The following is a 67,211-nucleotide window of genomic DNA, read 5'->3' as shown; positions in this document are numbered from 1 at the left end:
AGAGATGTCCCAGGTCACAGCTCCAGTGGCGTTTTTCCCTTCCACATTCACCTCAGCCCTCTCCAGAGGCTCCACCTGCTCCCAGCTGTGCCCAGCTTCTCCCAAAGCAGCCAAAATCTTCTTCTGCTCCATCCACCCTCAGGAAACCTCGTGGGGAGAGAGAGACACATCAGGTACAGGCACGGCGAGGAAAAGCCCATTGGAATGGCGTTCCCAGCGTGGCCTCCCAGCAGGAATCCACCCAGACACCGAGATGCTGCTTGGCCACATCACCACAGACCTGCAGGACCCTCCAAGCTTGTCCCAAGCTTCCTTCCTCTGCACTCACCGTGTTGGATCCCAAGGATCTGGGAGTTTTCCCAAGCTCCTGGCAGGAGCTCTGAGCCTCAGGACTCACCCCCAGCACAGGATGGGTTGGATTTCCCACCTGAGTGGATTTTTCAGGCTCCCCCAGCCTCCCCTGCCTGCCCGTGTTTATAGAGCAGATTAGCAAAGGTGTATTTGTCAGGAATTTTGTCCTAAACAGCCTGGCATCTCTTCCAGCACCTGGAAAACACGAGCTGGCTGTGCTGGCTGCTCTGGGCTCACAGACACAGCGTGATTAACGCTCCAGGAGCTGCTACAGGAACCAGGCCTGGATCTGCTGGGCTTTTAATCAATTTGATAAATCTGCTGCGTGTGAGGAGCGCTTTGCCCAAAACCTCGTGTTCTGTGTCCCTGCAGAGCCCAGAGCCAGCACAGGGCGACAAGCCCGGCGTGGGGACACGGGTGGGACCACGGCAAAGGTGCCCTGTGCCCCTCGGGACTCCCGGAGGGAACCGGGAGGAAACTCTGTGACAAACCTGACGAACAACACGGGTTCGCTGGGTGGGTTTTTTACGATTCTGGGATTTGCTGAGGGTGCAGGAGGTGAATCCATCTCCCCCCCAAAAAACCTGGAAAACCCCTTCGGTCCGTGCAGAGCCGGTCCCTCGCTGTCCCATCGTCCTGTCCCCGCTGTCCCCTGGTCCCCGCAGCCCGGAGCCGGGAGCCAGCGGTGTCTGCGTCTCCCAGCCAGGTTAGCCCGGGTCAGCTCGGCTCGGTGGGAAGTCGGACAGTGCCACCTGGTGCTCCGAGGAGATTTGGAACCACGGAATCCTCGGAAGGGTTGGGTTGGAATGGACCTTAAAGCCCATCCAGTGCCACCCCTGCCTGGGCAGGGACACCTTTCACTGTCCCAGACTGCTCCAAGCCCCATCCAGCCTGGCCTTGGACACTTCCAGGGATCCAGGGGCAGCCACAGCTTCTCTGGGCACCCTGTGCCAGGGCCTCCCCATCCTCCCAGGGAAGGATTTCTACTAAAATCCTGTCTAACCCTGCCCCTGGCAGTTTATTTCTCTCCCCAGCACTCCTGGCTCACCTCCTGACCAGCACCACATCCCAGGGGTTTGCAGGGCCGTCAGCAGCCCCGCTCAGAAGCGACTCCTCTTCCCTTCCCATCACACTTCCCAGGGCAGGAGCCTGCAGTGGAAAAACAAACCGGGAAGAGATGATGTCAGTGCTGACAAAGTGTCTCTGTACAGCAGCTCGGTTCTGATGCAACCGATACCGGCAGCTGAGCTGGGAAAAAAACCTTTCTCTCTGCCCCCAGCCCTGCTGTGCCACTTTATCACCCAGAGCTCCATGGCACGGAGTAGACGTCCCCCGTCACAGATGGCAAACTGAGGCAGGCAGTTCCAAAAGTCAAGGGTTGCCCAGTGCTGACCAGCAGCATCCCAAGATTATTCCCTCCTCAACTGGGAAGTCCCCTGGAGGGATGGAAGAGCATCCTGGACACCCCTGGGAGGCCACAGCCTCTGACAGAGCAGTGCCTTGGCAGTGCCAGGGCCAGTTCTGCTCATTTTTCTCCATCCCTACACCTTTTCCAAGGCCTGAGGGCACTGGGACCCTTCTCAGCAGCTCCTCTGCTCTTCACATCCTCTCACCAACCTTATCCGAAGCCCTTCACTGCCGGCTCCCGCTCCAGAGCCGGTTGCCCTGGGACATCTCTGCTTCCGGGGGCCCTGCACCTTCACCTGCTGATCAAATCAAGCCCAAAAAATCCCAGTGACTGCCCCGAGCTGTCACCTCCCTTCCCTCATGAGGGAATTAGACATTCCCCCAGGAGTGGCTGAGAGAGGATCCCATGCCAGCTCCAGATATTTCAAAGCCAGGGGACCCATTCCAGGCATGCTGGGCACTGAGTCTGGAGGGCAGCTGGCTGGGTGCTTCACCCTCCCACACCCCCTGGGCAGTTTTCCGTGTCCACCCACTCCTCAGGGCTCCTCCCACCACCCACCAGGCAGCCCTCAAGGGTGAGGGGGGATTTGCCTTCCCTCTGAGCCCTCCCCTCACCTTCCAGGAGCTGCTTCTTCTTCCATTCAGCATCAGAGTTGGCTCGGGGCTGGCAATGCCTTCCCCATCAGCACCCGGAGCTGGTAGGAGCCCATCCCTGCAGGAACAGCACAGCCAGGGGGGTCTGGATGAGGCCACAGCAGCAGAGTGTCCATCCTGACCCTCCAGCAGCGATGGCACAGCTGGACATGGCCCCACCCCCTGCCTGGAGAGGCCACAGGCTGTCAAGGGCCAGAACTGGGGGCTCTGGAAGGTGCCACAGCCCCCAGAGAGCCCCCCGGGCACCTTTGGGGAGGTGGGAACAGCACAGGCAGAGGTGGGAGTGGAGCTGCCAGCTGTGGGTACAGAATGTCCCAACTGGGGCCTTGCTGGACACACTGGGCTCAGGTCAAAGCTTTAAGGAAGTCGGGGGAAAACTGGATTTGATAACACCCAACCGAGCAAACCCCACCTGCCTGGCATCAGCTGAAGCCCAGCAGGCTCCTCCCTGTCCCTGCAGGGCATCGGAGCCGGGGGAGAGGGGGGGACACCCTCCCACGGGGACACTGCAGCCAGCTGGGCTTGTGGTCCCGCGTCACCCCCAGCCCAGCTCTTACATGTGCAGAGCTTTGCCCCTGGAATATCCCGGCGTGGCCGTCCCCTCCTGGCTGTGCCCGCTGGCTGCTGGGCTTGTGGCTGCCAGCACTGGCCCCAGCACGTCCCTGGGCCCCAGCAGCTCCCGGTGCTGGTGCTGAGCACGAGGCAGCCGCTGATGCTGAGCTCCCCCGGCTTCCCCAGCAGCGACTCTGTCTCTCCCCGCTGACCCTGTCCCAGCACTGCCCTGGGCTGCTGCGGCCCCCAGCTGCCCCCAGCTTCTCCTCTCAGGGCTTCCGTGTCCCCCACAGGCTCCCCAGGAGCCCCTGAGGAGCTGGAGCGGGGAAGGACAGCAGGGAGCCCAAGTGGCCGTGTGGTTCTTTCCCCGGGCATCCTCCCAGTGCTCCCAGTTTGGGGGCTCCCCTGGGCTGCTGCATCCTCTCAACTGCCACCAGCTCCTCCACTCTGGGCTTCTGTGTCCACCATGGGACCCTCAAGAGCCCCCTGAGGAGGTGGAGCAGGGAGAGCTGGCTGGGAGCCCGGGTGGCCATTGGGGTGGCCATTGGGGTGGGCACGGGTGCCAGCGATTGGCTCAAACGGACATGACGGACACAAACTGCCCTGAGCCACAGCCCTGGCACTGGGACAGGGGCTGGGATAGGGCTGGGGGACAGCACAGAGGGGACAGGGCCGGGAGGGGGACACAGGCACAGCTGGGAGCAGGGGGAGAGCCGAGGTGAAGCCCCCCTGAAACCGACAGCGGCTCATCCTTGCTGCATTCCCACCTCTGCCAGGGCCTCTCCCTGAGATTCCCCCCAGCACGGGAGGTGGGAGCAAGGGGAAGGTTCAGGGAAGCTCCTCCAGCAGCCAAAGGCCAAGGGGAGGGAGATAAAACCTCCTCCAGCCCGGCAGCAGCCTCTGCTGCACTTTGGGTTCCTGCCACTCCTGTCACCACTGTGTCACCTGCGAGGGCAAACCAAGGAGCTGCTCCTCCCTCGGCCACTCAGGCACGGCTCCAGGGGTGTTTTCCCAGGGGTGCAGCCTCGGGCAGGGCAGGATTTCCCCACAGCGTCCCTGTGGCTGCGCTGACGCGGGACAAAGCTGCTCCGGCGTCCCCGAGGAGCTGCTGGAGCTCAGCTTTGCTCTGCCCCGGGAATTTCCCGTGGCTGCTGCCGCTGCCGGGGTTTGCTCAGCCTTGGCTCGGGACCCCACGAGCCGCCTGGCTGCAGAATGGGGTTTGGTTTTTTTTTACCCTCAAAACCCCTCATCTGAAAGTGCCGCGTCATCCTGGCTGCTCAAACCCGAGATTCTCCCACCTTCCAGCTGCGCCCTCCCGATCCCTTCCCGCTGCAGCGCCGGGAGCAGCGCGCAGCCCCTGCCCACGGGAAGGGTGTTCTCACCTCGGGCTGGCACCACACCAGGGCTGGGGATGCGCAGCTGAGCACAGCTCCCTTTTCCCATCCTCTTTCCCATCCCTTTTCCCATCTCCAGCCTGGATTTAGACACCACCAAGTGCGCTCTAAAATGCCACGAGAATCCCGAATCCGGCGGCTCCATCCCCGCAGCTGCTGCACATTTCCACCAGCAAATAGATTTCCTTTTTTTTTTTTTTTTTTTTTTTTAATTCCAACCAGCCAAAGGAGCTGCTGAAAGGAGGAGCTGGTGAAAGCTGGGAACATTTCACACCGGTGATCACAGAGCCGGGGCGGCAGAGCCAGCTGGGAATTGTTGATTCCACATCCCAAAGGCTCTGCAGCAGCACGGGCTGGCTGCTCGGCGGAGCTGCGCGCAGCATTTACAGCGCTCCTCCAACGATCTCCTGGACCCTTCCTTCCCACCGTCATTCCTCGATGTCCATACTGGCCATTCCCATGCAGAGCTGGTCCTTTCTAACCAGTTTCCCATTATCCCTGGGATCTCTAACCCTCTCCAGCAGCCTTTAGCAGACACGGGGAGTCCCCGCTGCCCACCCACAGCTCAGTCCCCACAAGCTCTGGACTCACAATCGTCCAGCAATCCCACACGACTCATTTTCCACACCTTTTGCAGCAGCAGGAGCTCTGTCAGAGTCGTTATTAGAGGAATTCTGGTTTCCAGCTGGAAATTTCTGCATTGATGTACCACAGAAAGAGCTGCCTGTGGCAGAGGTGGTTCACACCGAGGAATTGCTTGGGAATTGGCTCCTCAGTGCCGCTTTCCCAGCTGGTTTTCCGCAGCCGGAGCACAGAGGTGTTGTGCAACACATCCGAGGTGGAAGGGAAGCGGTTTGCAGGAAGGAAGGGTTGAGATGGGATTTGTGATTGCAGAAGTTCTCCCAGGCGATCCTGGGGATGCTCAATCTGAAATCATGGGGAGGAACAGCCACGAGCAGCCCAGACTGGTGTGAGGGGGTGGGCAGAGGCACAGGACTCGTCCTGCAGGAGTCAGGTCAGCTTAAACCTAGCCACAGCTTGCCCTGGCTGTGCACAGGGGCAGCCACCACCAGCACGGGTCAGTGGGGTCCCCCAGAGTCGGGGACATCAGGCCCGAACAGCCACATTCACCCCCCAAACTCCCCCCAGGAATTAAAATTGGTGGTGGGACCTCTACCCCCATTCGAGACCTTCTCTGTGGGCACACCTGGGAGGGAGGCAGACCCCTCACTGCCAGCCTGGTGGGCACAGCCCCCATTAGCTGATTCCTCGCCCCATGATGCTCGTCCTTCCCTGAAGGCCAGCTCTGGCTGGGGCACCTCTATCCCAGCCCCAGTCCCCTCAGCCGCTGTGGGAATCCTTTTCTTCGCCCCCTGCCAGCTGCTTTCCCCCTGTCAGTGCAGCCCCACCCTCAGCAGGGCGTGCCAAGGCCATGTCCCCAGAAGCCCTCACCTCCGAGGGAGCCGGAGCTGCACCCTCTGCAGCCAGGGGCCCGTTCTCCCTGGAAAAGCTCAGCCAAGTAAGCCAAGAATTCCAAAATCCGCGGCTCTGGGGCCCTCAGAGTGCTCCTGCCACTGGGCAGACTGGTGATGTGATCAGCAGCAGCCAGGCGTCTGCCCAGCCCCAAACCTCTGCTTATCTGTCATTTTCCAGCCCCAGCAGCGCCCCTGGCAGCGTCCCAAGAGAGGAGAGGAAAAGCGGCTGGGGCAGATTGCTGAACCCTCCAGGGCTGAATCTCTCTCGCTGTCTCCTCGAGCTGCTGGATTTCCCCAAATCTCGGTGGATTTTGAATTCCCGAAGGCGCTCGGTGGGAGCTCCCTCTGCCACCGGTGACTTTTTTTTTGCCGGTGGATCAACACAGATTCGTCCCAGGGACCAGAAACTCTCAAACCGTGACTTTAACGGGGCTCCCGGCCGGGGAACAGGCAGAGGGCGAACTTAAGGTGCAGCCGCAAGCAAAAGCTCCGAAAAACTCTGGAGAAGCCAGGGAGGAGCCGAAGATCTCCGGAAGAGCCCGGCAAGGAGGGCGCGGGGGTGGCACGAGGTGTGTGCGGTGACAACCCGCACCCGGCACCCCAGAGCCGCGCAGCGCCCCGAGACCGGGCGATGCTTCAGCTCCTCCCGAGCCCCCGAGGAGCCTCCAGAGCCCCCCGGAGAGCCCCAGAACCCCCCAAAAAGCCCCCGCTGCTCGGCGCTGCCCCGCGCCGGGGTTGGTGCCTCTAGAGGGAGCTGAGTCCTGCGCGGCCCCGCGCTCGTGTCTATCTATGGTCACTGGGGTTGGGTTTCTACTTGATTTTTTTTCCTCTTCTTCTTTTCCCTCCTCCTCCGCGGCCCCACTCTCTTCCTTTTCCCGCGCCGCGCTTCGGACAGGAGGTAGGAAGGGAGCGGCCGGAGGGATGGAGCGGGTCCCGGCAGGGATGCGGTAGCTCCCGGGATATCCCGACCCGCTGCGCCCCGCCGGGACGCGGTGAGTGGCAGGCGCCCCCCGTTTCCCCTCCCCAGACTCCTCCGGGATGGGTTATCCCTGTTCCCCGGGCGCGGCCGGAGCAGGGATAGGCAGGGATGCACCGGGAGCCGCGGGGTGCGGGGGCTCGGGGGTGCGGGAGGAGTGACAGGGCCGGGGGTCGCATCCCGGACAAAGTGCGCGGTGCTTCCTCAGCGGCCCCGCTTGGGGCTGGGGGAAACCCCCCGGCCAGGGCTGGAGGTCGCGCTCAGGGCGAGTCGCTGCCCCAAAGACGGAATTTCCCTGCCCCAAAAAGGGATTTCCCCCTCGTTTGCCGGTATTTTCTGCAGTTGGGTGTTTTACCCCGGCGGAGGTGACGGTCGCCCCCGGCATCAGTCGCGCAGGGCCCGAGGGGTTCAGGGGAGGGGACATCGCTGGGCAGAGCTGTCCCTGCTGAGGGACAGGTGACATCCGCCCCACCGCGCTGAGGAGAGGGTGACACCGTCCCGCCGCGCCCGGGCTGTGACCTGGACACGGGCATGGCACGTGTGGCTACGCTGTCCCGGCCGGGGACCCCCGGCCACGGGCACGGGTGTGGGGGCGACCTTGGCTGGATGGATGCTGGGGGTCGTTTGCCCACCTTGGGGCCGTGCTGGGTGGGCAAACCCCAAACTGGGCAGACCCCAGACTGGGCAAACTCCCCAGTTTGCTGCGCCGGGGCAGGGGGAGGAGCAGCCCTGGCTCCGCGCGGGCCGGGCAGGGATGGATCAGGCACAGGAATCCTGCGGGATCTCTGTCCCGGGAGGGATCGCACGGCCCCGTGGAATCACTGCCACGCACCAGAGCTGCGAAAAGCTCGTCCCGGGGGATGCTCCACGGATTTCCTGCCATTCACAACACGTCAGGGAGTGACTTCAGAGCCCCACGGCTGGGCTGGGATATAGGGATTGCAGCTGCTCCTGTGGATCCTCACGGATCTGCCTCCTTCTCCCACCATCTTCCCTGAACCCAGGGCTCGGGAACTTTCCTTTGGAGAAAAGCTGGGAGAAGTGATGAGTGTGCCTTAGAGACACCCAGGAAATGTGTCCGAGAGCTTTAAGAAGAGGAGACGAGGGGGATATAAGGAACAGTTGAGGCAAAGGTCTTTGTTTTATTGAGGACGGTTGGGGGAAGGCTCACTCTTGGCATGGCAGGTGCTCCTTAATCAAGATAAGAGCCCTGTGCCACCTTGGAGCTGCAGCCAAATCCCATCCAAAGTTCTGGCTGCTGCTTTTAACCCTTTGCAGCCTCCCACAAGACCCTCGGAGGATGGGTCAGACCCTGCAGCTTCCCTGAATCCCTCCCTTGAGCCCTGACTGAAATCCTGGGGAGATTTCTTTTCCTGCAGCCCGGGGCTGTCTCTGGGTGTTTGGGTGTCAGCTCCTCCTTCAACGCTTCCCTGTTCTCTTGTTCCTGTAACAAAGGGAGAGTGGGGAAGCTGGAAAGCAGGAGCAGTGTGGGCAGCAGCTCTGCAACCTGGGGAGGATGGTCTGAGGCGCTTTGACCCCAGCAGAGAAGGGCAGGGAACTCTTCTGAACATTCACGTGGGCGCTCAGGACCCGCAGTGGTTGGGGACAGCGGTGACAGGGCTGCAGTGCTCTGTGTCACGAGGGAGGACAGCGCTGCCAGGGCCCAGAAGGAAATCGAAAACAGAAAGTTCCTGCAGGGCTTGAAAGCGAAATGCGAGTTGTAAATGAGTCATCTGCCTCTGCTGTGTTCTTGTGCTCCACAGGCTGCCCTCGCCCCAGGAAGTCCTTGCTGCTGACAGCCCTCACTCATTCAATGCGAGAAAAGTCGCTGTCACACGTGGGGAGCCCTGGGTGGCTGTGGGACACAGCCCTGCTGCCCCACAGACCCAGCTGGGAAAGCTGCAGAGGCTCCTGAGCTCTTTGCTGGGTGCACCCACACCCTCCCCAGCATCCTGTGCCACCTGGGCTGTGGCACTGTGGGGTACAGAGGAAATTCCCACTCTTCCCAGTTCCCACAGCTCCAAGGAGCTGCTCCCAGCCTGGGAACAGCACTGAGTCCTCCCAGTGCAGGTGGGCTCAGCCATGGCCTGGGATGGCAGAGGAGGAAGCACAGGAGGCTCCTCAGTGGAGGAGGGGATGGACACCACCCCAGGGGATGGACACCACCCCAGGGCATGGACACCACCCCAGGGCATGGAGACCACCCCAGGGGATCTGCTCCATCCCAGGGGATGGACACCACCCCAGGGCAGGCAATTCTGTGATTCTAAGGGCCAGGAGAGGCAGCTCTGGAGCTGATCTGGGCGAGTGGCCAGCAGCTCTCCCCAGGCATTTCCCCCTGGTCCCCGCTGATGATCCTCATTGCGTTCTCAGCTCTTCCTTGGATGGGGATGTTTGAGCTCGGGGAGGAAGGGGGAAATCCTGTCCTCCCATCCTCGGAGTGTGGGAAAAACCAGCACCTCCCTCCTGGCCACCAGGCTCAGGCTCCCCAGTGCAGCTCCACCAGGAGCTCGTGGTTTTCTACACCCGGCGGAGCCGCTTTGCACTTCCAGCCCCCATCCCAAAACGGGCTGCGCTTCCTGTCCTACCTTTATTTTTCCTTCTGAGCAATCTCCAGCGTGATGTCAGGAGCCTGAACCACGTTGTGCACTTCTCCCGTAGCTGTGGGTGGTTATTTTTCCTTTATTACTAAAGGGAAAAAAAAAATATTTTTTATAAATATAATTTATTATATTCTTACTATATTTTTATTATGTATTTTATATCAGATAAAATTAATATTTTTATTAATATAAAATATTAGACATTATGTAATATAGAATATATAATACATAATACATGATATATATAATATATAATATATTTTATATTATATATTATATACTATGTATTATATATTATATATTATATATTATATATTATATAATTTATATTATATAATATATTTTTTATTTTCTATTTTCTATGTTCTATTTTATAAATTATACATTATATATTATATAATATATATTCAATATTAAATATTAAATATCAAATATTATATGTTATACGTTATATATTATTATATAATATGTTATTATAGAATATTACAATAATATATTATCATGTATTATGTTATATATATTATACATTATAATACATAATATATTATATTATGTATTCTTATATATTATTATATTATATATTATTGTATATTATATTTAAAAATATACTTTTATAGATAATATTTTATTTTTTTGATATTTGGTTTTTTTATAAAGGAAGTGGCACTCCCTTTATTTTTGTCCAGGGTGCAATTTAAATTTTGGGCTGTCAGGAATTGGGTCTCATTCATGAGTTCAGGCTTGGTGCACATCAGGAAAGCGCCCAGCTCAGGCCTGTGGAAGTGTGGGAATGTGCTCTGGAATGTCGGACAGCAGCGAGGAGCTGCCCTGATCCCGTTAATCCTGACAGGAACATCCTGGCCTCTTTCCCTGGCCTCGCTCCCAAACCCCTGAGGGCGAAGGAGCGGTGCTGAGCCCTGAAGGGCAGGTTTAGGATACCTCTGAACTTCAGGGGAAAGCTGAGCTTTGTGTTTTGTTCTCATTCGGTTTTCTTATTTTCTGAGAGGCGAAACGTAAAGAGCAAGAGGAATTGGAGGAAATTGGAGTCCTGGAGGAAATCAGGGCTCATCTCTTGTAGATGTCACGGCAGCACGGCAGTCACAGGTCGCAGAGGGAGGTTTTTGTGCTGGACTTTTTGTTCCAGCCCTTTATGAGGCTCTGTGGTCTGGGCTGTGGAAGGGCTGGTGCAGCCCACAGCTCTCTCCGAGCAGGATGGAGCCCATTTCCAGCAAAAATGGGAAGGAAATCCAGTGGGATGGGGAGGTGAGAGGTCCCTTTTTTTGCCAAATGACATCAGCCATAAAAGCCTCGAAGAAGGGGAAGCCAGTGATGTAACGTTGTACCAGGCAGAATTCTCCTATGCGTACAGTCAGGAATGCGTTAGCCAGGAGGGAGGAGCCAGGGCTGGCAGGGATAAAAGCAGCTTTTTCCGAGCTCTGCCAAAGGGGATTCTTAGGGCTGTGAGGGATCACAGGGCTCCCGTGACTCACTTCTCCACCGCCCTTGCAGGTGAAGCTGACATTCCCAAACCTCTCGGCGATGGCCTCAGGGAATGAGGGGGACCCTCAGCGGCCGCTGGGACGCCAGGGGAGCCACAGGCGCAGGCTCAGCCCAGGTAAAGGGTTCTGGGGTGCTCAGGGGAGGGAGAAGCTTCAAACTTTTGGGTTTTTATTCATTCCCCTGCTGTGTTCCTTTGGCAAGAGGGGATTTCCTGCTTCAGATCACCTCCGAACTGAAGTGAATTGAACTGGGAGGTGCTCAGTGCTTTTGGGACATGCCAGGGGCTTGGAGCATCCTGGTCTAGTGGAAGGTGGAACTGGGTGGAATAGGGTGAGCTTTAAGATTCTTTTCCATCCAAAAAAGTCAAGGGTTGTGTGCTTGGTATTGGATGATCAGGGTGGGCAGCAAGGTGGGGTTGGAAGGCACGGAGAGGAAGTGCTGGGAGCTGCCTGGTGTCGTGTATTCCCTTCCCTGAGCACGAGACTGCGGGAGGAGTTTGGGGTTTAAATCACAGAGGAAAACACCCTCGGTCTCAGGCAGTCTGGGTGGTTCTGGGGTGACACCAGGTCCCGAGTGCCCTGGCAGGGCGGTGGTGATGAGCTGCAGCTCGCCAGGAGCGGGGTCACTCTGTCCCCGTGCGAGCCCAGCCCAGCCCCTGCCCCGGTTAATGGGCAAAACTGGGAACGGGGCCAACAGGAACCCGGGAAAACCCTCAGCTCCCGGCTCATCCCAACAGGAGGGAGTGTGGGACGAGGTGACTCTGCTGCTGCTGTGCAGGTGAGGGGTAAATCAGCTGAGTCAGCTCTGTCAACACCTGGGGCCGGGAGCTGCTTGGGATTGGGGCGGTGGAGCTCAGACCCAGCTCAGGGCTCTGGCACTGCCCTGACAATGGGATTTCTGCTCTGGTCTTGCCTGGGCTCCTCTCCCTCTCTCAGTCCCATTTGTGCCAGACCCTGTGGTTACGCTGGAAGGAAAATACCCCATCCTTGCCGTGCCAAAGTCCAGGAGGGGCAGAAATCCACAAACAGGAGCAGCTGTTCACTGATTTCCTGTTGAGGCTGGAGAGACACTGATGTGAAAACCAGGGAGAGATCAGAGCCTGAGGTCTGAGCATGCTGGGTCACAGCCCCAGTTCCTGTTTTCCTACAGACACTTACTGGCAGTCTCAGCATCCCTCTGCTTCCCAAAACTCAGGGGGAGTCGGGAGGGATTCCACCTCTGGAGTTTGGAGGTGGCAGAAGCCTCATGGGCTCCAGTGGGAGCAGGGATACGCAGCTTCCACGGCACGTGCTGTGGGATTGAGGGATGGAAAAAGGCTTTGTCGCAGGGATTGAGCCTGGATTTCGTTGGGGGCTCTGCTTGTTTGCCTGTGGATGCAGCAGAGATTTCTCTCCTGTGCAGGGATTTGCTTGGGCATCGTTGTGGGCTCTTGTCCTCCTTGGCTTGGGCATGGCCAGGGTGCTGCTGTTTGTTCCAAGGCTGGAAGGCACCTTCCTCTCCTGGTGTTTTTAGGATGTTTTAGGTGTTTTTAGGTGTTTTGTGAATGAAGGCAGGAGTTTCCTCCTCCTGGCAGTGTGTGATGGAGAGGAGGAACAACTCTGCTCACCAACACCAGAATTCCAGCAGCTTTCTCTGAGCCCAGTCCAGGTCCTGGAGCAGAAAAATCTCCCTTTTTGAGGGCTGAGTTCCTGTCTCACAGCCCAGGCTGCCCCTCAGCTCTGCGGGGAGGCACTTGGGGGATGCTGCTCCTCCTCAGAGTGGGAAGGTGCTGGTCCTAAAGAGCAGAGGGAGGGGAAGGTTTTGTGCTGTGCAGATTGCTCGGGGATGGCAGTTGTCCCTCTCCCTGCCTGGCAGCTCCGCTCTCCAGCAGGATTATGCCAGCACAGTGCAGTCCCCCTGATCACCCTTGGATCCTTCATGGAATTGCTATTAATGGATAATAGGGGCTGCCCAGCTTGCTGGGATCAAACCCAAACCCAGCAGCAGCAGCTGCTCATCCCACACTGGAATTGCAGCTGCAGTGAGGTGGAGCTGGGCTTCCCTGGGGGCAGAAATCTCCAGAGGCTGCTCTTGCTTCCCGGGGCTGTCTTCTGTCTCCAGGCTGCAATCTCCCTCTGTGCAGGGAGCTGATCCCTGTCTCCTGGGCTCCAAGGGATGGGGCCAGGTTTCACCAGTCCCTGTCACTGTCTGGAGTGGTTATTTGGGTGTTTGGGGCTGATGGAGATTTTTGGCCGGAGCTGCCGGTTTTTCCCACAGCACAGCTGCTCCCGGGAGATGGGAACAGTGAGAAGTTAAGGGTCTCACACAGAAATGCAGGTGTTGGGTGTTTGGGACTCTCTGGGTCGGGCAGTGCTGGGGATCTGGACAAGAGGGTGCGGATCCCAATTCTCTGTGAGCTGGGGATGGAGGGAGCAGCCATGGAGCAGCTGTGGAGCAGCCACAGAGCAGACGTGGAGCAGCCATAGATCAGCCATGGAGCAGCCATGGAGCAGCCACGGAGCAGACGTGGAGCAGACACGGAGCAGCCATAGATCAGCCATGGAGCAGCCATGGAGCAGCCATGGATCAGCCATGGATCAGCCACAGAGCAGCCATGGAGCAGGCGTGGAGCAGCCACGGAGCAGCCATGGATCAGCCAGGGATCAGCCACAGAGCTGCCACGGAGCAGCCATGGAGCAGCCATGGATCAGCCATGGATCAGCCACAGAGCAGCCATGGAGCAGCCATGGAGCAGCCATGGAGCAGCCACGGAACAGCCACGGAGCAGCCACGGAGCAGCCACGGAGCAGCCATGGATCAGCCATGGAGCAGCCATGGAGCAGCCACGGAACAGCCATGGAGCAGCCATGGAGCAGCCAGGGATCAGCCAGGGATCAGCCAGGGATCAGCCACAGAGCAGCCATGGAGCAGGCGTGGAGCAGCCACGGAGCAGCCATGGATCAGCCAGGGATCAGCCACAGAGCTGCCACGGAGCAGCCATGGAGCAGCCATGGATCAGCCATGGATCAGCCACAGAGCAGCCGTGGAGCAGCCGTGGAGCAGCCACGGAGCAGCCACGGATAAGCCACGGAACAGCCGTGGAGCAGATGTGGATCAGCCATGGAGCAGCCATGGATCAGCCATGGAGCAGCCATGGATCAGCCACGGATCAGCCGTGGAGCAGCCACGGAGCAGCCATGGAGGAGTTTCTCCCTCCAGAGATCCCCGAGCAGCTCCAAACCTCCCCTTGGCACTGCTGGCACTGGGAATCCACCAGGCAAACGCTGATCCAGATCCCTGGAGTGGGAGAGATCCCGAGATGGTCCCAGTGGGTGCTGGGAGTGGCACCTGTGGGAAGGGGGAGATGTGTCCTCCTGTCCGGGTGTTACTAAAAACAGCTCCTGGCATAGTCAAACCCAGGGGTTATTTGGTTCAGCGATTTCCTCCTTTGTCTGGCCGAGTGTTTGCCCTCCTCTCCCTGAAACTCTGACTCAGTTGGTTTCGTTTTCTGCCTCTCATGGAATGTCACTGGTTCCCAGAAGTTGAAGGGTTTGTTTGCCACCAAATGAACCCGTGCCTGAAAACAAAGCACAACCCCTGCAAACAGTGACAGGGGCTGTCCTTCCCGTCCAGCTCTGCTGGCGTAAGATGAGCACGGCAGGTCTGTGCCACCCCTGCGCCCAGCCAGGACAGGGAGATGGGACCAGCTGGAAAACCCTGTGAGGAGAATTTGGTGTGTTTTGGGGGCTTGGGGACGGGGTTTGTGGGGCAGTACAGCCCGGGGCAGGGACAGCTCAGGTTGGAAATGCAGATCCCAGGTGCTGGAGAGCTGCATGGCCAGGCTGGATGTGTGGGATGGTGGGACAGGGTTTGGCTGCTGTGGAGCTGCTGCTGGAGCTGCTGTCCCCCAAGGACAGGGTGATCCCCAAAGCCACACTCCCACAGGATCCCCCACTCCTGCCCCTCCCCGGGTACCTCCTGTACCTGGGCTGTGTCTGGGTGCTCTGTGAAGGGAGCTGAGCTCTGGCCCCACCTCACCACTCCCATCCCCGACAAGTTTTTATCTTGGAAAAGAAACTGAGAATGGAGGGAGATGAGTTTGTCCCTTGAGCTGTGTCCCTCCTGCTTCTCCAGAAGGCCACGTGGCGGAGGAGGCCGAGGAGGTGTTCCAGAGCTACGCCTTCTACCGCTACCAGCAGGAGCGCGAGGAGCGAGGGGCGGAGGTGCCGCCGGACCCGGAGATTGAGCAGATCCAGCAGGACCTGGCGAGGTAAATCCCTGTCCCCAGCCCTCATCCCGAGCCAGGCCACGCTCCAGAGCCTGCCCTGACTCCCTGCTTGCCCCAGCAGCACCGGCAGCCAGGTGGGGCAGCGCTTGGCCATCATCGGGGACGACATCTGCAAGCGCTACGACACCGAGTTCCACACCATGCTGGAGTCCCTGCAGCTCACCCCCGAGAACGCCTATGAGCACTTCACCAAAATCGCCTCTAGGTAAAGCCTCTGCAGCTCCTGGCATGGGCTGGGAGCTTTCCCTGCAGGAGAAAGGAAGGGAGGTCAGGTGTGGTCAGTGCTGGCAGTTAAACCCCCGCTCTGTCCGTTCATGCTTCACCCTCTGGCCCTGGCCAAGCTCCCGGGATAATCCCTGTGTTTTCTGCCTGTCTCCTCCTCTTCCTGAGCACTGCTCAGATCATCTTCCCCTCCCAGGCATCCCAGTCCTTGCACAAGTGGCTGGGGTCAGTCAGGGGCTGTGCCTGGGACACCCGGCCCGTGACTGTCCCAGCTCCCCCTTAGGGGCACAACCAGCCCTGCCCCTGCGGCTGCTCCTGCTGTCCCCTGCTCCAGGCTGGGACATCCCAAGGAGCCACCCCAGCCACAGGCTCTGGAGATGGGATGGTCACAGAAATCATGGAATCATGGAACGGTTTGGGTCAGGAGGGACCTTGAAGATCCTCTCACTCCAACCCCCTGCCATGGGCAGGACGCCACACACGAGAGCAGGTGGCTCAGGGCCCCCACCCAGCCTGATCTTCATGGAATCCTCGGGATGGGGGCTGCTCCTCGGGCTGGCAGAACCTGCAGGTGACACCCAGAGACTTGTGCAGGTGATACCCAGAGCCTTGTGCAGCTGACAGCCACCCAAAGCACAGCAACAGGCGAGGAGTGAGGGCACAGACCTGGAAAACTTCCTGCCAGGACTTCCCGAGGTCCAGGCTTGGATGGAGGAGGCATCAGGGGGTTCTGTCAGCTGGGACAGCAGACAGACACGGCAGGAGAAACGTTCACCCAGGTCACGCAGCCCCGTGGCACAGGCAGGACGGGTCACTGGGTTCCTGTCACTCCTCTGAGCACTTCTGGCTGTGACAGCCCTGTCCCCGTGCCCCCTGCTCGGTGTTTGTGTCTAATTCCTTCTTTTCTGCAGTGTTTGTGTCTAACTCCTTCCTTTCTGTCCTTTTCCTGCTCCCCTCTCCGGGAAGCCGCGCTGGCTGAGGCGGCAACGCACGCAGGTAAATTAACCCCTGTCCCTGTCCTGTCCCACTCAGGTAAATTAAATTAACCCCTGTCTGACTCCTTGTCACACTCAGGTAAATTAAATTAACCCCTGTCCCTGTCCTGTCACACTCAGGTCAATTAAATTAACCCCATCCTTCCCCTTGTTACACTCAGGTCAATTAAATTAATCCCTGTCTTTGTCACACTCAGGTAAATTAACCCTTGTCACACTTAGGTAAATTAACCCCATCCTTCCCCTTGTCACACTCAAGCAAATTAAATTAACTCCTGTCCAACTCCTTGTCACCCTCAGGTCAATTAACCCTTGTCACACTCAGGTAAATTAAATTAACCCTATCTCTCCCCTTGTCACCCTCAGGTCAATTAACCCCTGTCCCTGTCATACTCAGGTGAATTAATCCCTGTCACACGCAGCTGAATTCACCCCTGTCCCTGTCCTCGTGTCGCCTCCTCTGTGTCCCCTCCCAGGCTCTGATTCCCTCCCAGGGCTCAGCACAGGCAGGGCCCACCAGCCCAGGGCAGCAGATTGAACCGCAGGCTCTCGGTTCACTCTTTTTATTATTTTTTTTATTCCCTTTTTCCCCCTCTTGCTGGAAACCGGGAAAAGCACCTTCCAAACCTGGTCTAAATCATCAGTGCCAAACACTGCATCGAGTAACATCTTTTGGAGTCTCTTTCAGCCACAAAATCCCCGTGTCTGTGTGGCTGGGATGAGCACAGCATCCCCAGCCCTGCAACCCCAGGATCACGGAATGGTTTGGTTTGTGAAAGCCCTCTCAGAGTCCAGAGCACTGCCAAGGCCACCACTAAACCACATCCCCAAGGGCCACAGCCATGTGGCTTTTAAATCTGCCCAGGGAGGGTGTTCTGCCAGCTGTGCCAGGGCTGGAGAACCCTTCCAGAGAAAACATTTTCCATAATATCCAACCTGAACATTCCCTGGTGTAACCTGGGGCCGTTTCCTCAGTCCTGACCCCACTGCTCAAGATCCCCTGGGCTGGAAAACCCTTCCAGTGACAAGATTTTCCCAAACATCCAAACTAAATGTTTCCTGGTACAATTTGGGTTTGTTTGCTCAGTCTTGACTGCGCTGCTCGAGATCCCCCAGCCTGCGCAGCTGTGCCAGGGCTGGGCAACCCTTCCAGTGAAAAAACTTTCCGTAATATCCAACCTAAACATTCCTCAGTCCTGACCCCACTGCTCAAGATCCCCTGGGCTGGCCAACCCTTCCAGTGAAAAAACTTTCCATAATATCCAACCTAAACATTCCCTGGTACAACCTGGGGCAGTTTCCTCAGTCCTGACCCCACTGCTCAAGATTCCCTGGGCTGGCCAACCCTTCCAGGGAAAAAAATTTCCATAATATCCAGTGTAATATCCAATCTGTTTGAGTTCCCTCAGCCTGGGCAGCTGTGCCAGGGCTGGAGAACCCTTCCAATGAAAAGATTTTCCCTAATATCCCACTTAAACATTCCCTGGTGCAACTGGGGGCCGTTTCCTCTTGTCCTGCCCGCACTGATCGAGCTCCCCCAGCCTGGGCAGCTCCGAGCTGGGAGCTCCGGGCAGGGATTCAGGGATCACCTCGGCTTTTGTTGCAGCCTGTTCGAGAGTGGCATCAACTGGGGCCGGGTGATCGCCCTGCTGGCCTTCGGGTACCGCATGGCCATGCACGTGTGGCAGCGCGGCGTCAGCGGCTTCCTGCGCCGCATCAGCCGCTACTTCAGGGACTTCATGCTGCAGAACCGCATCGCCTGCTGGATCGCCCAGCAGGGAGGATGGGTGAGCAGGGGCAGGTTTGGGGCAGGGGTGCTGGGGGAGTCAGGGATTGGGGGTCAGAGGAGTCAGGGTTTGGGGGTCAGGGGTGCTGGGGGAGTCAGGGATTGGGGGTCAGAGGAGTCAGGGTTTGGGGGTCAGGGGGCTGGGGGAGTCAGGGATTGGGGGTCAGGAGGGTGAGAGTTTGGGAGTCAAGGTGGCAGGGTTTGGGGGTCAGGGGTTCAGGGTTTGGGGGTCAGGAGGGTGAGAATTTGGGGGTCAGGGGTTCAGGATTTGGGGGTCAGGGGCTCAGGGTTTGGGGGTCAGGGGCTCAGGATTTGGGGGTCAAGGTGTCAGGGTTTGGGGTTCAGGGGTTCAGGGTTTGGCAATCAGGAGGGTGAGAGTTTGGGAGTCAAGGTGTCAGGTTTGGGGGGTCAGGGGGACAGGGTTTAGGGGTCAAGGGGGCCGGGGGACCTGGGGGAGTCAGGGATTGGGGATCAGAGGAGTCAGGGGAGTCAGGGTTTGGGGGTCAGGAGGGTGAGAGTTTGGGGGCGGGGCTCAGGGTTTGGGCGTCAGGGGTTCAGGGTTTGGCAATCAGGAGTGTGAGAGTTTAGGGATCAAGGTGTCAGGGGTTGGGGGTCAGGGGTTGAGGGTTTGACTCTCAGGAGGGTGAGAGTTTGGGAGTCAAGGTGTCAGGTTTTGGGGGTCAGGGGGGCAGGTTTTGGGGGTCAAGGGGGCCGGGGGAACTGCGGGAGTCAGGGATTGGGGATCAGAGGAGTCAGGGGGTCAGGGTTTGGGGGTCAGGGGTCAGGGTTTGGGGGCCAGGGAAGCTGGGGGAATCAGGGTTTGGAGGTTTGGAGGGTTTGGGGCTCAGACGGGCCAGGGGGTGTCAGGATTTGGGGCTCAGGTGGTCAGGATTTGGGGGTTAGGTGGTCAGGAGGGTGAGAGTTTGGGGGTCAAGGTGTCAGGGGTTGAGGGTCAGGGTGCCAGGGAATACAGGTTTGGGGGGCCAGGGTGGTTATGATTTGGGGGTCAGGGTTTGGGTTAGGGGGTCAGGGGTGTCAGAGCTTAGAGGTCAGGGGGACCAGGAGGGTCAGTGGGGTCAGGTTTTGGGGCTCAGGGTTTGGGGGTTGGACTGACCCCACCATGTCCCCTCTCTGGCAGGTGGCCGCGCTCGACCTGGACAACGTTTACATGAAGTACATGCTGATAGCAGCCGTGGTGGTGCTGGGGCACCTGGTGGTGCAGCGCTTCTTCACCCACTGACGGGCACGGGGCCGGGGGCAGCTGGGCGCTCCCTCCTCTGCTCCACATCCCCCAGGACAGGGGGATCCCAGGAACCTCCAGGAGAGAGGCTGGCTTGGAGCTGGGCACCCTCCTGCCACAGGGTCTGGGGTCTCTGCACCCCCAGGAGAGGACTGGGGAGAGGGGGGGCTCTGCTTTGTTGTGTTTGATGCCTCAAAGAGCTGCTGAGGAGGGGGCAGCGCTGTGAGGGGGCATCTCTGGGATGGGGCATCTCTGGGATGGGGCATCTCTGGGATGGGGCATCTCTGGGACCCTGCAGCTCCTCTGGAGGAACAGAGGACGGGACAATGCCACAGTGGCAGTGTGTGACAGTGCCTGTGTGTGCCAGTGTTGGGTCCTGCACCCCTTAGGGCAGAGCAGAGCCCCCTCCCCATCACTGACAGCCTCATCCCCCCGTGTCTGAGGGGTGATCCCAGCCCTGGCTGCTCCAGCTGTTGGAAATCCCAGAAGGGACCAACCAAGCGGCGCTGCTCCACCTCCCCCTGCTCCTGAGCCCAGCACTGGAGCCTTTCCCAGCTTTGCATGGACATCCCGACCCTTTTCCATGGAAACCCTCCCGGCCTGGCCCCGGGCCGCTGTTCCCTGCAGCTCCTGGGGGCTCAGGGCTGTGGCCCCGTAGCCCCCCTGGGCTCAGGGGCTCCGAGCTGGCACAGCTGGGAAACTCCAGCAGCTTCCCGAACACTAAAAACCTGCGGGATCCTGGCGGTGGGGACGGGCAGTGGCCCTGTCCTCCTCCCGCTGGGGACAGGCAGTGTCCTTGCCCTCCTCCTGGCCACCAGTTGGCCTCCCTGGCTCTTACTGGGAGGCACTGGAGCTGCAGCCCATCCCTGGAGCAGCTCCATGCCGGGACCAGGCTCCGCTAGGCAGGGACTTGTCCTGGTTCTGTTCCTGACCGATGCTCGAGTGATTTGGGGGCAAGGAGGGGAGCCAGCTCCTCTCTCCCATCCCAAACCTTCCTGATTTTTGCAAACCAGGGGGTTTCAGCTGCTTATTCCCTGTCCTACCCGAGCTCAAGATGAAGGACCCCTCTCTCTTCTCTCCTTGCCCAGGCTTAGCAGGACCAGCCTGAGTTTTAACTCTCACATCTCTCCTGTCCCTGCCTCTTTTTTAACAGAATTACAAACTTTTCAGCCTGTTTCTATATCTGAGCTTGTCATTTTGCTCCTGGCTGTTCCTGCAGGATCCCTTTTACCTGGTGAGAATGCTCGGGGCTGTGCTTTAGAGAAAAGCATTAAAATATTTGCTGTTTTATTCCCATTCCTGCTCGGATGTGTTTGCCCCGTGCAGGGCAGCACAACCCGGCCGTGCTCAGGTTTTGTGCCCCCCCTCCCGGCTCACCTGAGCCCCGCTGGCTCCTTTGTCCCCTTGCAGGTGCATTTCTCCCCCCAGAATTCCCATTCCCATCCTGCCACCCCTTCTCCCAGCTTGGGATTTCCTCCAGTTGAAAGCCTTTTCTCTGCTCTGAACCAGTTTAACCAGTACGACCCGCGCTCCGCCCCCTCCTCCCCAGCTCCTTTTTGGGTGCAAACACCACCAGATGGAGCCTTTTGGCCACGATGGGCACGAGCCAGCGCTCGTTATTTCCCTTTTTTCTCCTAATCAAGCCCCTCGATTGGCAAATCATCGCCGGTTCTCTGCTGTGTGTCCAGCGGGACTTTCCAGAGTCCTTGGAAAAAATAAAAATCAGCTTCAATTCTCTACTTCAGCCACACTCCTGGAATTCCAACGGGTCAGGGAGAGCTTGTGCTGCTCATCATTTATTCTCATTTCCCAGCTAAAGCTTCCCCTCACAGCTGTGAGGCCGTAAAGGATCTTTTTCAGATTTGTGGGAATGGATTGAGCCTTAGGGAAGTCCAGGACAGACGGGAGAACTTTTCAATAGGTGCTCTACAAAGGGAAAATTCCACTTTATCCGTTTTTCTCAGGGGATTTGCTGAGGGAGGATTCTCTCAGGGTGTCAGTGCCTCTCCTCCCTCTGCTCTCAGCTCTCCCAGCCTTGCTGGCACCGGTTCCTGGGTGGAAAAGAGCTCGAACTGGGGCTGTGGGAGTGCTGAACTGGGGCTGTGCCCCGGCCCTGCATGGCCACAGCCCCGCTGCCTCTGCCAGTGCCACACCAGGGAAGGAAAAGGGGCCTGGGGGCATTTCCTGGTGCCAGGGGCTGCCCAGGAGGGGAGTTCAGGGCATGGAGAGCCAGAGAATCCCTGGTCCGGTGGGAGGGCTGGCAGGACGAATTCATCCAGGAGAATTCATCCAGGAGAATTCATCCAGGAGGTTGGGATGGTGCATGGAAAAGGGGTGAGAGCCCAAAGGAGTTTGATTTACTCCTCTTGTGCCTATTTTTACTCCTTTTCAGCCCATTTTTACACCTTTTTGTGCCTATTTTTACTCCAATTGAGCTGATTTGAGGGTGTTTGTTTCAATCCCACCCTCTCCCAGCTCTTCCCTCCTGGATAGAGGAATCTGTCGCAGCTCTTTGAGGCTCAGAGCCACCTCTCCAGCCCTTCCAGCCCTTCCCCACGCCCTGAGCCGCCCCTACCAAATCCAGGTGCCCCAGGACGCTGCTCAGGGCCGGTGCCAGCTCTGCGTGAAGGCTTCCTACTTGAATCCACGCTGTCACTGTCACCTCCGCTCCTTCCTTGCCCTTTTCCCAGTGCACAATGTCCCCTCCCCAGCCCTCCAGGAGGACCCAGCTGTCCCCCGGCGCTGCAGGAGGGGGGACAGGGCACTAAAGGACACTTTGTGGCTCTGGAAGGGTGGGACAGGGACTCAAACCTCCTTTTTCCAGCGGGACAGGAGAGGAAATCCACAGGTTGTCCCAGAAGGAGCAGGGAGATGGGGAAGGAGCTCCCTGCAAGTCACCTTTGAACTGTGTGGGACACGGTGGGGTGGCTTTGAGCTGAGAAAAAAGCGAAACCAAAACCATTTCTTTTTACAAATAATCTGTTTTTAAATGATGTAATATATAAAAATGTCTATCTGTGGCAAAATAAAAATGGTACACGGAGTGTACCACGAATCTGCAGGAGCTCTCCAGCCTCAGCTGCCTCCTTAATTTCGGGATCCCAGGTCCTCTTTACCTTTTTTCCTGCCTGGAGAGCTAAGAGGGAGGGAAATCTGCTGCTGCCACAGCTCCTTGTGCCATCCCTGAGAGCAGAGCCTTCCCAGGAGAGGCTGCGGGGAGGGAGAGGGGAGGTTTTGGGATGGAGAGGGAGGGTTGGGATGGAGAGGGAAGGTTGGAATGGAGAGGGAGGGTTGGGATGGAGAGCAGAGTTTTTGGGGGGATAGAAAAGGGGAGTTTGTGGGATGGAGAGGGGAGGATGTGGGGATGGAAGAGGGAAGATTTTGGGGATGGAGGGGGAATTTGTGGGGATGGAAGAGGGGAGATTGTGGGATGGAGAGGGGAAGATGAGGGGATGGAGAGGGAGATTTTTGGAATGGAGAGGGGGAGATTGTTGGGATGGGAAGGGGAGGATGAGAGGATGGAAGAGGGGAGTTTTTGGGGGGATGGAGAGGGGAAGATGAGATGGAGAAGGGAGATGGTTGGGATGGAGAAGGGAGGTGTTTGGGATGGAGAGGGGAGATTTTGGGGATGGACAGGGGAGTTTTCGGGGGGGTGGAGAGGGGAATTGTGGTGATGGAGAGTGGAGGTTTTCGGGATGAACAGGGGAGGCTGTGGGGCTCTGCTGTCTGAGCAGCTGCTCCCCCTGCCCAGACCTGAGGATCTTTGATGTGCCCACACCCCCCAAGCAGGAAACAACAAGGACAGCAAATAACAAAGGAACAATCCACCACAGGGCAGGAACAACGGGGCTCTCTGCCATCAAACTCTCCAGGAGGTGACAGGGAAAGGTGTCCTTGTCAGGAAAGCCCACGAGCTCCAAGGAGGGGAGCCAGGCCCTGTCCCCCATTCCTGACCCCCGACAGCCACCCCAGCTCTGTCCCCCCACCTGCACCCACTGCTGCAGCTGCCTGCCCCACTCCGGGAGAGTTTTGGGGCTGGGGTGAAGCTCCCAGAGGGGCCCAGGCTCTTGGTGAGGCCTTGGAGGCACCGAGGGCAGGGCAGGGCCTGGATCCATCGGTGCTGCAACCATGGGACACCTTCCACAGTCCCTGTGCCACCCTGGGGTCTGGCTGAGAGCTCGGGCAGGATCTGGGGTCTCTGCGGGACCCTGAGGTGGCTGCCCCAGGGGTGGCTCTGCTGGCCCCAGGGGTGGCTCTGCTGTCCTCAGGGGTGGCTCTGCTGTCCCCAGGGGTGGCTCTGCTGTCCCCAGGGTTGGCTCTGCTGTCCCCAAGGGTGGCTCTGCTGTCCCCAGGGGTGGCTCTGCTGTCCCAGGGTTGGCTCTGCTGTCCTCAGGGTTGGCTCTGCTGTCCCCAGGGTTGGCTCTGCTGTCCCCAAGGGTGGCTCTGCTGTCCCCAGGGGTGGCTCTGCTGTCCTCAGGGTTGGCTCTGCTGTCCCAGGGGTGGCTCTGCTGTCCCCAGGGGTGGCTCTGCTGTCCTCAGGGTTGGCTCTGCTGTCCCAGGGGTGGCTCTGCTGTCCTCAGGGGTGGCTCTGCTGTCCCCAGGGGTGGCTCTGCTGGCCCCAGGGTTGGCTCTGCTGGCCCCAGGCAGGGCAGCCCAGCTGTCCCCGCTCCGTGATGACCCCACGGCTCCGCTGTCCCCTCCCGTGTCCCCATACCCATCCTGTCCATCCCCAGGGCAGTGCCAGCACCCCAGGGGTCCCCGGGCTTGGGTTTCGGGATGCCAGGCGGGTGGAACCCGAGGGGCACACAGAGGGCAGGATTCCTGCCCGGATGGTTGGGACCAGACGGAGCCAGAGGGGCTGAGCCCAGGCTGTGCCCATTCCGTGCAGAATTAATCCCTGGGAATGTGTTGGGAGGAGAGGAGAGGAGAGGGAGGCTCTGGATAGAAATTGCTGCAGGAGGAGCGGGGGGCTCAGGCTTTCCACAGAATCCGCCAGGAGCAGATTAAGGATCGGAATCCAAATAAATATTTACCCCCAGCCCCGGGGGCTATAAATAACCTCCCCCAGCTCTGCCAGTTTGGGATCTCGGGATTCCGGAGGATTCCCAGTGCCTGGAGCTGCCGCGGCCTCTGGGAGAGCAAAGGGTGAACTTAAAGGGAAGAGGAATGGCCCTAATTAAAGAGGCAGCTGCTCCCCTAATCCACTTTGTGTCCTGCCCCAAACCCAGATCTGGCTCCTAATTAAATCACCAAAAAAATAATTAAGGCCACGCTATCAGTGCAGTGTTTGCCTTTGGCCATTCCGATGGGATCGACCCTAAACCAGAACCCAGGATCTGGTGGCAATGTAGATCTAGGGCTGGAGTTGGAGTCTAAAACTGGGTCACACCCCAAAATCCCTGAGTTTTATGGGAACAAAGCTTTTTCAAACCAAAACACACAAGTTTTGTGGGAATAAAGCTTTTTCGAACCCCAAAATACTTGAGTTTTGTGGGAATAAAGCTTTTTTAATCTCCAAATCCCTGAGTTTTGTGGGAATAAAACTTCAAACCCCAAACCCCTGAGTTTTGCGGGAACAAAGCTTCTTCAAACTCCAAAGCACCCAGGTTTTGTGGGAATAAAGCTTTTCCTAGGTAATTTCCAGGTCACAAAGTGAATGGGAGTGGGCAGGAGCTGGGAGAACACTCCTGGTTTTATCATTTCCCTTGTTTAAACAGAACCCTTCCCTGCCAGGCACGTTTCCCTCATTGGCACATGCCTGGAATCCTCAACCCCTGGCTGGGATCCCACGGCAGGATCCCCTCCCTCCCCAGGGTTTGTCCCCATCCATCCCATGCTTTATTTCTGCCCCCAGTATCCAGGATTCTCCCTGGGATGTGCTGCAGTGGCCCGGGAGAACTGCGGGGAGCTGACCTTGGACTCCCATCCCGGGGGGAACACGAGTCCAGGACTTGGGATCAGCCCCTCTGGAAGCAGCAGAACCTTCGGGGCACCCTCGGAGAACAGATTCCAGCAACCCCTTCCCTGAGCCAGTGGGATTTTTCATTCTCTGAGCTGGCAGAGGTTTCTCCTCAATCCTTCATTCCCTGACTTTCCTCCAGGAATCGCGGTGGGCAAATCCAGGAGGAGAAAGCCCTGGAGATAAATCTGTCAGGCAGAGGGAGGGGATTTCGTTCCAGGACAGTTCCGGTGTGACACGGACGGAGCTGGGCTCTGCTGGAGCAGGATCCAGGCTGGAATGCATCCAGGTATCCCGAGCAGTTCCATGTCTGCGCTCCCAACACCATCCAGACCCTGGGGAATACTCAGATCTCCCTGCCTTGGGATGGATCAGCTCTAAAGGCAAAACCTCTGCGATTAAAACCAGCCCTGACTCAGCAGCAGCGATAAATCCGCTTCTCTCCTCCCTGCAGGAGCCCAAACCACAGCGCTGCCTCGTGCACGAGTCATTCCCAATCCCGAATTCCCTCCAAAAATCCCCTCCCGTCTGCTCCAGCCGGGTCCCTGCCCATCCCTGTCCCCAGGAAAAGACCCTGGAATTTCGCTGCGCTGATCCCATCCCGGGGGGATTCACACGGGCCTGGCGGGGGCTGATCCACGCTCAGAGCCGGGATCAAAGCCGAAAGCTGAGCCCTGCCCGGCTCGGGTGACGCCCGGGGCAGCACAAGATATTTCACAGCCCCTTCTTCTTCTGTTCCTTGGCATCTTCTGGCAAAAAATCTGCGGCTGCACCCTGGAAATGAAGAGCTCCCCCTCGCAGGACACCAGGCGGCTTTTTAAGGAGAAATGAGTCGATTTTAGCACATGAGAACAGGGAAAGGCAGATCCAGACACAGAGAAATCCCCGGGCTCTGCAGCTGGTTCAGACCTGAGCCGAAAGAGGCAGAGGTTGGAAGGAATTGGAAAGCGCTGGAAGGCACCGGAGGGGGAGGGTTGGAAGAGGCTGAAAGGGGTTGGAGGGGGTTGGAAAGAGTTGGAAGGAGTTGGCAGGGGCTGGCAGGGGCTGGCAGGAGCTGGCAGGGGCTAGCAGGGGCTAGAAAAGGCTGGCAGGGGCTGGAGGAGGCTGGCAGGGGCTGGAGGGGACTGGCAGGGCTGTCCCTGTCCTGGCTGCCCCAGGCCCCCCCGGGGCTCCCAGGAACAGGTATTACCGGTCAGGGGAGCCAAATATTTCCTGTCACGTTAGAGCTGGGCTGGGCCCGAGCCGGTGCGCGGTTAATTACCGAGCCCAGCTCACGGCGGTGATCTGTGAAGCTGCAGGACGGCGCTGCCGGCGGTGCCCGGGTGTGCCCCGGCTGTGCCCCGGCTGTGCCCGCCCCGGCTGTGCCCGGCTCGGCTCCCCTGGCAGGGGGAAGGTGCGGAGCTGGGGCCGCTGGAATCCATTCCTCTGGCTGCACAGGGGCGGCTCCCGCGGGCAGATAAGGGCGAGCCCCGGCCCGGCGTTATCACACGGGGCAGCTCCTTCCAGCCCCGCCAGCCCCTTTCTGTCCCCTCCAGCCCCTTCTGCCCTCTCCAGCCCCTTCTGCCCTCTCCAGCCCCTTTCTTGTCCCTTTCTGTCCCCCTTCCAGCCCCCTCCAGCCAGCTCCATCCCCTTTCCATCCCCTTTCCCTCCCCTTTCCATCCCTTTTCCATCCCCTTTCCATCCCCTTTTCCATCCCCTTTTCCATCCCCTTTCCATCCCCTTTTCCATCCCCTTTTCCATCCCTTTTCCATCCCTTTTTCCATCCCCCTTTCCATCTCCCTTTCCATCCCCTTTCCATCTCCCTTTCCATTTCCCTTCCAGCCTCCTCCAGCCCTTTCCAGCCCCCTGTGCACCCCACAGGCAGAGCTTCAGAACTCCTCAAAACTGGGCTTTCATCCCCAAACCAACCCGTTAAAAAAATTCCCTCTAGCAGGGAGAAGGTGGAAATCCAGCTCCCTGCTCATTCTACATCCAGTCTGAGGGGCTGGGGGCTCCAGCCCACCTCAGCCCACATGGAAAAACCCCAATTGACCAGCTGGAAATTCCTGTATCCCTTCATATGATCCAGGATTTTCATGGCAGCATCACCAAAAAAAACATACGAATGTGTTTTTTTTTTTTTAAATTAAAGATAAAAGTAGGGTGGTGCTTTGGGTTTGTTTTTTTTTTCAGTCCAGCACAAGGAAATGTTTTGTGCCACAGTGGCAGGGCTGGCAGGTCCCAGGGATGGCCACGAGGGTCCTGCCTGTCCCCTGCCACGTCCTTGGCGGTAGCCAGGCGAGTCCCCATCCTGGCAGCCGATCCAGGCCGCCTTTATTGCCGATGTAAATCAGGGAAGCTCCGCCGGCTTCCAGGAGCTCTGCAGATTTATGCCAACAGCTGACCCGGCATCTCTATTTTCAAATCTAGGGCAGATTGAAATATGCTGCTTTTCAATAATATATTCAGGTTAACGGGGCCTTTCTATTTGAGCAATTAATCTTGCACGGAGCGAGCACCTCCGAGGACAACGTGCGGGGGTTGCTAAGGAGAGGAAAACAAACAGCGTTGTGTAACCGAGCTCTGCGTGTGCCACACTCTGCAGGGATGTGGCAGAGCCGGGGCTCCCAAATCCGGACTGTCCCGAGCCATGGCATGGACGTGGTTCCGCTGCAGAGCGGCCTCAGCTCAGCCTGGGTTGCTGTGAAATGAGGCAAAGCAGAGATATCGAGGTGTAAATCTGTTGGAGCAGGGGAGAGGCAGGGCTGTGCTGGAGGAGCCTTTCCAGAGCATTCCCAGGGTTGTTCCCTGCTCCAGCACGTGCCCAGAGCAGGAGGGAGCCCGAGGGCACCACACTCGTCCCTGGGGGAGTCTGTGCATGGATTCGTCCCACAGGTAAATGGATCCAGCACTGCTGGTGCCACCAAGGAGTTCCCAAACCCGATCCTGCTCTTTCCTGAGCCGCGGGATGGACGTGGTTCTGCTGCAGAGCAGCCTCAGCAGCTCAGCCTGTGTTACTGACAAATGATCCAACGCAGAGGTATCGAGGTTTAAATCCATGGGAGCAAGGGGAGAGGCAGGGATGTGCTGGAGGAGCCTTTCCAGAGCATTCCCAGGGTTGTTCCCTGCTCCAGCACGTGCCCAGAGCAGGAGGGAGCCCGGGGGCACCACACACGTCCCCTGGGATGGATTCATCCCGTGTGCATGGATTCGTGCCACAGGTAAATCCAGCACTGCTGGTGCCACCAAAGGCTCTTCCCAAATCCGATCCTGCTCTTTCTGCCTCCCTCTCGCTGTCTCCTGCCAAATTTCAGCTTCATCGCCACCCAGTAAACACTGCAAGAGAGGCTCTTCCTGGCTCCAGGCCAGCCAGGTCCAACATCCTCGTGCCCAGGAGGGAATGGGAGCCCGCTGGCAGCCACCAGGGGCAAATCTCCTCCCACTTTCCCGTGCACCTCAGGTCTTCATGTGAATAAATCAGGAGGGAATTGTTCCCTGGGAGAGTGGGCAGGCCCTGGCACAGGGTGCCCAGAGCAGCTGTGGCTGTCCCTGGATCCCTGGCAGTGTCCAAGGCCAGGCTGGACGGGGCTTGGAGCAGCCTGGGATAGTGGAAGGTGTCCCTGCCCATGGCAGGGGTGGCACTGGGTGATCCTTAAGGTCCCTTCCCACCCAAACGATTCCGTGACTCCCTGATCCCTTTCTTTGCCCTAAAGTTCAGCAAAGACACAATTTGAAGGCCTGGAACTGCCCCTGTTATTTTTTCCTCTTCCCATTTGCTATTCCCCCATCACCAGCAGCATTCCCAGCATCCCAGATTCACCAGATCCTTGGGATTTGACCCTCAGCTCCTCATTCTTCCAGCACATTAAATTCCAAACCAGCCTGGGCACATTCCTACCAAGTCATCCAGTAACGTGGGACTGGGCTCGTGCCCAGGGGGAGGAAAATCTCCAGCTGAAAATTGTCCAATTTTGTGCTTTTTGCCAGAGCTGCCAGGGGCTGGTGGAGGCAGCAGGGGCTGAGAGCTCTGCAGCACAGCAGGGCCTGACTCCGACGGAAACCATTCGGGCTCTTCTGGGAGCTGCATCATTCCATGACACAAATTTCCAGTCGCAAATAGCAACAGGCTCCGGGAGGAGATGCAGGTGGTGGGGCTGTGATTAACGAGCACTGCATCTGTCACTGGAAGTGGGAATGCCACTGGACCAGCCCATGGCAGGGCAGGATTCAGGCTGGCTGAAAACCTGGCTTTTTACAGCATTTTTTCCCCTTTCTTTCTCTTCCCACAAAAAAAGAAATTTTCTTGGGAGCCCCGTAAAAGAGGAGATTTTCCTGGTTCCTGTTGCAGCAGCAAAATCCCAGCGTGTGAGGAGCCAGCCCCACTCCTTCCACCATGAAATCCAGGTAATGACCCAGAACTGCTGGGAATTAGCGTTTCATTCTCCCGGCCCTGGCAGAGAGCTCCCTGATGGAAATTGATTCCTGGCTTTTCCCTCTGCCATTTCACACGCCCGAACAGCTTCGTTTTACCCGCCAGGGAATTCCGGCCACAGGGCGGCACACAGATGGCCCCGGGAAGCACCTGGTTAATTAATGGCGTGTTAATGAGCGCCTGGGGCACGGCAGGGGCAGGGCAGTCCAGGAGTGTGACAGGGACACCCTGTGAATGTGGCAGTGACACCCCAGGAGTGTGGCAGGGACACCCTTTACATGCAGAAGGGACACCCCATGAGTGCGACAGTGACATCCCACAAACGTGGCAGGGACAGCCCATGAGTATGACAGGGACACACCATGAATGTGGCAGGGACAGCCCCTGAGTGTGGCAGGGACACCTCTGACTGTGGCAGGGGCACCCTGTGAGTGTGTTAGGGACAGCCCGTGAACATGGGTGAACTCAGGGACACCCCCTGAGTGTGACAGGGACACCGAACAGCACAGCAGCTCCTGTCCCGTTCCCACCCCAGGGACACGCTCTGGGATGTGACCCGAGGTGCGGATCTGGGTCCATCCCGGCGGTGCCAGCCCCAAAGCCACCGTGCCCTTGACGGGTTCCAGCACCCCAAACTCCCGGTGATTGTCCCCAGCGGGAGCTCCCCGGTTTAATCTGATCCAGCCCCACCCCACCGCCCAGTTTGGGGCTATTTGGGTAAAACCCCGCTGCCAACCGCGGCATACGGGGATCGCCGGCGGCGGGGACGGGCCGGTCCTGGATGTCCAAGCCCTTTCCTCGGCCAGGCAGAGCGAGGCACTGACCCAGGTAAGGTTCAGGCAGCTCCAGGGACGGCACTGCGAGGCAAAAGAAAGTTTTTCAACCCTCCTTCGCCTCTGCAGCTGCAAAGGAATTGGGGGAAATCCGCTTTTCCCATATTCCGTTCCTGCGGTGTGTGTGGGAAGCAGAACTCGGCGGGGCTGGGTCACATTTAAAGCAGGACTGAGCTGGGATTTGTCTCCGTTTTCAGTCGTTTCCTGGTTCTGTGGCTAATTAAGAGTGCCATAAATTGTCAGATGAAGGAATTGGTTGGTGCCTGGGGTGTTTGTTCCTCGGTGAGGTGGGAGTCGGCTCCCACCGCATTCCCAAACACGTTGTGGTGTGCTAACAACAAGAGCAATTAGCTGAGGGTGCAGCCGGGTGTTAATTGCGAACTGAAATCCCACCCAGAGCCTGTTCAGGTCAGTTCCATCCTCTACTCCCTGTTTTCCTGAGCAGTGCTCCGGGCTCCGTGACATTTCCCTGGCTCAGGGACTGCTCCGTGCTCCTCTTGCATTCCTAAATCCCAAACCTTCCCAGGTGCATTTTGTGCTCGTGCTGACAGCACAGAACTGCGCTCCTGGCGGCCCCTGCGTGGCAGCCCTGACGAATGTTAATTGGGGTTTGATTCCGGGATGGATCCGGAGGGAAGGGGGTTTTGGGGAGGATGGAAGAGTGGCAGGTTCGGAGCTCTGCAGGGGAAGATAGGGGACAAGCACTGAATTCTGGATGTGTCCTGGTGTTACCCTGCGTTGGGTGGGAATGTTTTTATTGTTAAAGCAATTTTCCCTTGGTTTTATCCAAGAGGCAGCCCGTGAGCAAATCCAGAAACTCCCCCTGAGCCTCAGCTCACCCCTTGCGCAGGTGGGAGTCCCCTCTGCTGTGGGTTCCTGGAGCACTTCAAGCCGCTGGAACGATTTTTCTTTCATAGACCTCTTTCAAAAGAGAAATTAAAATAGAAATCCACGGTGAAAAATCATGGGCAAGTCTGAACGGAGTTTGGGTTTTCATCCTGAGGGCAGCAGAGGAGGGGGAGCAGCTCCAGGAGGCACCTCAGAGCCTGCCAGTCTCGGGAGCAGGGATGGGGACAGCCCCTACAGCCCTGTCTGCTCACAGTCCTCCCACCTCGCAGGAATATTGCAGGGAGCTGTGAAAGAGTGGGAAAATCAGGGGGGAAAATGTCCCAGACTGGAATAATCCCCATTTCAGAGAGGGGCAGAGGGGACTAAACACATTAAATCCTGTCCATCTGCCTTGGGGGCTGAAGTGGAACACGGAATTAGAGGATGGAAGTAGGGAAAAAAATGTCCTTTAAAAGTGATGCTGGGATTTTGTTTTTAACTTAGAGCCGGAAAAAGGAGACGTTGAGCCCCTGAGGGAGGATGTGGGCTTACACCGTGGGCTTCACCGTCCTGCCCCACGTCGGAGGTTTCCTTGGCTGGTTCCTCAACCGGAAGGAAATCCCAGCGTGGTACGAGAAGCTGAAAAAGCCTTCCTGGTGCCCATCCCGCAGAGTGTTCCCTGTGGCCTGGACCGTGCTGTACACGGGCATGGGGTGAGTGCTGAGACCGCTGCCTCCCGTCCTGCTGCCCCTGGCACAGCCACAGCAGCCCTGCCAGGCTCTGCCCGGGGGTTTGGGGTATCCTGGACCAGCAGGGAATGTCAGGTGTGAGCCTGGCACTGCGCTAGCGGGGGCACAGCCTGGGGGAGGTGCCACAACCAGCCATGGCACTGGGCAGGGGACAGGAGCCACTCAGGTGTGGGGCAGGGGAGGTTTGGGAGGAGCGAGGGACATGGAATCATAGAATGGAATCATGGAATAGCCCGAGCTGGAAGGGCATCATCCAGTCCAACTCCAGGCCCTGCACAGACACCCCAAAATCCCACCCTGGGCATCCCTGGCAGCGCTGTCCAAACGCTCCTGGAGCTCTGGCAGCCTCGGGGCCGTGCCCATTCATTCCCTGGGGAGCCTGGGCAGTGCCCAGCACCCTCTGGGGAAGAACCTTTCCCTGATACCCAACCTAAACCTCCCCTGAGCTGTTCCCTGGGTCCTGTCCCTGCTCCCAGAGAGCAGCTCAGTGCCTGACGTGGATGCTGCTGTGCAAACACAGCTCTCCTGCAAACCCCCGGCGGGGAAAACGCTCCTCTGGCCCTCCCAAGGGTGGCTGCGGGCACTAACGAGTGTCCCTCCTCACAGCTACGCCTCCTACCTGGTGTGGAACGACCTGGGTGGCTGCAGCAGCAAGGCCATCGTCCCCCTGGGGCTCTACGGGGCTCAGCTGGCGCTGAACTGGGCATGGCCCCCCTTGTTCTTCGGTGCCCGCAACCTGAACATGGTAACTGGGGCTTTGCAGCCGGGTTTGGGGTGCTTTGGAGCGGTGCTGAGGAGAATTATGTGACCGTACAGGGAGCTTTAGCCCAGCTCCAGCTGCCCGTGCCCCCGGACAATAGTATCAGCCCCCTCCAGCCTCGGCCCGCTCCGATAGCCAGGTGGGAGATGGGGCCGGGCAGTGCCAGGGCTGCACCCCCCAGTTAAGGGTCCGGGCTGGGAGATAAAGTCCTTTGGGGGGTCACACCCTGAGCGACAACAGCACTGTCGGCATCCCCGGCGGGGAGCAGCTGCCGGGGGCTTATCGGGCACAGCCAGGGCGGGGCTGGGGCACTGCCACACCCGGGCTGGGCCACCAGGCACTGCCTCAGGTGCCAGAGCCTGAAGTGACAGGGGCACAGATGGGGATTTGCGTTTCCACCTGGATGTTGCCACTCTGGGGGTGAAAGGTGGCATTGGAAAGTTGGTTCAGTGGCCACGGCCACCACCACGAGCGGGTTCTGTCGTCAGCAAAGGGGACGCGCGCCGTGAACAGGGTGTTAATCTTCGGGACTCGATAATGAGCAGAGAAGAGCACATTAATTAGTCTCAGCCCCCGGTGTGACACACTCAGATCCCTCTGATTGGAGCCCAGGGACGATGTCCTGGGGTTTGGGATCGCCCCAGCGCGAACACCCCCATCCCTGTCCCACCTCCCCACAACCTGGCCCGGGATATTTTGGCGGTGCCGGGCGGGGCTGTGCCGCTCTCCCGAGCCTGCAATCACCGTGTTCTCTCTGCCGCAGGCCCTGATCGATATCCTGCTCCTGGACGGGCTGGCCATAGGCACCGCGTGCTCCTGGTACCGCATCAACTCGGTGGCAGCGCTGCTGCTGCTGCCCTACCTGGGCTGGCTGGCCATGGCCACCTGCCTCACCATCCGCATCTGGAAGGACAACCCCGAGCAGAAGCCGGGCAAGAGCGACTAAACCGAGGCGTTTGGCATAACGAAACTGTCCTGAGGTGAACCAAGGTGTAAGAATTCGGGGGGTTCATTTTGGGACTTGCCTCCTCCTCCTCCTCCTCCTCCTCCCTCCTCCTCCTCCTCCTCTCCTCCTCCTCCTCCTCTCAGCTCCACCGTGGCTCTGTGAGAGGTTTGCACCATTCCTTCCTTTAAGGGGTCTGGGCAGCCTGACGGGGTTTTCTCCAGCGGGTTTGGGGGCTACAGCTGCTCCCTGTCCTTAAAGCCACCAGGTCAAATTCCAGCAGCCAAATGATCTGGCATAATTCAGGCTGGGAACCCCGGGCACCCCTCACCACTGCCACCACCCCCCGAGAGCTGAGCTTGGTCACACACGTGGCAAATCCCATCTCCTCTGCTGGGACCAAACCAAAATGCCCTTCACCTCTGCACACCCATTTTTTAAGAACTTGATTTTATTTTTAATCTCTTTATTTTTTAAAAAGAAATGACTTGATTTTTTTAAAAAGAAATGACTTGATTTTTTTAAAAAGAAATGACTTGATTTTTTTAAAAAGAAATGACTTGATTTTTTTAAAAAGAAATGACTTGATTTTTTTAAAAAGAAATGACTTGGGTTTTTTTTTTCAATTACTTGATTTTTAAAAGAAATTACTTGGGTTTTTTTTCAATTACTTTTTAAAAGAAATTACTTGGGTTTTTTTTAATTACTTGATTTTTTTAAAGAAATTACTCCATTTTTTAAAATAAATTTCTCGATTTTTCACTCCTTGTGCCGTTGCTTCGTGTTCCTGTATCCCCTGGTTTGTGCTTCAGCTCTTTATCTGCCAGCAGGGATGGGGCTGGTTCTGCTGGTGGATGGAGACTGGGTTTTGCCTCCTGTTTGGGGAGCATCCCACTCCTTCCCCTCCCTGCTCCAGGATAAAGCAGCAGTGAGCAGCATGCAAATGCTTCTCCCAAGAGGAAATTCCTCTCTTCCACCTCAGCGTGCCATTCCTCATCAGAACTGAAAAACTCACACCAGTGCCTTTGAAGAAAACATTTCATTTTGTTCTTTTTCTCAAGTGCAGAGACACGAGAATCTGTAAAATTTGTGAGGCTGCTCCCACTGCCTGGAAGGCTGTAATTAATTATTTAATTGGCAAAAAGCCCCGACAAAGTCTGTCAGGTGCAGTGCAAGTGCCTCATCCCAGAGCATTTCCATTCCGTCATTAATCAGGAAAGGTTAAAATCCAAGGAATTCCGAAGGAATGGGATGGAATCAGACACAAGGGGTGCATGGACTCATCCTTGTCCATCCCTTATGCCGGCCTTTTGTAGAAACCTGAGCTCTGGGGTCTCCAGACAGAATTTATGTTGTTTTGAATTGCTAAAAGCACGAAATGTGAAGAGAAGGGGCATGTGGATCATCTTCCTGGCACTGGCTGTAATTGGGGCTGTAATTGGGGGTGGGGGGTACCCCAAAGGGGGTGGGAGGGCTTTGCTGGGGCTGTAACATAAATTGTATTCGCTTTGAATAAAAAGAAGCCATTGGGGTTTTTTGGGAGAATAAAGAAATAAATCCCAGTTATTCTCGCTGTATTGGTTCCAAAAGCTCACGGGATCAAGGGAAGGGGATTGGGAAGGCTCCACAGGTGGATTCATCACTCCCTGGGGCGGGTTGGGAGTGCATGGCCCAGGCGGGTTTGGACCCCAAAAGTGCCCAAGGCCCCTCCTTGGGGACAGCAGGGCCACATTCCCTTGGGGACATCTCCCTGAGGGGCTCCTCTGTCCTGTCACCCCAGCCCTGAGGTGAGCAGGACAATTCCTGGCTCTGGGCTCCTCCCTGACTCACATCGAGCTGGATTTTGGGAGATGCTGGATGTTCCTGGATCCAGCTCAGGCAGAGCGGGGGCCTCAGCACCACCGAGAATTGAACCCCAGGAGCTGAGAGCAGCTGGAATTTGTAGTTCCTCATAAAATTGGGTGATTCTGATCCATTCTTTTTCCCCCCTGGCTCAGGCTACCTTTTCCCAGGGCTGCTGCCAGCCCAGGGCTGTGCTCTCCCAAGGAAAAGCTGCAGGAAAAGGCCGTGGAGCAGCTGAGGCTGGGAGCAGGAGCAGCCCCACAAAGCTCTGCCAGCAGCACTGGAGACATCAAAAGCTGCTTTACAAAAAAAAAAGAAATAAAAAAGAAATCCTTTAACACTTCGGGGCTTTCTTTTCTGTGTTACCACTGTGCTTATTTACAGCTCCTGTGTCTCCCATGCCCAAGGACAGGTAAATGGGAATTATTTCTCCCTCCAATGAAGGCGGGGTCTGGCTGCACATTGGATTTGGGGGAGTCAAGGCTGATTTAGGCTCAGTCCATCCTGTCCTCAGGGAACAGGGATGAGCAGGGCCATCCAGAGAGGCCAGGAGGGATTAAATGAACCTTTATCTCCTTTTGGAAAGGGGAGAGAATTATTTAAATCACATTTAAATTGGTGGCTCTCGATCTGGCTCATACCTGCAACTCTTTAATAACATTTCCAATTAAATAGATGAATGCATATTTGATCAGCTTTCATAAATTGGGTCTATTTCCTCTTCGCACTTTTTTTTCTGCAGGCAAAGGAAAATCTGAAATCAAGATTAATAGATTTTTCCCCACGTTTGCCCTCCCCATTTTCCCAGCTGCTGGGACTGGCTGCCTTGTTCTTGTTTTCCTTCCAGTTTCTCCTCCTCCTCCCTGCCCACCTGTAAGAGCAGCAGGAGCTTTTCTTTGCCTCCTACCTCTTCTTACAGGCAGCAAAAATAGCAAATGTTCCTCCCTGTGCTATCCAGAGCAGCTTGAAATCAATCGGGAAAATTAAATTCAGCGAGAAACCCTCCTGTATTAATATTTAAAGCATCATTTGGTGCATTTGCTGTTTAAACAGATACACTGAGCCCCCTTGCATGAAAATAACTTTAATGACATTTCAAAGTCATCTGGAGGGTTTCTTGCCCAGACTGAGCAGCACAGCCCCAAACCAGCCTTGGTTTCACAGAATCCTGGATTGGTTTGGGATGGAAGGCGACTTCAGGATCGTCCCATCCCACCCCCTGTCGTGGCAGGGACACCTCCCACTGTCCCAGGTTGCTCCAAGCCCCGTCCAAGCTCGTGTTTGTCCAACCCCAACTGCAGACCAGCCCTTGGACAGAGCACAGTGTCCCAGCCCAGGGATGTGCCGTGGTCCCCGTGACTCCTGAGGGGCTCCCGGTGGCTCCCAAGGGCTGGTGGCACTCCTCACTCCAGACTCCAGCCCCTCTCTCCAGGAGGAGGAATTTCCCATTAAACTGAGGGTGCCCCTCGGGCCCAGTGGTCGCTCCCTGGATGCTGCAGCCTCAGGATTTGTGCACAGCCAACCAACTCCTCCTCCTGCCTTTCCCTTTCCCTTTCCTTTCCCCTTTCCTTTCCCCTTTCCTTTTCCCTTTCCTTCCTTTCTCTTTCTCCTTTCCTTTCCTTTCTCCTTTCTCTTTCTCCTTTCCTTTCTCCTTTCCTTTCTCCTTTCTCCTTTCCTTTCCCCTTTCCTTTCCTCTTTCCTTTCCTTCCCCTCCCCTTCCCTCACCCCATGATTCCCCAGCTGTCCCAGCACTCTGGCTGCAGCAGGACGGAGCTTTCCCTGAGTTGCCACAGCCTGGAGCTGTGCTAGAGCACCCAGTGAGGCGCCAGCCAGGGTTTGGCACCTCCGTGCAGGTGACACAGCCACCCTGCCAGGCCCTGCCCTGGCTCTGGGTGCTGCAGGACCGAAATTCCTGTGCTCGGAGCAGCTCCAGCAGGGCTGGAGCTCTCTTTCCCCCAGAGCTGCTCCCAGGAAACGACAGCAGGAGCTCACATGCTGCTGGGAGCTGTCATTAACTCCCAGTTGGGCTTGGAATTAATTGGGGAGGCAGCAGCGCCTGCCAAGGCTCCTCATGTGCAGGGGTGTGAAGATTGAGCCAGGGAGGGTTTGGCTGGGAAGATAAGGCAGGTACAGAGGTGAGAGCATCCCTCAGCTGGGGCTCAGCCCAGCTGGAGCAGCTTACACCGGGATTTGGGCACTGCCCAGCTCAACCTCGTGGGACAGGAGCGTTTCCAGCCCTTCCTTGAAACCTTTGTGGTGCTGAGGCAGGAGGAGAGGGACAGGTGAGAACCCTGAAGGGAGGGAGGAAGGAAGGGAAGCTGTCAGTGTTTATTTATTTATTTGTCCCGTGGTTACAGCTGGAAAAAGCAGGAGGGGGCTGGCTGCCAGACGATGTCTCTAGGGAGATGTTTTGTTAGTGCCACCAGCTGTCCCCTCGGCATGGAGAGCACGGCTGAGCCATGACTCACCCGGCCAGGCTCTTATTTCACTCTCACATCTATCCCGAAATGTTCCTCCGGCCCCAGAATGCCATAAAAGCGGCCTTTTCCTGGCACGGCCTGTGGCAGGCAGGTGTGGGAGATGGGGAAAGGGAACAGGCAGGTTAAATCCGGGAATTCCTGCTGCAAGGAGAGGGACAGCACACGACCTGCAGGGGACACAGGCCCAGGGATAAGCAGAGATCCCTGTTTAGGAGATAAAAGCCATCAGAGTGCTCAGAGGTGCCTCTAAAGTCACTGGAGAAGCTGCTCTGGACTTGGATGGATGAAGGATCCTCATTATCCATAAATCCAGCAAAGCCTGGAAGCTTCTCCCAGCACAGGCTGTCCCTTAGCCCTGTCCTGGGTGTCCCCTGTGGCTGAGCTGTGACCCCCCCGGCAGGGCTCTGTCTGTGAGGGGCTGAGGAAGCTGGGAAAGGGGCTCAGCCTGGAGAAAAGGGGGATCAGGAGGGACCTTGTGGCTCTGCACAACTCCCTGGCAGGAGGGGGGAGCCGGGGGGATTTGGGATCTTCTCCCAGGGAACAGGGACAGGAGGAGAGGAAACGGCCTCAGGCTGGGCCAGGGGAGGCTCAGGTTGGAATTTCAGCAGGAATTTCCTCATGGAAAGGGTTGGAAAGGGCTGCCCAGGGAGGTTTGGAGTGCCCATCCCTGGAGGTGCCACCTGGACGTGGCACTGAGTGCTCAGGGTAGGGATCGAGCACAGGAGGGACTCGATGATCCCAGAGAGATTTTCCAGCCTCGGTGATCCTGGGATTTTATGAACAAATTCAGAGCCAGCTGGAGAAAATATTAAATCAATGGGGACAGGGACAGGTGCAGGGGAAGCTCAGTACAAACTCTGGCTGGCAGGTGCATGATTTGGGGTCCCCTGAGCGCTGCTGGGAGGCCCCTCTGTGAGCCCCTGGGGACACGTTTGGGGTCACAAACAGCCACCAGAGCCCTCACCCACCCCCAGCTCCAACACAGCAGCTCCGTGGTGCCCTTTTATATTTTTGGCTGCAGTGGGGGGAGGATCGTGGCTGTTCCAAGCGCTGCCCTAGAAGGAGCTGGGAAGCAGCTGGGAAGGGCTGGAGAGAGGGGGAGCCTCGGTGCCACATTCCCCAGATTAGATTAGAGCTCAGCCCCTGGAGGGGCCAGACTAAAGCTGCAGCAAAGCTGGGACCTCAGCCATGAAGAGCTTCCAAAAATAAAGCAGAGTGGGTCAGAGGGACTGGAGAGGGGCTGAGATGCTGCTTGAAAATATCAGGATTAGGAGGAAATGAGCTGTCAGTCATTGGGAGAGGATTCCCACCCCAAAAGCAGCCCCTGAAATGTCAGAGGTGACAGCAATCGGCCAGGAGAGGTGGAACTTGAGCGTTGTCACCACGCAGGAGGCAAAACACCACCCCTGCCCTGCAGGAAAGTATTTTAGGCTTAAAAAGAAATAAAACCCTGCACCGTGGAAGATATATGTTCCATGGATAGGATGTCTTGGAATTAGTCAAATCCTTGGTTGGGCTGTCACCACAGAGCTCTAGATGCCAGCTCTGTCACCTAAACAACACCAACTAAACAACAACTCCTCAAAGGGGTGCTCTGTCCCCAAAAACTGCATCCATGGTGGCACCGAGGAAAAGCTCCAAAGGATATCCAGCACGGCAAGGCAGGGTGATGGCAAGGGGGCTGGGAAGAACAGCCAGAACTAATTATCCGTGATAATTTATTATTCATTTTCTCTGGTAATAAATGACCTGCCCGATGGCGTGGATTTATTTCACTTTGTGATGGTGCAGCCTCCTCACAAGGCTCCAGAGAGCTGAATTGAACAGGATCACAAAGCAGGTATTCCCACTGATTTGATTTTTATGGAATACCTCTTCTCCTTCTCAAACGAAGAGCAAGTTTTTCCACTGACACTGACTGAATACTCCATCAAACACAGCTGAATATTCCATCTTTACTCCAGGTTTGCTGGTGGTGCGTTCTGAGCTAAGTGCAGGGCCCACAGTTCTGCAGGTTTTGATTTCCAATGTGCTCTGATTCCAAAATCCTGCACTGCCACACTTTTCCCTTTTCCTTTGCCCCGTGGCATGGCCAGGATTGGTCCCTGGGAAAACCTCGCCCAGGTTTTCGTTAAGCTTGGCTCAGGTGGGATTGATGCAAACTGTAAATGATTGAAATGGAGAGTGAGAAGCTGGGATAATTTCATACAATCCTGAAGGAAACACAGAGGGAAAACCCCTCCAGCCCAGATATGTGCCAGTGAACTGGGAATTTATGGAACACTCAGAATTTATGGGGAGGAAAAACACAGAACAATGGGAGAAGCAGCACTGCTGCCCACTGGGAATTCCAGCTGGGCTTTCAAATATTTGGGACAAGGTTCTGGCTTGGATTTACAGCTCCAACGAGGAGATTTCCCCCTCAGAGTCCTGGATAAGCAGGGCGGGAGGAACCACGGGACTCCTGCTGGGATGCTCCAGGTGATCCACGAAGCCAAACCGGCCAAACCCAGGGATTTTCCACCAAAACGGCCACGACCCCTTCCCCTCCTGCCTGAGCGAGGCCAGGCTGAGCTGGTCCTTCAAGGTCAGCGATGGAATCCACTGGCAGAGGAGGGAGAGGGCTGGGGGAGCAGGGAGGTGCCCCTTGCCAGCCGTCTGTCACCCCAAGGGATAAATACACGCTTGAGCTTCCAGGATTTTCCATCAGGGAAAATTATGGGCTCATCCCGCCCACTGCGAAGTTGTCACTTGGTTTGCAATTAAAAGGGGAGCAAGAGGGACTGCTGAAAGGAGCTGGAGAGAGCAGGGGAAGGAGGTGACACCTGAGAGCCCTGGGTCACCCAACCCCGTCCAGCCCCTGCCGCTGCCGCTTTGTTCCATATTTAGGTCCTGACAACTGTGCCTGGGGCAGGAACTCCCAGCCCTGTTTTCCCTCCTCCCTCGGCTCCCAGAGCTCTCAGAAATTGCTCTTTCTCTCTCCCAGTGGCCACGGCTCGGTGCCAGTGTCCTGGGGAAGATGGCAGAGAAGCAGGAGGAGCCCAGCAATGCCCAGAACGGGGAACCCGACAACGCCGAGGAGGGAGAGGGGAAGAAGAAGAAGGTGAAGAGGGAGGACCTGCCACCCTTTGAGATTGTGACAGGGTAAGAGATCGGGATTTAAATATGGAATTGGGGGTGTTCAGAGAGCTCTGCCTCAGCTGTTATGTGGGGCAACACAAGCAGCATCTTCTGGTGGTGCGTTTCTGAAGAGCCTGAAATGGTTTGGATTCGTTGTGGGGTTCTGTTCTAAGTTTTGCTGACTTTTAGAGGATGGACTCCCACCAGGCAGGCACAGAAATCCACTTGTTTTATAGGAACAGCTCTGTTTCTGCAGTGCTGGTTCTCTCCCAGCCCTGCTGGTGGGATGGGGACGGAGGTGTTGGCTTTAATGAGAGCTCGGTATTGATTTCTTGCTGTGATCAATGGCTCTTGTCTGAGAGTTTCTCCACCTGTGGATCAGGAAAAACACACCTTGATCAGGAAAATCACCCTATGGCTGCTTGGCTTGATGGGCCTGAGGGCCAGATTTTTCAAGAGACCTAAAGGTTCCTATTTTCAAGAGCTCCACAGCCACAGCTGGAACCCGACTTTCCTAAAGGAACCAAAAAGCCCAGCTAGCAGAAAGGCTCCAAAACAAGAGGCAGTTTTGAAGGCAGCAGGCAGCAGGGAGCCTGGCCTTTGGAAAAGCAGGATATCACAGGGAGCTGGTGGAAGCTGAACTCTCAGCCATAACTGACAGCTGCAAGTAGGAAAAGCCCTCAGTGTTTGCTCCCTCCAAGCATTCCCAAATGCTCCCTGGAGGAGCAGCAGGATGAGTCCCTCTCCCCTCACATTCCCCTTATCAGTCACCAAAGGAGTGTCCCAGCAAATAAACCAAACCCAGGATTTCTTCCAGCTGCTTAAAAGTAAAGCTCAGACCTCCAAAATATCCCCTGGAATCCCTGTGCCTGTGCCATGGGCTCTGGCAGGAAGGATTCTGCAGGTGAAATTTGGCTGCTTGTTCTGACCAGGTTGAGTGAGGCAGGACAGCACCTCTGTCACAAAATTGGGTTCCATTCCTGCCCAGGAGTGGAAAAATCTCCATTTTCTTCTCAAAATGTGACTGCTGTGAAAAAAAAATCCCTTCTTGGAATGGTCTCTGCCACATACAACCATAGAAATAACAGTGATTAGCTGTGGCTTTTAAGGAAAGAACATCCCTCTGCTAGGAATGGAGCTAAGGCATCAACAGTTGTGGATATAAACCACTGGGAAAAGTTCTGAACACTTCAGACATGTCCTAAAATGAATTTTAATGAGGAAATTGGGTTTTCCAGCCTTGGAACATTCAACCTGCAGTTAGAAATGCTGAGGGACTGAGCAGGATGTCCAAACTTCCCTGCTAAACCCAAGGCCCTGCGCTCACCACAGCCGAAACGCTTCCTCAGCACCATCCTGCAATTAAATCCTTTGTTGGAATGCCATGGGTATCCCAGGATTTGACAGGATTTTCCATCCTGGAAAGGGCAGAGTGAAAAAGCAAAGCAGGAATCCTAAAGGACCCCAAAAGAGGTCCTAAAACCCCAGGGTTTTTTTTTTCACTTTCATTTTAAGAAGCACACTGAGAGTTCAGGCCAGGCCTTGGCCTGGGATCACCACGTGGATTTTTCCAATGATTTACAAATTCCCAGCCAATCAAGGCAGTTGTATGAGTGCTGAGGAAACACAGCTGCAGCCAGGGAAGAAGCACTTAAACCCAATTATGTTGCATTTCAGCTTTAGCCCTCGGATTAGGGGCATCTCAGGACTGCCAGCCAAGTTCTCACTCTGCTGCTTGTAGCTCCAGGAGGAGTCTGGCTTCCAGGAAACTCTGGGAAGCCAATTACTCTCTTTAAGAATATTATCCCATTTTTTTTTTGGCTGAACACAGAGCTGGATGCCTGTAATCCCAATCTGGGGACATTTCCTGACATATTTATTTCCACTTTCCCCAGGTGTAAATGGGGCTCCTTGTAGGAGTAATTCCTTGGGCCTTGTTACTCTCTCCAATAATCCACATTTTAATTCCCTCATTAGAAGTTTTGCTTCCCTTCTGTCTGACAGTGCCAGGGTCACACTGGGCAGCTGCTCTTTCCTCCAGCCCACCTGGTTTCAGCAACTTCAATCCCAGACTGAGGATTCTGCCTCAAATTTTCCACTTTTTTTGGTCTCAGTGTGATCTAACACTTTGCTACCCAGGGAAAACTTTGATAAATTAGGTTGGAGCATTTAGAAATCGCTGAAAAAAAGCCATTTAATGATGCTTTTCAGAGCAGTTGGAGGAGGAAGGTTTCAATTTTGACCTTTCCTATCCTCAGGTGAGCTGTTCCACCCCAGCCTGGTGTCAGAGCAGGGGTTTATATTGAGAATAATGTGGGAATTCAGTGCCTGTGAACAGCTTTTAAATGATTTCCACACACATTTTCACTCTCCACAACCCCCTGACAGGAGGTTGAAGTCAGGTGGGGATCAGCCTCTTCTCCCAGACACCAGGATGAGGGGAAACAGCCTCAAACTGTGCCAGGCGAGGTTCAGGTCGGACATCAGGGGGAATTTCTTCATGGAAAGGGTTGCCAGGCTTTGGAATGAGCTGCCTGAGTGTGGTTTATATTCCTGATTGGAACGTTATTAATTGAACTAATGCAGATTCCGTATTGCTGGGAGCAGAGATGGAGGTGAACATCCCAGCTAAGCTCAGGCACACGCCGAGATAAGCAATAAAATCCATCTGGAAGGGCTGGCTAAATCCAGCTCCCAGTCAATCCATCCTGAGTCAATCCATCCTGGAGCAGGTTGCTGCTGCTTCAGCTGTTCCATCAAAACCCAGAGCCAACCTCCTCACTGCTGTGACCCCTTTGCTGTCAGAGAGTTAAATCAGGGATGAAACTCCCTGTGCCTCTGATATATTTAAAAACCTGATGTTATTGTGAAACAACTCATTGCAGACATGGCTCTGGAATGGGTGTCTCATGTCTGCCCTTCAAAAAATCATTAATTAAAGAATCATTACCCAAAGAGCCACAGGATACAAAGTAGGAAAGCACTATTCTTGGAAGCACGTGCATTTTTTCCTACTCTTTTCCATCCCACTCCCTTCCCCTGTCTCCAGAGCCATCCTGTGAGATGTTCCATCACAAGGTGATCTCTCCTCACTTATCCGGAGCCACAGAAGGAAAGAGCTGGACAATAAATTAAAAGAGTAGATGAAGTTTATCAGTAGGGACTCCAGCAGGAAATCCACCTTTTCACAGCAAAGTCGGATTTGATCCTGGATATTTTACAACCTAAACCTTTGAACACAGAGAAATCAGGGGGGATGCAGTGATTTGTCCATGGTCCCACACCGGGGTGACCCACAGGGGTGACACACCGGTGTGACCCTTGCCTAAATCTGCCTCTGAGCCCCCTCTCTCCTCTCCTCTCCCCAGGGAACGCCTCCCAGCAATCTTCTTCAAATTCCAGTTCAGGAACGTGGAGTACAGCTCGGGCAGGAACAAAACCTTCCTGTGCTACGTGGTGGAGACGCAGGGCAAGGAGTCGGCGACGTGCCGGGGGTACCTGGAGGACGAGCACGCGGCCGCCCACGCCGAGATGGCCTTTTTCAACACCATCCTGCCCACGTGCCAGGCGGGTGCCCGCCACGATGTCACCTGGTACGTGTCCTCCAGCCCCTGCGTCACCTGCGCCGAGAGGATCTGCGAGGCCCTGCGCAAGGACAAGGGGCTGCGCCTCACCATCATGGTGGGCCGGCTCTTCATGTGGGAAGAGCCCGAGATGCAGGCGGCTCTCAGGAGCATGAAGGAGGCCGGCTGCAAGCTGAGGATTATGAAGCCTCAAGACTTTGAGTATGTCTGGAAGAACTTTGTGGAGCAGGAGGAAGGGGAGGAGGCCAAGTCCTTTGTGCCCTGGGAGGATATTCAGGAGAATTTCCAGTACTACGAGGAGAAGCTGGCTGAGATCTTGCACTGAGGCTCAGGTGAGCGAGGGTTCCCAGGGGGGCACTCGTTAACTCTCCTCTCTTTAAGTTGGGTTCTGATTTCTCTTACTGTCACTTTCCCCTTCCAGGGGCTCCCCCGTTGCAGATTCCCAAGGGATTTATTGCTTTTCAGTTTTCTCCTCCAGGAACAAAGAATGAAAAAGGTTCCAGGGCCACCAGAACACCTCCCTGTTCTCCACATGGATGATATTCAGCGCAACAGGGAGAGGAATGGAGAGCAAAGGGGATTTTACTCACACCCCCAAGTCTAACCCTAAAGAAACACCACTAAAGGAAATCCCAGTTGTTGCAGAATTCCCTTTTCTGTGGGGTCCTGAAGAGTCACCTCAGAGTCTCTAGGACGTGTCTGTTTTTCCCTCCCTAGGATCAGGAAGGATCCATGAAGAGATGTGACAGACCTGGACACCAGGGACAGTCCTGCTTCCCAAAGCTTTGATTCCAGCAGGATGGAGAGCCAGCCTCTGGAAGACAAGGCCCTGTGGGACTCCGAACACACACACACAACACAGAGCTCTGGTGTTTGGGATTTTTTTGGGTGTATTTTGTTCCTCCCCCTCCCTGCCCCAACCAAACCCGTGCTGTGGTGAAAGGGATGGCAGTGACCCACAGGCAGGCTGTGGGATCACATTCTGGGAATATTTCATGGCAAAAGACCTTAGAACAAAGCTGCTGGTTAGATAAATGCATTAGAAAGGGGAAAAGAAAAGGATTTAAGGTGAAAAAGAAATTTTCTCTCTCTGTTCTCTTCAATAATCAGAGCTGTGATTTAATTCAGGGCCAACAGCTCTCTTCCAAATCATGATGGAGCCCAAGAACTTATTATCAAACAATGATGTTTGGGATATAAAAGCAAAGTGAAATAAAATGGGAAGCCACTGCAAAAGCCAAAGCACTGTTTATTCCTTCTTCTCTACTTGCAAGAAGTCCTAAATTGAACCTGGCATGTCCAAGTTCAAGGACATCCCGGGACAGCCACACAGGGAATATTTTGTAGCTGGGAAGGGAGAATTAAATGCCAAAACAATTTCCAGAGTACATACAAGTGTTGGAGACCAGGATCATTGTCCATGTAAAACAAAGCTCAGGGGATGCCACCAGCAAGGAACCAGAATTAAAACCCAGACACAGCTAAGGGGAAGGACTGAATCCATGAGCAGCCTCAGTGCCTGTTCTGGATCAGCTCATTGCTCCAAATTTCTCTTTGTCCAAGGTTATTTTTCCCAGCTACAGCAATTCCCCACCAAACAGGTTTACAAAATATGGGCAAGGAACAGGGAGAGTAAGAATAGGGAGATCCTAAAGACACAAACAGGATTTGCAGCAGCAAAAAAACCCCCCAGAACCGACTAACCCAGTCCCTGCCCAAGGAAATCCCATCAGCAACCCTGTCATGCTACAAAATTCCCAACTCCTATGTCCCATTTTTATATTTATTCAACACACCTGGCACTTTTCTAGGCATTCAGAATGAGAGAAGACCAAAAGATTTGTTATTGTGGGAGGGTGGGAAACCAAACACGAAGGAAATGTCTGTGGTAGTTCCTCAGTTCAGGAACAAACTCTTCCAAATCAGGAGTTTTCCATGGATCTGAGGAACCAGGGGTGTTACTGATCTGCTTTTGTTCTGGGTAACAAACACCAACCTTTGTGTAACAGCTGGACTACAAATGCAGCAAACAAAGAAATGTAAAAATCCCACTTTAAACTCAATCCTGTGAGTTCTTAGAGCACATCAACCTGCTTGGATCCTCACCAAACCGAGCTGTGCAGACTATAAATGATACAGCTGCTGTATAAAACACACCCATCAGGTGTAATTACACCCCTCCCTGCAACCCCCAGCCTGTCCCCAGAACAGCCACAGGGACCCATCCAACAGCAGGGCACTATTTATTGAACACCACAGCATGATCCTGAGTGAGCATGATCTCAGCAAACCCAATTTATGGCCAGAAGGGAGAAATTAAAGTGTTAACACCTGTGAGAACAGGCGAGTGACCCGAGTGCCGGGCAGGACATCGCAAACAGAACAAAGCCAGAGGTGCCAGGGCTGCCTGGGGCAGCTGACCAGCACCAACCCGAACAGAAACCCCGAGCGCCCAAGAGGCAGCGGCTCCGTTTCACTGCGTGGAGCCCCAGTGACACCTGGTGGCTGCAGGGACACACTGGGAGCTCCCGAGGGTTTCCACAGCGCCGCCGCCTCCTGCTAATTAACAGCCCAAATGAACTTCTCTGGAGCTTGTTGCTGCTGGAAGCCCCTGTCACTGTCACACAAGTGAGTGACACCCGAATGCAGAACGCGCTCCCCACACAGGTTCCCCCTTGTCAGTTCACAGGTTCTGCTCCCAAAATTGGGGGAAATGGAGCTTTTTGACTCTTCTGCTCACAGCGTGTAAACTGTGATCTTGATGTCAGTGTTCTCAAACACTTCCTCAAGGATGGCTGACACCTTTTCCCACTGCAGGCCGTCGAGTCCACATCCAATCCTGGAAGACAAAGCACCAAAAGAGCTGTGGGGCCTCGTGCTGCACCCACCCAGCCCTGGGAGCAGCTGCAGTTTGAGGTGGCCCTGCCTCAGCTCACAGGGAGAACAAGGAAACAACTCAAATGCGCTTTGCTATTATTGAAATGCACTGGGAAATGCAAATTAGATTTGCCCAACTGAACAGAGGAGTTGGATAGAGGTGGATACTTGAATTCTTATTTCACAGCAGGGGATCATCCTGCAGACATCCTAGAAATCAAACACCCAGTTCCTGAGCCCCTCACCTGGGCATGGAGATGTCGGTGACTCCGTTGTTCAGGCAGTGAGCTTTCATGGCTTCCAAACTCTTCTGCATGCTCTCATAGGTGGGCTTGTGAGAAACCTTCTGCTTTGTGATCTACAGAAAACCAGCAAAGCTCAGCTGTGCCTCTGGCATGACCACTGCAAGCCACTGTCTGTTATAAATACTGCTACAAAACACACATATCCCAAAACTCCACACCCAGGCTTGCCTCTGTGGAAGGACTTGAACAAAGAACTACATTTCACAGCTTGTAACACTCTAGTTTAGCAGCCAGCTGTGTCCAAGTAAAGGTGAAATGCAGATGCACAGAAGAGCTTGGCAATGTTTGAGGACACATCTCACAGCTCTTGCTGAGAGGAGCATTCCAGAAATCCCTCCCAGTGCCTGAAGGGAGCCAACGAGATGGAGAGAGACTCTTTAAAAGGGCCTGGAGTGACAGGACAAGGGGAACTGCCAGAGGGCAGGGTCAGATGGGATACTGGGAAGGAATTGTTCCCTGGGAGGGTGGGCAGGCCCTGGCACAGGGTGCCCAGAGCAGCTGTGGCCACCCCTGGATCCCTGGAAGTGTCCAAGGCCAGGCTGGATGGGGCTTGGAGCAACCTGGGACAGTGGAAGGTGTCCCTGCCCAGGATGAGCTTTAAAGTCCCTTCCCACCTCAAGCATTCTGTGATTCCATGACTCCATGAATATGACCAAAACCCCCACAGCTATTAATGCCTGGTATGTGATGTAGTTTAGCTCCAGGGAGCTGTCCCAGTGCCACCCCAGCCCTTACCAGGTAGTAAATGTACCGATCGTCCCTCCGCAGAACCGCCACCTCCCCCGTCTTCTTCTCTAAAGCACAAAAATCAAGGTGTTTTTAAAACAGCCACACTCCACAACCCCAAGCAGCTCCAACACCCTCCCTGCTGGAAGCCAGGAGCTCCTTCAGGCGCCACTCACTTTGATCCAGGAGCTCCTGGACGCCTCCAAACTTCTTCTTGAAGAGCACGGCGATGCCGGCGCCCATGCGGCAATCCTCACTGATGCAGTGGGCCAAGGCGTCCGTGCCCGGGCACGAGAACAGGTCCCCCTTCACACACCTGATCTGCAGAGCAGAGGCAACAAAACCTCCTGAGAGAGCATACCTGGGCACACAGGGCTCTGGTGACTGGGAACTGGGCAGCAAGAGGGGGAGAGTTTGAGTTTGCTGTGCAGGGAGCAAGTGTTTGAGCTGACATGGGCTATAAACCCCACACGTGGAATTACAAGCCCCAGAGACAGAACTGCAAACCAAATTCACAAAATTACAAACCAAGCTCACAGAATGACAAACCCAATATAGAGAATTACGAACCCACTACAGAGAATTACAAACCCAATATAGAGAATTGCACACCCCATATACAAAATTACAAACCCACTACACCTTCTCAACAAGATCATTTATAAGTATCATGCGCCAGCTCAGCAGGTAATCTTACAAAATCAAACTTAAAAGGGTAATTATGGGACAGAGAGTACAGCTGGATCAGTGAAACCCCTCTAGCAGCACCAGTCCTGAGGTGTTCAGGCAGGCAGGCGAGCTCTGTGCTGCTGCACAGCATCTGCCACGCTGACACTACACACAAAAAGCACATGGAATTCAGCACTGGCAGCCACTTTGCGACCAAAAGCTGCGGGATGCAGCCAGTGCCGTGCTGTCAGGGCTGTAGTAAGGGGAAGGGCTCTTTGTACACACAATATCCCATGTAACCCATTTCCTACGCACTCTCTCCTCCTGATCCTTGGAGAAGTGGGTGGCCATGGTAACGTGGGGTATGGAGAAGGCTCCTGCGGCTGGAAAGATGAGAGAAAAACAATTATTAGGAACCTCAAGCTAGGCAGTGTGTTAGGGGGCGAGGGTAAGCCTAATTGATCTGTGACAGCGGGACAAACATAACACCGCTAAAGATGCCGGTGCCCCTGACCCGGTCCCACTGCGCCCGCAGCTCCGGCCCGGGAGGAGGCCCCAGCCCTGGGTCACCACACAAGGGGCACCCCCAGGCTGCCGCCCTCGTCCTCATCACCATCATCACCCTCCTCCGCCTCCTCCTCCTCCTCCTCCTCCTCCCACCCCTCAGGGCCCCTCGGCCGCCGCACCCGCGGGGCGCAGAGCGATCAACCGGGCCGGGCCCACAGCCTGCGCCACGCCGAGCCTGCCCAGCACCGCCCACATCGCTCCGGCCGCGCCGCAAGGACGGCTCCGCCTCACGGCCACACGGCCCCGCCTCAGCCGGCACGGCGGGTCCGCCTCAGCGGGACATTGGCGGTGCTGCCTCAGGGGCTCCGCCTGGCGGCGAAATGGCGGATCCGTCTCACGGGGATTTGGCGGATCCTCCTCAGCCCACACGGCGGTATCGCCTCACACACCAAGGCGATATGGCCGCACACAACACGGCGGTATCGCCTCACACACCAAGGCGATATGGCCGCACACAACACGGCCGCCCAGCCCCACACAACACGGCGGTATCGCCTCACACACCAAGGCGATATGGCCGCACACAACACGGCCGCCCAGCCCCACACAACACGGCGGTATCGCCTCACACACCAAGGCGATATGACCGCACACAACATGGCGGCCGCGCCCCACGCAACAAGGCCGCCCAGCCCCACACAACATGGCGGCCGCGCCGCTCCGTCCGCGCGGGCGGACCCTCTCTATGGTCCCTGTCCAGAACATTCCGGGTCGGTGGGCGGAGCCTGAAGGACGGGGGCTGGCGCGGGGCCCCTCCCGCGCGTGCGCGCCACCGCCCCCCGCGCAGGCGCAGCGGCGGCGGGCGGGGCGAGGCGCGCGGTTGGGCGGCCGCGGCCGGGCGGGGCCCCGCCCCTCGCCCCCTTTGTCCGCGGTTGGGCGCCATTTTGCGCGGCGGGCGAGTGCGGGCGCTGATTGGGCTTCGGGGCCCCGCGGCGGAGCCAATCAGCGCGGGGCGCGGACCGGGCAGCGCGGCACGGTGAGCGCGAGCGGCCAATATGGAGCCCCCGCGCGCCGGGATTGGCGGGGCCGCGGCCACTCAGGGGCTGAGGGGGGGAACCGGGGCCGGGCCGGGCTCGGCCGCGCTGGGGCCGCGGGGGAACCGGGGGCGCGGGGCCGAGCAGCGCTGCGAGCAGCGAGCCGAGCGGGGTCGGGTGGTCCGGGGCTGGGCCGGGGGCGCGGGGCCGAGCGCCGCAGCGGAGCCCGGCCTCCTCCCCCGGCGGAGCCTGGAGCCCGCAGTGCCCCGCCCTCCCCGGGAGCCTCCCCGCTGGCCCGGGGGCCCAGGCTGCCCGTTCCGGTGCCGCCTCCCCAGATGTGCGGGCACGCGGTGCTCCGGCAGCAGGGCCGGCCCTTGGGGCAGCGAGGGGCTCGAGCGCACCGAGGGACCCCCGGGCCGGGGCTTCCCGCACTGAAACAACAGCCCCGGGTCATCTCTGGGCTCCACAAAGAGCCGGGAGCTAAACTTGTGCTCCACATGTGGTGCTCAGACCGCCCCCTCCGCGCCGCTCGTGTGAAATCCCGGCCTGGCGTGGGCGTGCGGCTCCGCGGTGTCCTTGGAGCGCTGGGATCCCACGGGAGCGTCACAGGCTCTGCCCTGGAAACTTCTGCCCGTTCAGGAGCTCTGCTCCGGGCTGTGACACGGTTAAAATGATGCTTTGGAGCTCTCGGACTGTTCGTGGCACTGGTTTGCTCTTGGTGTGGGTTGGTTGTTGAGGAAACGTCCTGGTGTAGCTTCCATGGCCTCATACATATATTTGTATATATTTCTTGGGGCTGGCAGAACCAGGAGTTTAATGATCCCTAACGCGTCCCTTACAACTCAGGATATTTGTTATATATATATATATATAGTCTATATGAATATCTGCTGCTGAAACTCGGACAGCCCTTTACCAGAGCATTCCCCAGTGAGGAGGAGCTGCCCGTGAGCTCACTGGGGGAGGAGCTGCCGTTCTCTGCCATTGATTGATCCCTGATCTTTAATATTTAACTTGGATACTCTGTGTTTAATGAAGGGGATGAGATAATCCCTTGGAGGGTGAGGATCCAGCGCTGGTAGAACCTTGTCCAGAACTTCAGGCAGCTGGTGCAGTGTTGGGATTACAGAACTGGTAATGTTTTAATTAAAGATTTTAGTTTAAGGCAGAAATGGAAGTATCCAGTGCAAAATTGAAGTGAACCAGACAGCAGCATCTTCAGAAAGAATATTTATCTTCTTTTATTCTGGCGGTGAAAAAGTGTCAATAAATGGGCAAAGGATGGCGCTCAAACAGCAGCAGTAACCACAGCAACTGGTACAGAGAGAGTCTGTGACTTCATCCTGTCAGCATTCCCTGAAAATTTGAGGGACCCTGAGGTTTCGTTGCTTTAGACTTGGAAAATTCAAGTTCCAGGCTGTGCTTTCTTTCACCAATGTGGCAGGAACTTGTTCAGTCGTGACATAAATCAAACACCTCACTGCAGTAGGAATTCTGCCCTTGTTGGGCCAGTGAGGAGAGAAGCCATGGCAGGGAAGAGGTGTTTTATTTCAGCACAGTGGTGTTGAAGTGTGCAGGGAAAGGGCCAAGGAATGAGAGAGAGGCAGCAAGAGGATGGAGGTGCTGGCAAATCTGTTGGTGGTTCCCAAAATACATGAAGGACATATTTGAGTGTATAAATACTTCTTTAAAGAAGAAATTTGTCCCTGTGAGGGTGGGGAGGCCCTGGCACAGGGTGCTCAGAGAAGCTGTGGCTGCCCCTGGATCCCTGGCAGTGTCCAAAGCCAGGTCAGATGGGGCTTGGAGCAGCCTGGGATAGTGGGAGGTGTCACTGGATGAGCTTTAATGTCCCTTCCCGCCCAAACCATTCCAGGAGAGTAGGAGGAGAGGGAAGAAATACGAGGAGAGCATGGTGTGTAGTGGGGGAAGGAGAGAAGGCTTCACAGCTCTGCTGAATTCTTGAAGAGCTGTTTGGTTTCACACCTAAAGGTTGCATTTCCTGAGGTTTTCCAGCAGTGACACTCCCCTGGGTGGGCACCTGGCTGGAGCCCAGGATGTGCAGACTCAGAACTGGTGGAGTCCCTGGAATGTGGGACAGAACTGAGGTGGTTCTGCTGCTCACTGGGGTTGGATGTGGCACCTCTGTTCATTGCTGAGATGGAGCAGCTCTGGGAGAGATCTGTCCTGGGGGCAGCTTGCTTTGCTTGGCTTTGCAACTCCCGGGGGAGAACGGGAATTCCTGAACCTTGGGACAGTGATCACCTGAGTTTTGCCTTGTCTTGCCAGGGGCTGAGGCACCATGGAGCAGTACACAGCCAACAGCAGCAGCTCCACGGAGCAGATCGTGGTGCAGGCCGGGCAGATCCAGCAGCAGGTACGGAATGTGGGAATTTGGGAACCCTTTGCACCCCTCAGAGGGGCACAGCAGCACTGGGGGGTTTCCTGATCCTTCTTGGGCACCTGTTCACCTGACTTCTGTCACTTGGGCACTGATGTCACCTGCCTGGAAGTCAGGGTAAATGTGGTTTTTTAAAATATACTTATTAGGAAATGGAATTGCAGGTGTGGAAGTGACCAAATTTCAGCGTAGCAGGGAGTTTGTAAACTGCTAGTGACATGGGGAAAGCAAAATATAAAAATGTATAAGAATATATGAACACATCTCTGGAAATGGAGGAAACAGAATATTAACAGAAACAATCAATTGTCCACAAGAACAGTTCCCCCAAAATTAAAATAGGTTTTGTTCAAGCCCACAGATGTTTCCTCCAGCTTTCTCAAATGAACGTTTACTGAGATTCTTTGTTTCAGAACTACAGGTGGAGCAAAGCAAACACACAGAACAGGATTAACCAAGTAGCTAGGGGTGAATTCATCCTTCCCACAAAGAAGTTCTTGTTTCAGTGTGTGAAATATCAGGGCTGAGTTTTAAGAGCTGATTGCTTTTTACTGTTAAGCCTTCTGTATGCAGATTTAGGGATGTATTTTCAGCTGCTGCTGGATTTTTGCTGCATCTTCTGTTCTAGTTCAAGGCAAGAAGGGTTTGGTGGTTTGTCATGCAAAGGACTGAGCCACTGGATCCTGTTTTCAGGGAGATCTGCTTTGCATTGGCCTCAGCAGGGACCAGATCCTTCCACTGGGTTTAGCTGAAGTTGATTTTTTCAGCCAGAACAAGATTGCACTTGAGATTAAAACATTTTATATTAAGGATTACCCGAAATACCTGTTTGCAGCACATAACCAAAGATGTATTTGGTTTATTGACAATTTCTAGGTAAAAAGGAGACAAAACCATCCCTTGGCTTTGGTTTTCAGTACAGGCTCTTAAAGCCTGTGTGTGACATGAAACATTTTTCTAAAATAAGTTGTTTTACCAGGCTGTTGCAGCACTTGGGAGGGAGCTGTCCTTCATCTCCCCATGCTAACACAGTTACAGGGAGTATTTTGGGCCTCTTAGCAAAGAGGCTAAAGATAGAAAAGGCTTTTAGCTCTAACTGCTCCTGCAACCTCTCCAGACTGTCCCTGAGGGTCACTGGTGGGCAGGCAGCGACACAGGAGCGGCAGAGATGAGCTCAGACTGTGCTGCAGGAAGGGCTTTGTCATGACAAACCAGAGGGACCAAAATTTGGAACCCTTCACAGTGACAAACCTGGGCAGTGAGCAGACTAAAACCCTGAAACTGAGCTTTAAATCCTGCAAAATGATCCCTCCTGTTCCCTGCGAGTTGGGATATTGAAGCCTTCCAGTGCCACATGCAGCTCCGGGGAACTCCATCCTTAGGGTTGCTACAATTCCCATTCCTCGTGTTCTGGAGCAGTGTGGATGAACCCCAACCCCCCCTGTCCCAGCAGTGTGTTGTGTGGTGTCAGAGCTGTGCATTTCCATGTTTCAAGCTCTCCCTGTTCCTGTTCCCCGCAGCAGGGAGGTGTCACAGCTGTCCAGCTGCAGACTGAGGCCCAGGTGGCATCGGCCTCAGGCCAGCAAGTCCAGACCCTCCAGGTAGTGGTGACCTCTCTGATTGTGTTTCTGAGCACTGCATGACCCTCCCCAGCACCACATATCTAATGCTGTGTTTTTCCCAGGGTTTCCAAGAGGAGCAGGGGGATGTGGAGCAGGAATCTGTGCTGGGTGCTGGCTGTAGGGTTTGCCATGGGATTGGAGCTGTTCCTGAGGTCCCAGGTGCATGCCAGGAATTCTGGAAAGGAATTGTGGTTCAATGCGACTTCAAAGTTAAAAACACCAAAATGAGGAAGTAACAGTCAGGGTAAACCCCAAAGATTTCCTGTAATTCCAAGGAAATGAAGTTTCTGAGCTCCTTCCTGAGGAGGGCTCTGCCTTCACTGCATGAGACAGACAGAGGTGCTGGGGGAGCCTGAGCTTGAGCAGTGGAACCTTCTCACCTGCGACTAAAAGGGCACCTGGGGACAATATTGGCCTCTGTGGCACTGAGAGATCCAATTTCTTATTTACCTGTGAACAACACAGGGAAACCCAGGAGCCATGTGAATCCAGACAGCGAATACATCCCAGTTTGGAAGGAATCACTTGTTTCAGTGTGAGGTATTTCCTGTCTTGCAGCCTCCACTTAACTCAGCCAGGCTTTCCAGGAGCCCTTTTTAGAGCAATTGACAGACCCTGGGCAACTGTAGCAGTTTTGCACTCAGTATTTTGGTTTTGTTTGGTCTGTAATTCCTCAGAGCAGGATGGTTCCAAGGGGCTGGAGTGGCCCTGCCAGGTGCAAAGTTAACACAGCATTTTTTATGTTCAGAGTTCAAATCTCAAACGCTGCCTGACTTGGATTGCTGGGCTCACTGGGGCCTCTGGTTGTTGTTATGTTGTCCCCACCCTTTTTTTTTTTTTTTTTTTTTCTATTTTGGCTTGCTCTAATTCATTAACAAAAATCCTGGAATGTCTTGTTTTCCTTTCTGCTTCTTGGATATTGTGCTGCTGCCTGTGCTTCTCTGTGCTGACCTGAGCATGCTCCTCCCTGTGTGATCCAGCCCAGGGGCTGAGGGCTTTGGATGGGAGATGGACAGGCTGAGGGACAGAGTGGTGACCCAGAAAGTCAAATTCCACGTGTTAACCACAGTTGGTTGCTCCCTGCAGGATTTGGTTCCTCACCCCATGGGGTGTGAAACCCAGGAACGCAGTGACTTTACCACGTTGTGTTGTACTTGTCCCTAAACAAATCAGATTTTGTGCTTCCCTGGTTCATGAGATCATTTTGCATTTAGGCCGTGGAGGCAGAGCATTTTACAAGATGCATTTGGGCAATTTGGGGACTTGGCAGGTGAGGGAGTTCAAACAGAGAGGTTTTCCCTTCGTTTTTCTTTTCATGGGCCTTTTTCCCAGTGACCAGAGAGATGAAGAACTCTTGGGTCCAAGAGTCTGGAGACTCTCAAACCAAAGTTACCACAGAATCCCAGACTGGTTTGGGTGGGAAGGGACCTTAAACCTCATGCAGTTCCAACCCCAACACCTTTCACTATCCCAGGTTGCTCCAAGCCCTGTGCAGTTTGGCCTTGAACACTTCCAGGGATGGGACAGCCACAGCTTCTCTGGGAAACCTGTGCCAGGGCCTCACCACCCTCACACATATATTTTAGATTTTAGATTTTAGATTTTAATTTTATATTTAGATGTTATAAATCCACTCTATGCCTTTTTGGGCCCAGAAGTGGCTGCTGCTCATGCACTTTCACTTTTCCTCCCTGAACTCCATTTTGTGTTGCTCCAGTTACAGTTTCCCTCAATAATCATGGAGAGTTTCTCTCAGCACATCTCATGCTCTGTGTCAGATAGAAAATGGAAACGCTGTAGGCATGAAATTGGGGAGAGCTGAAGCCACCTCAGAACCTCCCTGTCAGAACAGAGCTCTCTCAGTAGGAACCCCAATTAAAAATCAGTAATTGTGAGGTGAATAATGAAGTTTTTTATTCCACTTTGCTCGTGGGCTGTGCATGAAGGTAGTTCTTGTGGCTGGAAAATGCGGTTTTCATGCTTTGTAACAGCTAGACTGCAAGAAAAGCAGATCATTCACTAAATCCATAGCACGTCCTGGAACCCAGAGCTGGTTTGAAGCAGCTCAGTGCCTGTTTCTCAGTTCCTCTGCCCCCACAGGAGCACAGGTGAGCACTGGGGCTGCTCTGGCGGGGTTTTCATTGTTGCCTTGTTGTTCCCTCGTTCGCAGGTGCAGGGGCAGCCGCTGATGGTGCAGGTGAGCGGGGGACAGCTCATCACCTCCACGGGCCAGCCCATCATGGTGCAGGCCGTGCCTGGGGGCCAGGGCCAGACCATCATGCAGGTCCCGGTGTCCGGCACGCAGGGGCTGCAGCAGGTGAGACACCCCGGGGGCACTGCACAGCCTGGGGACACTCTGGGATGCTCCCACTGCCACACAGGCTCTGCTCAGCACCCTAAAACCAGGCAGAGGTGGTGCTTTGTGGCTCTGGCCCGGTGGGAATGAGTGAAAGTCCTTTATGAACTCAGTTTTTATGTTCTATGGCCTGGTGCAAACTTTTTGGATTAAAAACACTAAAACACAGCTGGGTTGGTTTGGGGGTTTTCATCATGGAATGGTTTGGGTTGGATGAGATCGAAAAGCTCATCCAGTTGGCACCCTCCTGCCACAGGCAGGATACCTTCCCCTAGACCAGGATTTTTGTTGGTTGGGATATTTTATCTGGCCCTTGCGGTGTAGTAGGGGATCTGGTGCCTGTTCAACTTATGGCTCAGAAAGAGGATTTAAAAAAAATTATTTAAGGAAGTTTCTTGAAAATAATTTGTGCTTGAGCCTGTCTAATATGTGATGGCTGAAGGGGAATTTAAACATTCCTGTTGCACAGAAGGCAATAGTGAAGGAGGTACAGAAGATGGATTTTTTGGGAAGTATTTATCTGTTTAAAAGACAGTTGGTAAATTTAAGGAGGTGGTCAAAGTGTTCCTCAAAAGCAAAGGGAAGAACTGTAACCATGGCATAATGAAAGTGTCCTGGTGATTTAGGATGGGATTTAGGAACCCAGCACAGTCCAGGAAGGCAAATGATGTCTTGGTGTTTTGAGAGGTTTATTTAAAATTTCCGTTGTTGAAAACCACTGTATTTTTATGAGGTTCTTCTCAGTCTGGTTGTTGGAGGAAAACCCATAACTGTGTTTTTAAACACAAACTCCAAACCATATTCCAGCTCTTCTTTTTTTAATCTAAGAACATTCCACAGTGGTGGAAAGACTCTGCAAAGCTGAGGACAACTTTATATATCCCAGCACTACTTCTGAGTGCTGGATAATTAACACCCCACAGATGTCTTAAATCTTAGTCCTCCTCTTCTTCCACCTGACTATTGGTTCCCAGTGCCATGTGAATAATTGATTTCTCCTGAGTGATTTATTGTGTAAGCAGTGCAGAGCTGCTGGAGCACAGTGACACAGCGCGTTGGTCCCTCTGCCCTGCGTGGCTGGGCTGCTGTGTCACAGGGAGCAATCCATTAAAACTCCTCATTTTCAACTGGAAAAAGAGAAGACTCGCTGCTTTCTTTTTCTGTGCAACAGTAAATCACCCTCAGAGATGACTTGGTCATGCTGAGGCCGAGGAGGGAGAAATCAGAGGCATAGTTAATGTTCCTTTCTGACTCTTTCTTCCACAGATTCAGTTGGTCCAGCCAGGTCAGATTCAGATTCAAGGTGGGCAGGCTGTGCAGGTACAGGGGCAGCAGGGCCAGACCCAGCAGATCATTATACAGCAGCCCCAGACTGCAGTTACTGCTGGCCAGACACAGGTAACTGCACCAGCATGAAAGGCTTTTCTGCAGAGGAACAGGAAGAGAAACTTGACAAATGACTTAAGATGTGGTTAAGTAAAAAAAAAAAAAAAGGCCAAAAAAAAAAAAAAAGGAATTATTAATATTGAGGAGAACTTGAGAATGAGTGTCATGTTTTTGTAGTGTTTCATACATGACTCTGGGGCAGAATAATTAGATTGCATGTTTTTCTCCATCGTGTTTCTGTATTTTATTGGTTCGTGGTTGTTTTTGTCTCTTTGTTGAATTTTGAAAACATGAAGCATTGCTAATTCCATACTTGGGCCATCGTGTGCAGTAGTCCAGTCACACCTGGGGTTTCTGCTGATGCTTTTGGTTAGGGCCAAAATTAAATTTCTGAGCAGAATAGTTCCTCCTTTCACATCTTCATAGTGAGACAGGAAACCTAGAATTTGTTTTTTTCGTTATTAAACTGTTAGAAAAAGCATCTTACATGTGCTTCAGGTGTTTGATCTCCAGTTATTTGGTCTGTGCTCCAGCCTATTTCTTACTGCTGCTAATGAGGCAACAGAAATAGACACCTGGAACACCTCAAGCACCATGTGTTCATTCAGGAATTGTAAACACTGGAAAAAAGAAGCAATTTGTAACGTTCTTGTGCTCTTTGTTTTGTTCAGACCCAGCAGCAGATAGCGGTGCAAGGCCAGCAGGTTGCCCAGGCTGCTGAGGGCCAGACCATCGTGTACCAGCCCGTGAATGCTGATGGCACCATCCTGCAGCAAGGTAGGAGGGCTGGGAGGAGCCAGGATACCTCTTTGAGAAGGCTTTTGATTTATTTAGGTGTTTGTGTTCTGCAGCAATTCACTCTGGGGTTCTTCCCCCAGAAACAGAAAATCTCCTTGTCTCTGGCAAGGGCTGGTAGAATAGAAACCCTTATTTTTGCTTTTCCACCTCAGGAGTGCATGGTTACTCACAGTGAGGTTACAAATGCAAAAACCAGGAGTTCTGATGGAATTTAATCCCTCACTTGAACGCTTTTCCTCCCTCTGTGCATGTTCTGGAAGGATGAATGAGTAAAACACAGAAGTGGGACTAATGCTGTTCCCTTCTTTTTGTGTGCGTGTTTTTGTTTCGTTTGGTTTTTTTTTTTCGTTCTTTTCTTTTTTTTTCTTTTTTTTTTTTCCTTTTGTGTTCTCCTTCCTTAAAGTTACAGTCCCTGTTACAGGCATGATCACCATTCCAGCAGCCAGCCTGGCTGGAGCCCAGATTGTCCAAACTGGAGCCAACACCAACACCACCAGCAGTGGCCAGGGGACGGTCACGGTGACACTGCCGGTGGCTGGGAACGTGGTCAATTCAGGGGGAATGGTCATGGTAGGTGTGAAATTCCCACTGCTGCCTTTGGAAGCTGAGCTTTAGGGTGTCTGTACTCAAATCTAGCAGGGTTTTCACAAGGGTAGGGATAGGACAGTGGGGAGTGGCTTTAAGTTGATGGAGGGCAGGGTTAGGTGGGATATTGGGAAGGAATTTCTCCTTGGAGGATGGGGAGGGGCTGGCACAGGGTGCCCAGAGAAGCTGTGGCTGCCCCTGGATCCCTGGAAGTGTCCAAGGCCAGGTTGGAGCAACCTGGGATGGTGGAAAGTGTCCCTGCCCATGGCAGAAGGTTGGAACTGGGTGATCCTTAAGATCCTTCCAACCCAAACCATCCTGTGATTCCCTGATTCTCTGATAAACTCTTGTCTGAGATTCAGGTCACCTTCATATGCTCAGTCTTTTCTGTAAGTTCCATTAGTTTAAAAATTACAAATTTTCAGCTTCAAAGACCTGGATCCTGCTGTGATCTGTGTGTTCTGTACTTCCTCTCTCCCACAGCAGCTCAGAAATCTAAAAACCTAAATTCAAACTGAGCTGTGAACTGATGAGCAAAGGTTTAAATAGATTGAGTCACTACTGGTTTTCTTGAGGATCCCTTAGGATTTGTTTCCATCACTTATAGAGGTTTTTCTTGCCAGTTCCTGTTTCTTTGTAGTGTGAGGACTGGAATGTTGTTGGTCCCCACTAGATGTCAGCAGCTCTGTGATGTTGCTTAGAAATGCTCTGAAATGAAAGAATTGAAGTAAGAGATAACCCAAAAGAAAGGGAAGCACCAGCCATGTCCTGTTTGTTTAATTGTCCAAGAAGCAGCAACACAGTCATGGAATTGTATTGAAATTTTACCTTTATCAGAAAAACCCAGCAGGACTGACAAGGAGTTGATTTGTTTAAATTGGCTCTGCAGTTTGAGAACAGCTTTATTGCTCCTCTTCATTTAAGTGGCTGCATTACCTGAGCAAAACCCACTTTCCATTTTAATATTTAGATTTTTAATGGCATTTTTGTGTTCAGTTTGTGTGCTGAGCTGCAAGGACTAAACCCACCTTCTCTGAACTAAACCCTCCTTCTCCATACAGATGGTGCCTGGAGCTGGCTCAGTCCCAGCCATCCAGAGGATCCCTTTGCCTGGAGCAGAGATGCTGGAAGAGGAGCCCCTCTATGTCAATGCCAAGCAGTACCACCGCATCCTGAAGAGGAGGCAGGCACGGGCAAAGCTGGAAGCAGAGGGAAAAATCCCCAAAGAGCGAAGGGTGAGAATAAAACTCGGGTCTAACACAGGGTTGCTCTGTGAGAAAGGCACAGAATCCCACCTGGGCTGGAAAATGAGGATTAGAATCAGGGTGTTCCTCAGTTTTATGATGCTTTTGTTGTTCATGAGCTACATCAGAGTAAATTTTTAAAGTCCCTTGGGGACAGTTCTTCCTTTGGGTGTTTTTGGGAGTGTCTGGAGCTGTGTGTGAGCCTGCATTGACTGTCAGCACGACAGGTGTCTGTGGGGCAGGGGGATGGATGGGGACTGGGAATTGCCCCTGGGAAGCAGTGACTGGAAGGAGTGGGGCAGGGGGATGGATGGGACTGGGAATTGCCCCTGGGAAGCAGTGACTGGAAGGAGTGGGGCAGGGGGATGGATGGGACTGGGAATTGCCCCTGGGAAGCAGTGACTGGAGGGAGTGGGGCAGGGGGATGGATAGGACTGGGAATTGCCCCTGGGAAGCAGTGACTGGAGGGAGTGGGGCAGGGGGATGGATGGGACTGGGAATTTCCCCTGGGAAGCAGTGACTGGAGGGAGTGGGGCAGGGGGATGGATGGGACTGGGAATTGCCCCTGGGAAGCAGTGACTGGAGGGAGTGGGGCAGGGGGATGGATGGGACTGGGAATTGCCCCTGGGAAGCAGTGACTGGAGGGAGTGGGGCAGGGGGATGGATGGGACTGGGAATTGCCCCTGGGAAGCAGTGACTGGAAGGAGTGGGGCAGGGGGATGGATGGGACTGGGAATTGCCCCTGGGAAGCAGTGACTGGAAGGAGTGGCTGCTCCCTCACCTGCTCCTTCCCTCGCTGCAGAAATACCTGCACGAGTCCCGGCACCGGCACGCCATGGCCAGGAAACGGGGAGAGGGGGGCCGCTTCTTCTCCCCCAAGGAAAAGGACAGCCCTCACATGCAGGTGAGTGGGGTTTGGGGCAAATTTCAGCCCTTCAGGACACACATCAGAGGTGTCTGTGCTGCTTTGGTTGGGTTTTTGGGCTTGGCTGCTGACCCTTGGTCCTCCCTGCCTTTAAATTTATTCCAAGTGTTGGAAAAAAAACCCCTCCTGTTGCTGCTTGTGGAGAGCAAGGGATGTGTGCCCTGAGGAATTAAATGACAATAATGTGGAGAGAAGTGTGTTCACTTTGTGGTTCCTAGGATAAATGCACACAAACATTCTTTGTTTGTAAAACAACCTTTCTGGTTGGGTTGTGGTGTGTTCTTTCAGGACATGAATGAAAGGTAGAGACACCTTATCTTTACATCTGATGGGAATTAAAAGATGGGAATATCTGATTCTTAGCTGTATATTGATTTGCATAAAAAGTGCAAGGCATTTTTCAAAGGAAGGGACACAATGGAGTAGAATGAACGGGTTCTGTTGTTGCTCAGTGCTTTAGAGCAGTTCTGTGCCTTCAGGGAGTATTTCTTACTTTGAGCTAAAGTCATTCCTAAGTGTCAGACCAGTCCTAGGTCTTCCTAAATACCAGAAACAACACATTCCTGGGAAGTATTAGGATTTTTTGTGTCTCAGTCTCTTACACTGGCCTGTAAAACCCAGGGAAAATAGGACATTTTTGGAGATCAAGGGAAGGGCAGGAGTGTCTCCTCCCTCCATTGTTGTGTGTGGTTCTCTCTGCTTCATGGAAAAATGTGGGATTTCCAACATTTTGTGTCTGCAGGATCCAACTCAAACCAACGAAGAAGCGATGACACAGATGATCAGGGTCTCCTAACCCCTGCTTCCTGGGAAAAACTCCTGAAAGGAATTCCCGTCCCTCCTGCCAGCCTGTCCTGCCTGCCCAGAGTGTCCAGTGAATCCTGGAGTGGGACAATCTCCATGTCACAGCCTGTCCTTTTCCACAGAGCAAGCACCATGTGTTGAGGAGGTGCTTGAGGTTTCAATTCTACAAACAGAACCTTTCAGACTCCTTGGTGCCCTCTCCTGATCCAGCACAGGGAATTCGGAGTCTGAACACTCATCCCTTTGGTTTTCCTTCATTTTCTCGCCTCAATCCCTGTGGCTGGTGCAGCACAGCCCTGTCCAGGGACAGATTCCAGCTGCTCCAACCAGCACTGAGTGGCTGCACCACAGGCCTGTGTTTGGCCAGCAGAGATTTGTTATTCCATCCACTCCTCACCCCTTTTGGACTTCATTTTCCCTGAGCTGGGCCCTGCTGTTGCACTTCCAGCCCTGGCAGAAACTCAAGGGGATTCTTTTCAATTCCACCTTGTAAATGTATAAAGAAGCTCTTCTCTGGGAAAGGTTCAGCCATCCAATCAATGCTAGAAATAGTCAAGATTATTGCAGGACTTGATGTTTTGTGTCTCTGTTGCCAGTGGGGTGGGACAGGGTGATGTGGGGGGGATTGGATCAGTAAATCAGTTTCTGGGTGGTTTTGTATGTTCATTGCCAGTACTTGTTGCTTTGGAAGAAAGATGGATGTGAGTATAAAAAGGATTGAAACTTTTAAGTGAGTCTCTTCCAAAGGATCTTTTTTTTTTTGTTTTGTTTTTAAATCTTCTTTCTCACCTGCCAGTGAAGTCCATGGTTCCTCCAGGAGACGTGGAATCCTCAGTCCCAGAGTGGGACTTGACCATTGTTGGGATGATGTTTTTGATGCCTAAATCAGTCCTACAGTTCAGAGTGATGGATGACTCAGGACAGCAGCAGCTGGGGCAGCTCAGCCTGAGGTACCTGAAGGACTCTTTAACAAATGAAGGCAGATACCAATGAACCTTTCATGCTTTTTATAAATTATCCTCTTAAAAACAAAACAAAAGTGGCACTTAGTGAACGAGCAGTACTTACATTATAAAAAAAAAGGATTTTTCCATGACCTAGAGCTGGCTTTGGGCTGAGCATCTCCACAGAACAGATCTTTAATTTAGATTCTAAGCCTGCCCTATTCTTAGGATTTGAATTTTGCTGATGGGAGCAGTAGTTAAAAGCATTTAACAGGTGATTTCTCACCATTCCATTCCTGTTCCCCTCTCCCACCTTAATGAGTTACCCAGCTGCTCTCTGGTTCATCTGCCTGTTGGGAGTCCCAGATTTTCCAATTTTTGTGTTCTGTAGTTCAAACTGGATCACAGCAGTGAAGTTTGGAGTTGGGAATGTTGCCAGGTGAATGTGAACCTGGCCAGGTGAAGCTGCAGAGGGAGGAGTTTTTGAGGAAAGCAGCCAGGGATGGGTGAGACTGGGTTAAATTCAGTGAATGCTGATTTCAAGTGCAGCCTGAAAATTACATTTCCTCCCTCCCGTGTTTTTCCCATTTACTGGAAGCTCCTGACTAAAGACAAAGTGAAGGACAAATCAGCAAGTTGTGGAAGACTGGGAGGATACAAAAGAACAGAGCCTGGAAAATTCTATTTCCTTTGAATGCAAGAAAAATACTAAACCTGAGAGTGTGAGAAGGAGAAGAGGGAGGAGAAATGTTGGATCCTTGTGAGCAGGCAATCCTGGAGGAAGAGGGAGCTTGTCCCAGGTGTAAGGATGACCTGTGGAGGCAGTGAAAGGACAAGGAGGAACTGCAGAGGGGGTTTGGAATTGGCAGCTGGATCTCTTAAGTGCAGCTCAGCTCCTGGTTGGGAGTTCCTGGTTCCGTGTCCGAGCCCTCCCCACAGCTGGAGCTGGGAAGATAACTCGGCCATGGGGACACCTGCAGCTGCAGGAGGAGCTGGCCCGCTTCCTGGCAGGCAAAGAAATCTTCCTTCTTTCAATTTTTGTCCTGAGTTAAACCAGTAATCTGACACTCTGCTCACAACTCTTAATTAGGGTTTATTTCTAATGATTTCAAGGGTATTTTTAACATCGATGGCATCATCAGGGCCTCTGGTTGCTTCTGCCTTAAATCCTTGCCCACTTCCAGGCCGGTGCTGATTTTCCTCAGTTGGCACCTGAGACCCTCACGCAGCATTTCCTGGGATCTCCCCCATTTTGGGAACGTGCAGCTCTCCTTAAGGAATTTTAGTTGGATTTGCAGCATTACTGTAAATATTTTTTTGGAGCACCTGTACATTTTGTTGGTGGAATATTTGTGTGCTGGAGTAAGAGCCTCTCCATGCTGTTTTTTTTGCTCTTTAGTTGATGGTAAATCTCTGTCCTGAGGGACCCCCTCTGAGAGCTGGAAGTTTGGGAAGCAAGATTATTGCTCTGACATAGATTTTGTTTTGTTTTTTCTTTAATGAGTAATTACTTTTCTTAAAGAACTTGTAAACTTTTTCTAGCCAGCTAGAACTTGTTTCCCAATATCCCTTCATATTCAGGTTCTCTGATCTGCTGTTGTAGGTTGTGTGTGAAGAAATACAGATTTGTGTTCTACAAAGTCTTATTGTTGATACTTTAAATAGTGATGTGAAAGCCCGAGTGCTCCTGTCATGTTTTTATTTGTTTTGTGTTCTGGGTATCACTGCTGAAAGTTGTGTTTAATTTGGTGAGGTTGGAGCCAGCAGTTAACACCACGGTACCAAAAATGTCTGCTTGCTTTTTCAGGGAAATCTGTTAAATTGGAGACATGCCCAGTCCAAACCTCCCTATAGTAATTAAATGAGATTTCTTTGTAGATTGGCTACACTTGAGCAAAAACTCCACTTTGGGAGTGAGTAAAAGAGCGGGTGAGGATGAAAGAAGAGGCTTGGGGAGAAATGTGTTTGATTGACCCAGAGCAGTGAAGCATCAAACCCATCAAAACCCAGATTTATAGGAGTGTAAAGAACAGGATTTGGGAAAAAATGATCCTCAAGTGATGCTAAGTGGCTTGAAGGCCCTACATGTTAAAAAGAGGGGGAAAATAAACTTTTGTGAATGGGCGTGGGAGGGTCCTGAGCTTAACATAATGTCAGGCAAAGTTTGTACATAGTTCAAAGTTTTTAATTTTTTTTTATATGATGCATTTTTTCAAGTGTATTTTGGTCTTTAATAGATGCAATTGTAAGTACTGTGTACACTCTCCAGCTAATAAAATTTATAAACTGAGCAGCTTTTACTCTGTGTTGGGATCTTGTGATGGGGTGTGGGGAGGGCAAAGGGGGGCTTTGGGGTGGCTGGATAGCCCTGCCCCAGGGATGGCCGGACAGGCCCTGCTCCCTGCCCCAGGGATGGCCGGACAGCCCTGCCCTGCCCCAGGGATGGCCGGACAGCCCTGCCCTGCCCTGCCCCAGGGATGGCCGGACAGCCCCTGCTCCCTGCCCCAGGGATGGCCGGACAGCCCCTGCTCCCTGCCCCAGGGATGGCCGGACAGGCCCTGCTCCCTGCCCCAGGGATGGCCGGACAGCCCCTGCTCCCTGCCCCAGGGATGGCCGGACAGCCCCTGCTCCCTGCCCCAGGGATAGCCGGGCAGCCCTGCCCTGCCCTGACCCAGGGATGGCCGGGCAGCCCCTGCTCCCTGCCCCAGGGATGGCCGGACAGCCCTGCCCTGACCCTCTGTCCTGACCTGGTGTAGCCGTGCACTCCCTGCCCTCAACCAGAATGACCGGACAGCCCTGCCCTGACCTGGTGTGGCCAAACAAAACCCCTGCACCCCCATAGCCCAAAAGAGGCCAAACAGCACCTGCCCTCACCCCCTGCCCTCACCCAGCATGGCTGGACAGCCCCTGCCCTGTTCCAAGGTGGCCGGAGAGCTCCTGCCCTCACCCTGGGCCCTGTGGGGCCAGCACGGCCATCTTGGCCCCCATCTCCCCTCAGCCCCATCCTGCCATATTGCTGCCTGTGGGTGCTGCTCCTGCAGCCCCAGGGCTGGGCTGTGGGTGCTGAGGGGACCGAGGGACATCGGGGTGTTCCCCCAGA

General features: G+C 54.5%; 4 protein-coding genes across 14 annotated transcripts; 3 read left to right on the top strand and 1 right to left on the bottom strand.

The window, feature by feature from the left end:
• The first annotated feature begins 6,664 nt into the window (after positions 1–6,664).
• On the top strand, positions 6,665–21,166 carry BAK1 (BCL2 antagonist/killer 1). Of its 2 annotated transcripts, none has more exons than XM_039565378.1 (6): positions 6,665–6,825; positions 10,922–11,027; positions 15,026–15,161; positions 15,241–15,384; positions 18,003–18,183; positions 19,321–21,166. In XM_039565378.1, exons 2-6 carry the CDS (start codon positions 10,952–10,954, stop codon positions 19,420–19,422), a joined length of 639 nt encoding a protein of 212 aa, XP_039421312.1. In that variant the 5' UTR covers positions 6,665–6,825; positions 10,922–10,951; the 3' UTR covers positions 19,423–21,166. The 2 variants fall into 2 exon arrangements, with proteins under 2 accessions (XP_039421312.1, XP_039421313.1); XM_039565379.1 differs by having other exon boundaries at positions 6,672–6,731.
• Positions 21,167–30,530: 9,364 nt separating this feature from the next.
• APOBEC2 (apolipoprotein B mRNA editing enzyme catalytic subunit 2) lies at positions 30,531–46,173 on the top strand. Of its 2 annotated transcripts, XM_039565410.1 has the most exons (6): positions 30,531–30,620; positions 31,958–32,166; positions 32,809–32,947; positions 41,214–41,371; positions 44,716–45,263; positions 45,649–46,173. In XM_039565410.1, the coding sequence occupies exons 2-5, from the start codon at positions 31,994–31,996 to the stop codon at positions 45,254–45,256; spliced, it is 1,011 nt and encodes a 336-aa protein (XP_039421344.1). In that variant the 5' UTR covers positions 30,531–30,620; positions 31,958–31,993; the 3' UTR covers positions 45,257–45,263; positions 45,649–46,173. The 2 variants fall into 2 exon arrangements, with proteins under 2 accessions (XP_039421344.1, XP_019144551.1); XM_019289006.3 differs by lacking the exons at positions 30,531–30,620; positions 31,958–32,166; positions 32,809–32,947 and adding an exon at positions 41,038–41,116.
• A 982-nt stretch (positions 46,174–47,155) lies between these two features.
• On the bottom strand, positions 47,156–50,452 carry OARD1 (O-acyl-ADP-ribose deacylase 1). The gene is made up of 6 exons (XM_039565411.1): positions 50,195–50,452; positions 49,824–49,891; positions 49,016–49,160; positions 48,849–48,907; positions 48,054–48,166; positions 47,156–47,770 (listed from the first exon to the last, which is right to left on the bottom strand). The coding sequence occupies exons 1-6, from the start codon at positions 50,268–50,270 to the stop codon at positions 47,668–47,670; spliced, it is 564 nt and encodes a 187-aa protein (XP_039421345.1). The 5' UTR covers positions 50,271–50,452; the 3' UTR covers positions 47,156–47,667.
• A 462-nt stretch (positions 50,453–50,914) lies between these two features.
• Positions 50,915–66,401, top strand: NFYA (nuclear transcription factor Y subunit alpha). Of its 9 annotated transcripts, none has more exons than XM_039565280.1 (10): positions 50,915–51,051; positions 53,336–53,423; positions 54,971–55,051; positions 57,240–57,386; positions 58,692–58,823; positions 59,483–59,588; positions 60,013–60,179; positions 61,256–61,429; positions 62,241–62,342; positions 63,106–66,401. In XM_039565280.1, exons 2-10 carry the CDS (start codon positions 53,349–53,351, stop codon positions 63,157–63,159), a joined length of 1,038 nt encoding a protein of 345 aa, XP_039421214.1. In that variant the 5' UTR covers positions 50,915–51,051; positions 53,336–53,348; the 3' UTR covers positions 63,160–66,401. The 9 variants fall into 9 exon arrangements, with proteins under 9 accessions (XP_039421214.1, XP_039421213.1, XP_039421215.1 ...); XM_039565279.1 differs by having other exon boundaries at positions 54,968–55,048; XM_039565281.1 differs by having other exon boundaries at positions 54,968–55,051; positions 60,031–60,179.
• The last annotated feature ends 810 nt before the right edge of the window (positions 66,402–67,211 follow it).

This window comes from Corvus cornix, chromosome 26 (genome assembly GCF_000738735.6).
Source record: "Corvus cornix cornix isolate S_Up_H32 chromosome 26, ASM73873v5, whole genome shotgun sequence".
Classification (NCBI taxonomy): domain Eukaryota; kingdom Metazoa; phylum Chordata; class Aves; order Passeriformes; family Corvidae; genus Corvus; species Corvus cornix.
The sequence above is the reverse complement of the archived record's forward strand: the minus strand, read 5'-3'. Positions and strand labels throughout refer to the sequence as shown.

Coding starts and splice junctions, on each gene's coding strand:
- OARD1 (XM_039565411.1), bottom strand. CDS start 50,270: ATGTGGGCGGTGCTGGGCAGGCTCGGCGTGGCGCAGGCTGTGGGCCCG. Junction 49,892..50,194: donor GATCGCTCTGCGCCCCGCGG/GTGCGGCGGCCG, acceptor TCATCTTTCCAG/CCGCAGGAGCCTTCTCCATA. Junction 49,161..49,823: donor CCAAGGATCAGGAGGAGAGA/GTGCGTAGGAAA, acceptor TCTGCTCTGCAG/ATCAGGTGTGTGAAGGGGGA.
- BAK1 (XM_039565378.1), top strand. CDS start 10,952: ATGGCCTCAGGGAATGAGGGGGACCCTCAGCGGCCGCTGGGACGCCAG. Junction 11,028..15,025: donor CAGGCGCAGGCTCAGCCCAG/GTAAAGGGTTCT, acceptor CTGCTTCTCCAG/AAGGCCACGTGGCGGAGGAG. Junction 15,162..15,240: donor ATCCAGCAGGACCTGGCGAG/GTAAATCCCTGT, acceptor TTGCCCCAGCAG/CACCGGCAGCCAGGTGGGGC.
- APOBEC2 (XM_039565410.1), top strand. CDS start 31,994: ATGTGGGCTTACACCGTGGGCTTCACCGTCCTGCCCCACGTCGGAGGT. Junction 32,948..41,213: donor GTGCCCGCAACCTGAACATG/GTAACTGGGGCT, acceptor TCTCTCTCCCAG/TGGCCACGGCTCGGTGCCAG. Junction 41,372..44,715: donor CCCTTTGAGATTGTGACAGG/GTAAGAGATCGG, acceptor TCCTCTCCCCAG/GGAACGCCTCCCAGCAATCT.
- NFYA (XM_039565278.1), top strand. CDS start 53,349: ATGGAGCAGTACACAGCCAACAGCAGCAGCTCCACGGAGCAGATCGTG. Junction 57,387..58,691: donor GCACGCAGGGGCTGCAGCAG/GTGAGACACCCC, acceptor TTTCTTCCACAG/ATTCAGTTGGTCCAGCCAGG. Junction 59,589..60,012: donor TGGCACCATCCTGCAGCAAG/GTAGGAGGGCTG, acceptor CCTTCCTTAAAG/TTACAGTCCCTGTTACAGGC.